This window comes from Rattus rattus, chromosome 3 (genome assembly GCF_011064425.1).
Source record: "Rattus rattus isolate New Zealand chromosome 3, Rrattus_CSIRO_v1, whole genome shotgun sequence".
In the NCBI taxonomy this organism is placed as follows: domain Eukaryota; kingdom Metazoa; phylum Chordata; class Mammalia; order Rodentia; family Muridae; genus Rattus; species Rattus rattus.
In genome coordinates this window covers 8,751,745-8,823,568 of record NC_046156.1, presented here as the reverse complement: position 1 = coordinate 8,823,568, position 71,824 = coordinate 8,751,745, and the positions used below count along the sequence as shown (strand labels likewise).

At 47.4% G+C, this 71,824-nt stretch overlaps 2 protein-coding genes across 2 annotated transcripts in view; both read right to left on the bottom strand.

Moving 5' to 3' along the window:
• Nucleotides 1–13,397: 13,397 nt before the first annotated feature.
• Nucleotides 13,398–50,924, bottom strand: LOC116895216 (alpha-N-acetylgalactosaminide alpha-2,6-sialyltransferase 5). The gene is made up of 4 exons (XM_032896547.1): nucleotides 50,889–50,924; nucleotides 40,768–41,177; nucleotides 33,708–33,815; nucleotides 13,398–14,158 (listed from the first exon to the last, which is right to left on the bottom strand). The coding sequence occupies exons 1-4, from the start codon at nucleotides 50,922–50,924 to the stop codon at nucleotides 13,927–13,929; spliced, it is 786 nt and encodes a 261-aa protein (XP_032752438.1). The 3' UTR covers nucleotides 13,398–13,926.
• A 12,067-nt stretch (nucleotides 50,925–62,991) lies between these two features.
• Nucleotides 62,992–71,824, bottom strand: part of LOC116896147 (alpha-N-acetylgalactosaminide alpha-2,6-sialyltransferase 5-like) — a 120,553-nt gene continuing 111,720 nt past the window's right edge. Inside the window, exon 3 of the mRNA XM_032897132.1 lies at nucleotides 62,992–63,072. Within this exon, the coding sequence (XP_032753023.1) occupies nucleotides 63,064–63,072 (9 nt within the window). The 3' untranslated portion in view covers nucleotides 62,992–63,063. The remainder of the gene's footprint in view (nucleotides 63,073–71,824) is intronic.

Below are 71,824 nucleotides of genomic sequence, written 5' to 3'. Positions count from 1 at the left end.
CTGTGCCTGCCACATGCTGGGCTTGTGCCCAGGTATGGTCACATAAGGTGGGGATTTGGGTGGCTGTCGACTTCAGGGGAGGGTTGACAACATCTGTCAGGGATGCAGAACTCATTTTTTGGTGCCTTTTCTCTGTCCGAAGGCTTTCTGAGCAGGCAGGGTGGAGAGAGGGAGAAGAATGGAGTTTATCAGACCACGATGGGATGGGGCAAGCCAGGGCACCCATCCGAACACTTCTGTTGGCAATGGCTGTACTTTTGGAGCTAAATCAGAGCAGAGGTGAACTGGGGTGTCACGGTAAATATTTAAAAAAAGGTAACCTTTTATCCCACGCTAGCGCCGGCACCTGTTGGGCCACATGGCACTGCGGAGAATCTTTATCTCAGCGGCTCCACGGTGCCCCCAAGCACTCTCAGACCCAGGCGGTGCGTGGGCCGGTCCAGCGTGGCACCTTGCCACATTGGTCCCTAGAGTTAGTTCCGGCACCAGAGGGCCATATGGAACTAACCATAATTTATCTCTGGTAAGTATCTCTCCTGGCGGCGGCTCTCTACTAGCCATGAACTCAATGGTTCCAGCTACCTGGTAAAACCAGGACTCTAGAAGTCCAGCATGGGGCTGGCCTATCATGGCTCCCCGCCACGGTCTCTGTCCACACTCCCAACAACCGCCCCCTGGTAGTTAAGGTAAAAGCTCCCAACTACAGGTGAAATCATGACTCAATAAACTAATTTATCAAACAGATTTATGTGTTAAATTCTCAGTCCACAATACATCCACACAATAAACTCACAACCAATTGATAAGGATATAAACTGCCCACCTAGATAAGATAAATTTACCTATAGAAATCCATCCCTTAAGAAATAAATATAAATAACTACCTAGGTCGTTCAAGACCACCCGGATCTTGGTCGTCCTTCTCCATCTCCATCTTGATTCTCCTCCTCCTTCTCCTTCCCTCCCACCTTACAAAAGCTTTGTCCCTGCCTTTTTTTTTTTTTTTTTTTCTGTCGGATCATGGCCTCGACCTAACTCATCTGCCTTCACCTGCATAATGACATCAACCTACATTCGGGTGCCATTTTCACACCCACCTAAGCCTGTTTTATATGGGAAAATCAGCCTAGTGGTCTTGACAGCTGTTTAATGAAGAAGCGCACTGTGGAGAGACAGACTAAAGCAGGAACCCATGCAGGCACACACCACAGAAGCGGTGGCGGCGGGGATTAGGGAGGGTTTATTTTTGTAAACAGAAATCAGGTGAGGTTTGTCTCTCTGCATTAGATCTGTTCACTGTGACACCGAAAAAATGTCATCTGGTAGAAATGGAAACACTGGTACGTACCTGTTGCCACTCTGATGCTTTCTCTATGGAGAAAACAGGTGTGGGTATTTTTAGAGTCTCACACAGAATGGCCTTATCCTTGAGGGTTCCACACCTGAGCTTCAGGGAAGCCCTGCCGACATCCGAGTGGCCATCCGCTCTGACTTAGAATTCAAGGTGTGTCTCCCCATGAGCTGTCTGTCTGCTTTCCAACCACACTGCTCCTCCTCAGCTAAGCCCTGCCGGACACCTGGAGCCTACAGCTCTCCCTGACAGTTCGTCCATGCCAACAGAACAACTAACAAAGCACTGGCAGAAACCCAGAGATTTCTGAGGACAAAACGCCCATGTTTGGCACACCATAATTGAAAATTTCTTGCCAGCGAGGTGTCTGTGGTCTCCTCTCGCCCTGCGAATGAACCTAGCTGGTGATCCCTTTATCCAGACTTTTTCTCTTTTGTGGAAGGATAGCTCTACTCCTATCGGGGGTAACTGTTTGGGGTGGAATATCAGATATTTATATTACAATCCATAGCTAGAAAAATTACAGTTATGAGGTTGCAATGGAACGATCTTATGGTTAGGCATCCCACAACACGAGGAACTGTTAAAGGACAACAGCATTGGGAAGGTTGAGAACCACTGTTCTACTCTCGCAAGAGGCCTGCTGGCCAACAGACCATGGGTAACAAACCCACAGGGAAGACACAAAGCAAATCAAGATACCCCCAGAAGCATTTTCTCTGAACTTACCCCTTACTGAAAGTGCCAGAGCATTCAGAAATGATACTTTCACATCTCTTCAAGTCCAGGGAAGGGAGGAGGTATGTGTATGTCACTAAGGGGGAGAGCATGGTGGGGAAGAGGGTGAGGAGGAAGATGGTGGTCACTGCAGAACGTGACAGTGAAGCGCCATGCTGTGAATGAGCCCAGAGAGAGCTTCGTCAACAATGTGTCTGAGGCAAGGGCCAAATGAAGGAGAATGGGTTTCTCCTTGTAGGCCAATGTTGGTGTTAGTATTGCAGTGTTCGTCTTTCAGCTGTCTGTGACATCCTTCACAGCATCCCTAAAAAGTGCCTCAGATCAGATAGCAAGTGCTCGGTGGCTCAGGCATAGGTGAGCTGTCAGCGTTCCGTATCCTAAGGGAAGACCCTTCCCTAGCACCGTCTCTAATACCGGTGCGGTCATCAGCTGCACGCTCAGCGTGAGCAACCGAGATCACGTGACACAATAGAGGTGGCACTATGGTGACAGACTGAGACCAATAGGACACACTGAACAGAGGTGACGGTCAGGCTTTCTATTCCTGGTGGTTTGAATATGCTTCACTCAGGGAGTGGCGCTTTCAGGAGGTGTGGCCTCCTGGTGCTCAAGCTCCACCCAGTGTGGAAGAGAATCTCTCTTCCTGGCTGCTTTCAGATCAAGATGTAGAACTCTCTCTTCCTCCAGCACCATGCCTGCCTGGGAGCTGCCATGCTCCTGCTTTAAACGGACTGAACCTCTGAACCTGTAAGCCAGACCCAATTAAAGGTTGTTTTTATAAGAGTTGCCATGGTCATGGTGTCTCTTCACAGCAATGGAACCCTAACTAAGACATCAACTCAGGTTGGGGAAATTGGCACTACTAGGAGGTGTGGCCTTGTTGGAGGAAGTGTGTCACTGTGGGCTTTGAGACCCTCCTCCTAGCTGCCTGGAAAAGAGTCTGCTCCTGGCTTCCTTTGGTTGAAGATGTAGGACTCTCAGTGCCTCCTGCACTATGCCTGCCTGGATGCTGCCATGCTCCCACCTTGATGATAATGGACTGGACCTCTGAAGCTGTAAGCCAGCCCCAATTAAATGTTGTCCTTATAAGAGTTGCCTTGGTCATGTGTCTCTTCACGGCAATGGAAACCCTAAGGCACTATTTGTCTAAGTGTGTGTTCTCCAGAGTTCCTTCCTACGGTGCTGTGTAAAGGACTATGAGAGCTGCTAGGCACTGAGCCCTTGCCCTCTGCCACTCCTTGTTTCCTGGTGAGGAAGTGAGCCTCTGGGAGGCGGTTTGGTGACAGGGGAGAGACACAGGCATGGGGTGTGTCTCCTTTGTAAAGAAGGAAGGGGCGCAGGATTTACCTGCCTGGCGCATTAGGAGATCTGAATTACCTGAGTAAGCTGGGGACAGAGATTGTTCTCCTTCCTTGTAGAATATTGCCCAAGATCCGGCAGAAGTAGAGAATAAATGATGAAAACAGCAAGAAGCCAACACTTAACAAACAGCCCAGTAATAATCATTCCAGCAAAAGTCATGAATGGACGACAGGACCGATAAGATTATAATGAGAAAGGATATTTGCATATTCTTAAAATACCACCATAGGAAAGTCTTGATAATAATAACTTTGCAGAGAAAAGACCTCACATAATTCCTACAACTAGGGCTTTTCAGAGAGACAAAGCTGGAGTGCGAGGGAGAGAAAGAACGAATGTGAACATACCCAGAACCATAGGATTCTTTGAAGGAAAGAATTAAAAATTAACTGTTATCTAAGATTTCTTTAAGGCAAGAGACCAGAAAACAAAACCAGAACCCAAACAAAATGGAAGAAATGGAATGGCAAAGAGCAAATGTAATCAAATCAAAACCAACATATAATCAATTAGAAAGGAAAGCATATTTAAAAAAATAATGAAATCTGATCCTGAATGAATCAATGGGGAGAACGAACCAGTTCTTAGCTTGCAATGCCCGTGAAGTCTGAATAAGAAACATTTACTGTGGCATCACTGAAGCTTGCACCACTCGAGCCAAACTAATGCCAGGTTTTTGTTTGTTTGTTTGTTTGTTTAAATGAAATGAAAAGCAAGGTAATTCAACAGGACAGTATATACAGTGGGGTGACTCCAGTGAGGACAATATATACATTGGGATGAGAATACAGTGTTTAGTTGAGAATGTTATTCAAAAATGGAACCAAAGTGAAGATGTGTGTGACAGCAAAATCTGTGGATTCCACTCCAGAAGACCCACCTTTGAAAGAAGGAGACTTGGAGAAAAAAAAAAGAAGCTCCCACCAGGTATGCCCATGGGCAAATGCTCAAGACTGCTGGTCGTGCATCAGCAGCAGAGAAAAGCTCACGGCTGTCACAAGGAAACGGTAAAATGACTGAGAAGAGCACAGCAGCATGAGGGAGGTGATAAAGGGGCTGCTCTGACATTTTCGCAATTTCTTCAAAATATTAAAGTGTTCATCACAGGAAGATTAAGTCAGTAATAAACATACTGCAGAATGACCAAACGTCCCTAGGAAAAGACACGCAAAGTTAGAGTTAGAGAGATGTGGAGGCATGTGGCAGGTGCCTGGGACAGGGACCGGAGAGCATATCCCTACATACAGAGCCAAGAGTGAACCTGAAATTCAAGGCTCAAGGCTGCCCTTAATGGCATACCTCCTCTGGCAAGGTTTTACCTAAAGACTCCATAACCTTTCCATACAACATCACCAACTGGGACCAAGTGTTCAATACACAAGCCTTTGGGGGACATTTCTCATTCAAACCATTATACCCTCTGTATGGAAAGCTTCCAAACCGTATTCATGAATTAAAAGTCTTGATATCAACAGGAGTGAGTTGCCCCCCAACAAATCCTTTAATCAATGCAACCCCAGTGAAACCCTATGTGGTTTTATTAAACACAAAGCTCTTCCTGTAAAATTATATGCCTGGGCTAAATAAAGTGTAGACCGAAACTAGACATTTAAATGTATATAGCATTGGATTGTATTTGGATGAAATTTTAAAATAGGTGAAACAGAACTTTGTGACAAAGTTGACATCCTGGATGAGAAGACTGGCTGGAGAGAAACAGGAAAGTGCTGTTGCCACTGGGCACACTGGGCTGTGACCTTGAGTGTGGGTCTATAATGCTTAATCTGTTGTGTGCATCACTGAGCCTACTGAGGGTCTGTAATGTTCAGTCTGTTTGTAAGTATTCATAATCTGGCTGTGTGTGGGTCTGTAATGTTCAGTCCGTTTGCATGCATTCGTGAACCTACTGATTGATAATAGTAAGATTTATCAACTTTTAAAAATGGGCATTAAAAAACAAACAAACACACAAACAAAAACCCAAGCAGGATGTTCCTCAGAGAGAAGGAAAGAGAGTAGAGTAAGTGCCCTAAAGATTCAAGACATATGACAAAGCTGTAACAATTAAGGCTATATAACATCTACATAGGGACAGACAATTGGGTTGGCCTTGACAACACAGAGAGTAGAAATAAACATCCACATTTATGGAACATGATTACAGGTCATAGGGGAGAATGAAATGCTCAAGAAATAAAATGGGGGGGCACAGTTGGTGTCTGTATAATGAGCAGAGACTTTTATCACACTATACGAAAGGAAATCTGGGGCTACCATGTGTGAGGCAGAAATTTTGAAAGGTTTAAGATAAAACACAGGAAAATACTAGTCAGGAGCAGTGGTGGCTTATCAAAAGAAAAGATTATGCTGAAATCACATAAGACAGACAAGGGCTCTTCATCAGGAAAGATCACAGAGGAGAGGAGACAAGCCACAGACTGGATGATGCTGGCAACACAATCAACGAAAATAGTGTCTAAGACAAAGGATATATGGAGAGAGAGACATACACCCCATAAAAGGCACCGATGACAGACCAGAGAAACAATTCCACCCAAGTCTCACTCAGTGAGTCAACAAGTTTACTGTGGTTGCCACACCAGACCAAATCCCCTAAGGGCTACACCAGGTGACTCACGAGAACTCCATGCAGGAATGAAGATGGCTTAGTTAATGGGAGACTGTCTCTCCCCAGCAATTGGTACTGCTTATATAACCTTGGGCAGAGGACTTTGAATCTTATAGCTTTCAGGATTTTCTGAACCTTGTAAGTTTCCTTTACTTGGACTTTGTATATTTTGCTTATTTCCCAGGTCCTTGGATCCTTTCACTTTGCTCCAGGATGGAGTGTTTGGAAGTTTAGAAGAAACAGTTACACACGAACCGAGAATCCTTTAAAAGGTAAAGGAAATGACACTCAGTAGAAAAGCAGTCAATGGAGGCAGGCATTAGCACATAAGCTGAACTACTGAAAGGAAAACTCTCGTGAGGACCTGGAATGTGCAAATTAAGAACACAGATGCTTTGTACCCACTGACTAGGCAGAAATTTAGCTGCAGACACTCAGTATTGGTAAGAATGTGGGCGAAGCTGCTGGGAGGGCTGAACCTAGCCACTGTGGAAACAGGTCTGGTGATATCTTGCCACGCAGTAGCTTTGCTGTTCATACAGCCCAACGTTTTCATTCCTAGGTATACCTCTAAGAAATTACTATGCACACGGACTAGAATGTTCAAGAATTTTCACAACACTGTAAAAAGTATACATTGTAGATGTTAGTAACAACTGAAACTAGAAAGAATTTTCATAACACTGTAAAAAGTATACATTGTAGATGTCAGTAACAACTGATAACTGGGAAGAATAGGAGAACGTGAGTTGTGTAATGTGTGGCAAACTTTCTTTGTGGAATTGTGGCCATCAAGAGCTATGGGTGCATTGACTTTAGGGAGAGGGGGAGGGAAGAGTGTATAGTAAGTGCTAGAGAAAACTCCAACCATGCAGAGAGGGGACCCAAGCGTTGGCTGCTGACAGAGGCTGGCTGAAGTTTATTTCTGGGCTTAGGTGGGCTCAGATTGGTTTGGGGTGTACAGATTGGGTGATGAGAAGTAAAGACAGTCAGGAGAGGGCTCGTGGACTGGGGTGAGCTCCCAGGTTGAAAGCTCTGATCCTACATCAGACAGACAGCTCATGTGGGGATGTGAACCTTGGCTGTCTCAGGACCTAGAGGGTGGAGGGAGTCAGTTTCCCTGTTCCATCTCCTACCTCAGAAGGTTTCTGGCCATTAGCTCCAGTCGCAGCCAGGATCCCTTCATCTCTGTATTCCAGGACTCTACTCATTCTCGACCTCTGTGTGTATGTAATTCACTGGTACTTTATAATAGTGAAAATCAACTAGTTACAGGAAAAGAAAACAAATACACTTAGGGGAAAAGTGAATCTCAGAAGACTATAGGAAGTGTCTTGGCAGTTGTATGATACGCGTTTGAAAAGCCAAAGAACACAGTATTCATAGACACATCCATGTCTAATAAAACCAGCAGAGCGGAGAGCAGAAAACCTGAGGTTAGGAGGAACATGGAGGTGGCTTTGAGGGTGGAATGCCTGCTCTATAACTTGTGTATTTGCATTTTTAGCAAGTATCAAATATTATACATTGAATATTCCTGTATAAATTATAACCTATAATATAAAATTTCTGTCCAGAACAATCGGTGAAAACAGATAGAAACTCCAGAAATAAGCTGCCAAGCTCCTGCTTTCTTCAGTGAGCAGTGTTATGGCTGTAGGAAGTTACTCAAGTATCTTGTGCCTCAGTGTTTACATCTGTAAAATGGGAACTGTGGAAATATGTTGTTATTCTGATTGCTAAATGCATTTATAGAGGAAAAGCAAAGTTTGACAATGAGCCTTTGCCGAGGACCAGCTTAGAGTTGAGGGCCAGCAGCTCAGCACCTATTATTCTCAGTTCTCCTATTTGCAAAACAATGGGGGAGGTGGGATTGTGGCAAAACAGAGTATGTCTTGTCAGGGACATATGCAGCACACTGGATATTTAATAGTACAATGTGACATTCTAATTTACCCTACGGGATTTCCTAATTTGGAAACTGAAGAGCTAATCTCAAGGTGAAGAACCAGTCACGAATAGATGACCACATGGGGAGCATGCCTGTGCCCCAGGACAGAGGTGGCTTCATGGGGAGCAGGCCTGTTCCCCAGGACAGAGGTGGCTTCACAGGGAAACAGGCACACTCCCCAGGACAGAGAGGCATCACATGTATGAGGGTCTTCTCACGGCCTTGTGGGGATTCTGTTTGAATGCCTGTTAGAATCCCTTCATTTGTGTGCCGTGTACCAGTGTGGGGAGGTGTCTCGTTCTGGTCCTGGAACAAGCACTATCCACTCCTGTGCTCTCTCCAGGCCCCCTCCTCCTCCTGCTCAGCTTCAGCAAGTGAGACGGAAGCTACTGATGGAGAATGGGAAGGCGCAGACAGTGAGTGGTAGTGGGCCATGCTCAGGAAGATGCCTCTGTCCTCTGAGAGAAGCCCTGCCTGTGGCAGCTCACTGAACTTTAAGGCCTCTGTGCCACTTGGAGTAACAGACTCTAGGAGCTGACCCAGGTGACTGCAGAGGCTGGGCTCTCTTCTTCCTCTCTCCCTCATTTCCTGGTAGGGATAAAACTCTAGATCCGCTTCGTGGAAACAAAAATGTTTCTGCTTTTTATATTGCGCCCCCTGCCCCCCATTTTTCTTTTAAGGTGAATGTGTCCTTAATCCTGACGTGGATTTCCTGCTACCTTCACGAAGCTGCCAGTCAAGGTGGAAGTGAGCTGTCTCTCATTTCCTTTTGGCTTTCTTTCGTATTGTACCGCTGGAGCCAGAGCCCTTGCTGCCTCTCTCTCTGCCTGTCTGCACTTGATGCAGCATTTGTCAATATTAAATTTAATTTGTGCTCAGAGCACTTCACTAACGGCGAAAACACAAAGCTCCCTGAACTTTACCTTCCCCGAGCGTTCGGTCCAGCCAGCATTAGCAAAGCTAATGAACTGCAAGCTTGTCCTTACCCAAAGGTAGGCCAGTTCTGTTGACTGAACACACCGTATGTTTAGAAACTGACCCTGTAAAACCCACCTGAAATTTATCTACCTCACGACCCAGCGACTCAGCTTGCTCTCTTACAATAGAAGGAATCTGTGTCCGAGTGTCGACCCAGAGCGTCAACATTAGAGACCAACATCAACAACAGACATTTATTGAGCGCCTATTGTGTGCAAGGCACTGTACTAGGTATGGGGCTACAAAGACAAAGAGACGGCTCCTGCCCCCAAGGAGCTTACAATCTAGTCTAACAGACACACAGAAGGAAGGACACAGGACAGTCCAAGGTAGCATGTCACCCTGGGGCACAAGTAGACAGCAGGATCTCAGCCTTGTTTTGTTTCGTTTGTCTTGTTTTGCATTTACTCTTCAATACCCTGAGTAGGTGGGGGAGTGAGCTCTCACCAAGTTACTCCCGTGCCGTCCAAACCTTCTGGACAGTCTCAGCTCTTTCCAGAATGTCTTCTGGCGCGTGCTAACACCCAGCCAATCTGCAACTCTCCTCTTGCCCCACACTTCCTCAGGCCTTGGATTTTTGTCTGGGTTTGTTTTGTTTTGAGAAACTTCAGAGAGGGTGACATTTTGTCCTGCTTTGTCCAAGGTGGCCCTGCTTTTCAGGACTTGAATTCCCCCCTTCCCTAGTCTAGGCCAGCCAGGGGCACATCTACAGTACCTTGTCTTGTAGTGGGGTTGACTGTTGGACCTATAGTTCCCCTGCTCCAGGAGGCTCTCCATGAACCCATTCCCCAGACAGGTCTCGTGTAACAAGCCCAGCAGGAAGACCTGACCAAGCCAACACTGAGGCCTTGAGAACACTGAGGGCAGAAGGATTTGGAGAGGCCAAAGGTGAAGACACACGGGCTCAAGAGAGACAGGAGGATGAAAGACAAGACTACTCAGTGTAAAATGCTCAGAACCCGAGGAAAGCTGGGACCTTCGTCAGGGTGGGACTCCCTCTGGGAGACCCAGATTCACCGCCCAGGGCAAATATCTGGAGAGTTACAACGTAAGTACATGGCGCTATCTGCATCCTAACAGAATTTCTACATTTCCCCTCACTTCCTACCATTCTTCTCCCTTCTAAAAGTTCTTTGAAATGTGAAATATCGTATTTACTTCAATATGAGATTATCTGTCTTCATCCTAATGGAGTTCAGGTGGCTCAGAGGTGCCCTGTCTTCGGAACACAAATCCGGCTGTCACCCAAGGCTACCAAGAGGCCACACAAGTGTACCCTTTGGGCACAGGGCTTTGCTGTCATTTTTCATTTGGTTTTATGAAGGACCGAGCTCTGCATTCTTAGGACCCATGTGTCCTTGAATTGCTCTGTTTCTGTGCCCAGCCCTAAGAAGTATAGAGCAGGATGAAGAAAGCAGAAGGGGGCTCAGCTCCCTAACACCCACTTTTGAGAATGGGAATCACACAAGCCAAGTCTCCATGCAGCACACTGAATATTTACCTCCTAATGTTCTTTTAATGCGCGCTTTCTTGGGTGAATATTTACTGTAGAATATTAAATGCGAGATTCCTCTCTTTATGGGCCATTTGAAGTGATTGATTCTGTTTGTGAATCCCTGTATCTTTGCCCGTAATGGCTATCCATTGTAATGGCCTCTGCCAAATGCTCTTGTGTTGAAATAACAGAAGCCATGGATCGCCCAGCTGTAGCATCATATTACTGTGGTCTTAAACGCCAGGAGGAGGCTGACGATACCGCTGGGGAGAGAGGAGAAAGGTAGCATACCAAGTCCGAGCAGGGCTTCAAATATGCCGAAACCGCTGAAGTCTGTGTGCAGGGTGTGTGTCCTATATCAGGGTTTGTGTTTAATGGCATCGGGTGGCATTAAGTCTGACGGCCGTGAGATGATGGTGCTAAGACATGAACCCAATTGCCCACAACCAGGCCCATCAGCATGAGCCGGCCGAGCTCTCAGCGGCATCCTTAATGCTGCAGTAAAACTGCGACCCAAGTGATCATTTCTTACTCTTAGCTACACTATGTTTTGAAAAAAGAAATCACCAAGTATTGTAGCTACAAGTGAATTTAAAATATTTTTCTGTGAAAGAGCCAAGACTTTGGGCAGTTGGTTGCTTTTTATTCTTTTGAGTATTTGAGAGGAGGAAATTAGAAAAAAAAACACCCTGCTTATCTTGATGTTCTTTGTGGGCTTTTTTCCTTAAACACACACATGCACACACATACCACACACCCACACCACACATGCATATACACATATTACACACATACATACCACACATACACCCACACCCCCCACATACACATACACACATACCACACACCCACACCACACCCACATACACACACCACACATACATAACACATATTACACACATACATATCACACATACACCCACACCACCCCCACATACACATACACACATACCACACACCCACATCACACCCCCACATATACACACCACACATACATAACACATATTACACACATACATATCACACATACACCACACCACCCCCACATACACATACACACATGCCATATACCCACACCACACCCACACATACCACACACCACACATCCATACACACGTACCACACACACATACGTACCACAACCCCACCCCCACATACATACACACATCACACATATACACCCCACAATAAACACATGTATACCACACAACCACACCCACATACACACACATCACACATCCCACTCTTTTGCTCCCCACATATACATACCATTCCCATACCTCCATACCCCACATACACACCCCACACCCCACACACATACATAATACACATACCCACATACACACACACTATTCCCCCCATAACATACATATACACACACCACACACATACATATATGCATATACCACATCATTATCACACACACACACACACACACACACATACACACACACACACACCTCACCCAAAGATACTCAGACAGTAAGATCAGGTCAGATGGTATTCTTATCCCTTGGTAGTTATGCTTTTCCAAAATTCCATAAGTCTAGGAATTGTCAATGGAACGACTTATATTTGAGCAAACAATCTCTTCAAGGGGTTGTGAAGGTGACCTGTCAACCAACTGTGTGCAGTTCACACCCTTCTTCCTTTGTGCATAAGAACACTGCTTGTGCTGTGGTAGAGTAAAATCCATTTTCCTACAAAAGCTGAGAAGACACTTGAAGAATGAATTCCACTATGCCTTGGACAGCCATTTTGATTTTTTTTTCTTTTTTCCCGACTTTTGATAACTCAGGCCTTACCACAATAACATTTTGTCTTTGCTGTCCGAATACCTGGGCTGTATTTGCATCTCCACAATGGTACTCTGCATAATGAATAGTTCTACTTAGTGAAAGAAAATTATCGCCAATTAAGAAGATGGAAAGAACTGCTGGTGTGAGACACTTTATTCACGAGCCCTGTCCTGTTTGTAGAGCAGTGCCTGTCCCCTCATGACATCAGCTGCTGCCTTCGAGTCTGTCATTAGACACACTAATGTCCCTTGGCAGTAGTGTAAAGAGCCTAGCACATTCTTATTTATGTGAGCTATACAAATTTTCAAAGCAAATCTATAATACTATGCGATCGTGGGTTTGAATGGAGAGAGGAGTCCTTCACACTGTTCTAAACTTCACACTGTTCTAAACTTCACACTGTTCTAAACTTCACACTGTTCTAAACTTCACACTGTTCTAAACTTGCAGCCAGTGGGTCGGAACTGTTCTGTGTCCTCAAAACACGGGCAGCTCTTGGCACTGCCGCCACCCCTCTCTAACTCTTCACTTTGTTAAAGAATCCAGGGATAGTGGTTAAACCAGAGACCCAGGAGGAAGCATGATTTCTACCCAGAGGACCCTGACATCTCCACCCTGATTAGAAGGTTCCTTCTACTGACAAAAGCCACATCAGTCCAAGGGTCTAATTCTGCTGCAAGTGAGAGAGGCTCTGGTGAGCTTAGATTTGCAAGAGGAACTCAGGGGACTTTCTGTTACATTCTAAAGAACAGGAAAGCAGAACTCAAGGAGAAACAGCTTGTATCATCAGTTGCTACTGAAAGAAAAGCTATTGTATCCTTAAACTTCTCTCATTAGCATCTTTTTGTTTTAATAACAGTTTTTGGCTTTCAATCTTGTTCTTTTGAACATTTATGTACATTAGGAAGTGTTATAGCTGTTTTCGTTATGAAACAGCAAATTGCCTGAAGCTGAGAGGTTCAAACAGTGCTGCACACTTCCACGTCGAATACCGATTTCAAGCTAATAACGAGCCTTGTGGATTCAGTAACTCATCAGCCCAATCCTAGCCTATTCCGACCACCGATCAGGATTAAACAGTCAGGAGGAATAAATTGCCACATAATCATAATCTATAAAAATACTGCCTAGAGTACACTAAAAAACTCTCAATAAATAAATAGCAGACATTTGCTTTATGAAAATCATTGGAGATGTGCTCTTCAGAAACACGTCCACACGTTCAGGCCTTTTACAAATCACAAATTTGTCTGACAAATGGCAAAGATTACAGGTCAGGTTAGGTTACAGCCTGATAGAAAAATCCTTTGACGTGGATGTCTGTAAAGAAACGCAACTAAGAGTTGGGCTGCTCCTGTTTCAGATTCGAAGGCAATACTTCCAGAGACCTGGAAGTGTTCCTAGCTATGGCAGTGGCTACAGTTGCTCTTTCCAAGAGACAATACTGATTAGAATGTATGCATTCCGGAATGTTCGCTGGCCGCCGGGTTCTGTCCATGGTGCTGAAGGACGCCGCTCTTCTCAGCCACCCATTCAGTTCCCATTTCCCTGCCAGAGGTCAAGTCCTTCTGCCAGACAGCGGGGATGCTATCCAGCGCCTCACTTATCCATCAGGTTCACCCCTCAGAACACAGGCTTATCCTCAGCAGGATTCACAGCGGGTGGTTCTGGTTTCCAGTCTGGTTGGAAAAAGTGAATGTTGAAGGTCCGTGCCCAGTTCTTAAATACCCGTTTCTCTGTAATGAAACGGTGGTGACTGCCCTTGCGTCCTCGTTCGTGAGAGAGGTACATTGTACATTCATCGGGTCCAGAAGGCTCATAGTAATGATAGGGTACGGAAGGGTGCTTTGGGTCCCTGTGGGAGGAAAGTGGAACAACTGTTAAAGCAGAGAGAGCAAAATAATGCGAACACCCAAGCCATACACGGCATGGAACACGCTTTGTCAGTGTTACCGTAATGAGCTGATAAACGCAAGCCGCATTTTCTCATCAAAAGAACTTCAGCTGATGACTTTTTTTTTCTGATGTTGAAGTAATAAGAAAACGAAAATGTTTTGAGGAGCTAACGTTAGGCGCAGCATGAAACAGGGAGCTGTGCTGTGGGGTGTTCAGGTCCCAGGGTTTAGGCACTGCATATACACAATTATTTCTCTTTGCCACCTCTCTCTCTCTCTCTCTCTCTCTTTCTCTCTCTCTCTCTACTTCCTGTTTATGGATCAGGATGTAATCTCAGCTACTGCTCAAGCACCACATCTACCTGTGTGCGGCCATGCTCCCTGCCACAATGAACATGGACTAAACCTCTGAAACTCTAAGCAAACGGCAACTAAAGGCTTTCTGCTGTAAGAGACCTTGGTCATGGTGTCTCTCATAGCACTAGAACGGGACTAAGGCACTCCTCGAGGGTCTTTGCTCCCAATTCTTCACCCTATCCGTCAGCTCCCTTACAGCATAAATCTCCTCAAAGCTGCCATTGCTTTCCTGTTTATTGTCTGCCTCAAGACCAGGGATTTACCTCATTTCTGGGACTATGCCTAGTGTGGACACAATAAACAGTGTTTGAATTTCTCCCCTTGGGGGGAGTGACCAGCTGAATGCCATGCCTCCACAGACATTTTTCTCCCCTAAGAACCCCAAGTCTGATTTTATCAGGTAAAAACGAAGACAGACAGCAAGCAGCCATTGTTTTATTCCAGTTGTTGTAGACGGGCCATATGTGTAGAGTCTAGTGTCTCTTGGTCCAGAGACTCTCAACTCTCTCCCTTCCCTTCATGGGAGACTGATGGCCATAGCATGGTTTTCTATATCTCCCATTTCTGCCTCAAATAAAAAGACTCGGTTGATTTATTTTTCAAGGTGGTAGACCCCTAAATGTGCTCTGGCGTCAGATTAATCTCCATTCTAGAATGGTGCTCCCTCTTCTGGGCTTGAACAGTAAACAACAAGTTTCATCAAGGTGTTCAGCAGACAACCTAGGCATGTCCAGTCTGCTGTCTCATACATCCGAAGATAACTATGAATATAGCCTAACACAAGTGTAGATCACTGCGGTGGTATGAATAGGAATGCCCACCCCCCCCCACACCCACACCCACATAAACTCACTGGCCCATAGAGAGTGGCACTATTAGGAGGTGTGGCCTTGTTGGAGGAAGTGTGTTGCTGTGGGGGGACTCTGAGGTTATATATGCTCAAGCTATGCTCAGTGTGATACACAGTCTCCATCTGCTACCTTAGGATGGAGATGCATAGCAATCAGCTCCTCCAGCACCGTGTTTCTCTGGAGGCTGCCATGCTCCCACCATGATCATAATAGACCAAACTCTTGAAACCGTAAGCCAGCTTCGATGAAATGTTTTTCTTTATAAGAGTTGCCTAGGTCACGGTGCCTCTTCACTGTAGTGAACGCCTAACTAAAGACAACCACGATGTCATGTCCCAAGGTCAAAAGATTGGACACTCCTGCTAGAGACTCTGAAAGGCCCAAGGTGCTGAATATCTCCAAGTCGTCTTTCAAAGCCTGATGCCTGAGGGCCCTTCTCTAAGAACAGGAGCCCCTGTCCCCAAGACCAGCAAACCTCCTCTTTTTCTTTGGAGGCGATCAATGCTCAAATGAGTTTTAGAGTAGCAACTTTCCTGGGTCAGAGATCGAAGTCTTTTATCAGGAGAGGTGTCAAGTCCATGGCTCAGGCAACAGTAAACCTCTGGGCAGCGCCTCCTCTTAGGTTAAAGTTGTTCCAGTAAGAGGGGTTTATTTTTATCATGTCAGCCCAGATTCTGTGCTGAGTTCACACTTTGCATCCCTAATAATCCTGTCTACAATCAGGGACTGCTCACCTGCCCTGTCAGTCACTGCAGATTTCTACCCACCCCAGACTTGGAATAACGCCAAGGTTCAGGAGGAAGCATTTTCAGTACAGAAAATTCATGTTGGAGAAAACTCAGGTCGGAACTGGTCACTACTCACAAACAACAACCAGAGAGGGATAGAACAACTGCCATGGTGAATGTTGCTTGCAATCCTAGCACTTAAGAGGCTGAGGCAGGGGAATCACTGTAAGTTTCAAGCTAGCCTGGGTCATAGAGTCGGGCCTCGTCCAAAGCAAACAAATATCAAAACATAAAACATCAGCAGTAAATAAGTAAATTAAAACTCAAGCAAGGAAACAAAAACCAAGGGGCAGGCACGTGGGGAATCCATTTCTGCAGGTTCATAGAGCAAGATCTGGAGAAGGAAGGCTGCCAAATTCATTCTGCCACGCTATTGCAGGGGCTAACCCTCTCTTTCATATCAATCCAGGCTTTAAATGTGACTCACCTAGGCTTTAGGCATCTTATTGACATCAATCTACTAAGGAAACAATTAGGTTTCTAAAAATATCATGTGATTGATGTAGTTCCCAGGAATAGAAGGTAATTGGAAGTGGGCTGGAGGATGTTCAGGATCAATTCCCTTATCCAAGAGAACCATCTCTCTGAGTGAAAGCTTATTGGGCTCCCTATTGATCACCTAGAGGGAGATTAGATTTATGTGTTTGGGTACCATGGTTACACAGGTGTCCAAGTGGGCCATTCTTGGAAGTAAAAATTGCTTTCGTCTTTTAACACTTTGTGGTGATTTGAATATGCTTGGCCCATGGGAAGTGGCACTGTTAGGGAGTGTGGCCTTGCTGGAATAGATGTGCCCTTGTTGGAGGAAGTGTGTCCCTGTATAAGCCAGCTTTGAAGGTTCCTAGTGCTCAAGCTCCACCCAGTGTGAAAGACACCCTTTTCTTGGTTGCCTTTGATGGAAATGCAGAATTCTCGGCTCCTCCAGCACCATGTCTGCCTGTGTGCTGCTTTGTTTCCTGCCTTGACGATAATGGACTGAACCTCTGAACCTGTAAGCCAGCCCCAATTAAATGTTGTCCCTTGATAAGAGTTGACTTGGTCATGGTGTGTCTTCACAGCAATGGAAACCCCAAATAAGACAGAAGTTGGTACCAGGGTCTGGGGTATTTCTATGATAGGCCTAACCATGCTTTCATTTGGAAGAGTGTTGACTTGGGGACTTTGGAAAGCAGTGGAATGCTTCAAGTGGGATTTAATGGGCCATACTAGTAGACACATGCAAGACAGTGCTGTGGGGACCTGGCTCTAGAGGTTTCAGAGGAGGAAAATTTTAGTATGTACCCTAGAAGAAGTTTTGAGACTGCTTTTGGTATATTTTGGTCAAAAATGTAGCTACTTTTTGCCCTTGTCTGAAGAGTCTGCCTAAGGCTAAGGTGAAGAGATTCAGATTAATTACATTGACAAAGGAAAGCTCTTGTCATCCAAGTTTACTCACACCTGTGAGTTTACCACTGTGCCCTGTGGTTTACTCTTATGAGGAGCATTTTGATCAAGCAGTAAGCTTAGAAAGAAAAAAAAACCCAAAATGTAGGGCACAAGTATTAAAGGGGCACCAGGAAGTTCAATGGAGCTTTGGAATTCCGTGGAACTAGTGGAATTAAGAGAGTGGTGACCTCAGGGCAAGATCCCACCCAGCTAAGCTTACTGTTTGTGTTCACAGTTGAACAGGAGATAGTTATAACATGTTAGGTGTTATTATTACCTGGTTACTGCTTTCATTTGGACTTTTAATCTGAAACTACAAGTGGTTTGAGATGGTTACTGTGTGATGGACACTGATGGACACTGTGTGATGAACACTGTGTGATGGACGCTGTGTGATGGTCACTGTGTGATGGGCACTGTGTGATGGACACTGTGTGATGGACACTGTGTGATGGGCACTGTGTGATGGTTACTGTGTGATGGACACTGATGGACACTGTGTGATGAACACTGTGTGATGGACACCGTGATGGTCACTGTGTGATGGTCACTGTGCGATGGACACTGTGCGATGGACACTGTGTGATGGACACCGTGTGATGGACGCTGTGTGATGAACACCGTGTGATGGTCACTGTGTGATGGTCACTGTGTGATGGGCACTGTGTGATGGGCACTGTGTGATGGGCACAGTGTGATGGGCACTGTGTGATGGTCACTGTGATGGACACTGTGATGGTCACTGTGTGATGGGCACTGTGTGATGGGCACTGTGTGATGGTCACTGTGTGATGGACACTGTGTGATGGGCACTGTGTGATGGGCCCAGTGTGATGGGCACTGTGTGATGGTCACTGTGATGGACACTGTGATGGTCATTGTGTGATGGACACTGTGTGATGAACACTGTGTGATGGTCACTGTGTGATGGTCACTGTGTGATGGGCACTGTGGGATGGGCACAGTGTGATGGGCACTGTGTGATGGTCACTGTGATGGACACTGTGATGGTCACTGTGTGATGGGCACTGTGTGATGGACACTGTGTGATGGTCACTGTGTGATGGACACTGTGTGATGGTCACTGTGTGATGGGCACAGTGTGATGGGCACTGTGTGATGGTCACTGTGTGATGGGCACTGTGTGATGGACACTGTGTGATGGGCACTGTGTGATGGACACTGTGTGATGGTCACTGTGTGATGGACACTGTGTGATGGGCACTATGTGATGGACACTGTGTGATGGTCACTGTGTGATGGACACCGTGTGATGAACACTGTGTGATGGTCACTGTGTGATAGACACTGTGTGATGGACACTGTGTGATGGGCACTGTGTGATGGTCACTGTGTGATGGACACTGTGTGATGGACACCGTGTGATGGACACTGTGTGATGGACACCGTGTGATGAACACTGTGTGATGGTCACTGTGGGATGGACACTGTGTGATGGTCACTGTGTGATGGTCACTATGTGATGGTCACTGTGTGATGGGCACTGTGTGATGGTCACTGTGTGATGGTCACTGTGGGATGGTCACTGTGATAGTCACTCCATGATGGACACATGTAGTTCCAGAAACTACAACCCAGAAATGGAGGCACACCAGTGATCCAGATCTGGAGGCTAGAAGGCACAAGCCTTTGATCTGGGTCTTGAGGCATAGTGACCATGAAAAGCTTCAGCCCCAGGGAAGGGTTACACACCTTTAGTCCCAGAAGACAGCCAAGCAGATCTTTGAGTTCAGGGCCAGCCTGGGACAGAACAAGTTTCAAGGCCCAGGCATGGTGGTACATGCCTTTAATCCTAATATTCAGAAGACAGAGGCAGGCAGATCTCTGGGTTCAAGGTCAGTTTACAGAGCAAGTTCTAGGACAACCAAACCTAGGCAGTGAAGGTTGTAATAGAACAAGGGGACCATATTCCAGTCCCAGCAAGCAGCAGAATTCAGCAGCTTTGGCCGCGTGGCTCTGGCTTTAGAGTCCAGAATAAAAGAGACTACTGCAACAATTGATGCTGGTTACCTGGAACTAAAAAGCTAGCAGTGATTAAGAAGAGACCAGCATGACTGGAGAGATGGCTCAGTGGTTAGAGCACTGACTGCTCTTCCAAAGGTCCTGAGTTCAACTCCCAGCAACCACATGGTGGCTCACAACCATCTGTAATGGGATCCGATGCCCTCTTCTAGTGTGACTGAATACAGCTACAGTGTGCTCATAATAAATAAATAAATAAATAAATAAATAAATAAATAAATAAATAAATATAAAATAAATAGAAACCAGCATTACTGTGGTGAAATCTGGGAAGTGTTTTCTGAGATCACAAAGAAGCTGTGTTCCAAAATATAGATTTTGTGCTGGCAGCCAGACTTGGTGATAGATTAGAACCACTCAGGTGGTACTGGTTTTGAAGGCATGAAAGGGTCATAGAGAGCAGCTGAGGCCTGGCACTGTGAGAGGCCATGGAAGGCCACTGGTGGATGTGCAGCCTCAGCTGACCCCTGACTGAAGGGGTCATGCAAAGAGCTTGAGGATCGGCACCATGAAGAGAGCCTGTGAGAGGCTATCGGTGAAACTTAGTTGCAGTAGAAGACCCCAGTGTATTGGAGACACCAGTACCAAGAGCAGTAGCAGCAGTGGAGTGGAGTTCTACAGAGGGCAGAGCTGGAGAAGCGATGCCAGCCCTTTGGAGGAGCCCAGATGATCATGCGTGGATCCCAGACACTGGAACAGGCTGTAATATTGAAATGGCCTTGGAGACCCAAGGATGTTAAAGATGCCCGAGCCATGGGATACCTGCAGAGGAAAGCTGCTCTCAGGGAGTGCAGCCCAGGAGAAAGAAGTTTGTTGCAATCAACAAAGATGAAAGCCTCGCTTCGGTTCAGTATCTCCTCACTACGGCATTTTGGAACGGTAGTGTATATCCTGTGATGTTGGAACTATGTGATCTGCTTTTTGATTTTGATTTTGTAGGGGATTACAGTTAAAAGATTGCACGAATCTCAGGAGAGACTTTGAACTTTGGACTTTTAAACGTTGTTGAGACTGTGAGAGACTGTGGGGACTTTTGAAGTTGGACTAAATGTATTTTGTTTTATTCTGGGCCCCCCATAGACTCGTGTGTTTGAACAAGCCCATGGGGCCCAGGGGATGGAGTGTGGTGGTTTGAATACGCTTGGCCCATGGGAAGTGACACAATTAGGAGGTTTGGCCTTGTTGGAAGAAGTCACTGTGTAGGAGGGTTTTGACGGCTCCTGATACTCAAGCTCCACCCAGTGTGGAAGAGACACTCCCCCTGACTGCCTTCAGGTCAAGGTGCTCTTGGCTCCTCCAGCACCGTATCTGCTTGCATGCTGCCGTACTTCCCACCTTCATGATAATGGACTGAACCTCTGAAACTGTACGCTAGCCCCAAATCACTCTCCGTTACAAGAGTTGCCTTGGTTTGGGTGTGTCTTCACAGCAATGGAAATCCTAAGGCACACTTTTTCCAGAGAATTGGAGAGCCCTTTGCTGGACTCAGGATTGCACAGCTCAGGTAGGGTATGAACTGGCTCAGGATGGGAGTCAGCCTATAGCTGCAATTCACCTTTGCACTCGGGAAGCTTCCTGGCTTCATCCTTTTGTTACACCTTCGACCTGCCTTTCTAAAGACTGTGTACTTTTCTCTTCTTATCCCTCATCTGATGAGGGATGCCACCACCAATGTCTGTGAATTTTCACATGTAAAGGCTGTATTCAAAGGGATGTGGTGGTGCACTTCGTGTCTGGGACCAGGGAAGTGGAAAGGGGATGTTCTGAGGGCAGAATGGCCCAGAGTAAGCTCAGCTCCCTAAAGCAAAGAGTGAGTTCTACAGAGCAACCTGAAGAGGGCTGGTTTGCTCCTTCTTTTTTGGAGAAAGCAGGTAAAGAGGTGGAAGGAATTAGCATTTAATGCACATGGGTGCTTTAAGGAAATATTACGGCTCCTGCCCTGCTCCCATAGAGTCCGGTTTATGTCGTAAGGAGAGGGCCCAGCACAAGTGGCTTTTGAAGCACCTTTAAGTTTGAGCATCAAAATAAACAACAGCACTATTTGGTAATTAAACTCAGGAGGTGAGAGAAACAACCACCAGATGATTGCAGTAGAGAAGCGAAAACACAGAGAAGCTGCTGTGTGAAAAGAATTCCAATGAATAATATATAAAAAAGGAAGCAATACAAAATCACCCCCAGGACAGCGCAGCCATTGTTGAAGGCAAGATGTGCCAGTGAACCAATGCTGGGAAAGAGATGGGAGAGAGATGCTGTCTGCAGGATCTTAATGTATAGCCCTCACGATCTGTGTTAAGGATCGTCCCTGTACAGTGGGGGAAATCCAGCAGGGATCACACCGATCGAAAGATGTCAGCAGAGAGGGCAGAAACACAGACCCACGTTCCAGCCTGGTAACTAAGAGGGACCTCAGCTCAGGCAAATCAGGCTATGATGCTAAAGGAATTGCTGGTCTCACCACTTCAGTGAGGGAAGTGATGTTGGCGATGCTGTTAGTGGCATTTTTAATTTAAGCACGAGGATGGAAGGAAAGAGCGGCACTCGGAAGAGAGTAACACATGCTGAAGTGGAGGTGCGTGCTCTGCAGGAGAGCGCCGGGAAAGTAAGACACACCCAAGCATGGATGCAGGCTCCTCACGGGAGGTAAGCAAGTGATTATCCCAGAGTTAGTCATTTATCCCATTGCAGAAGCTCCCCAAGGTACCCCACTCCCAAAGGGTTGACTGTCTTCCCTTTCTGTCTTGATTAGGTGGTTCCAAGGTGCTGATGAAGGCTTAGTTAGCCCTTCAACCACATTCTAAAGCAGGAGACTTTTTTCTTATTCTCCTGTCCCCAGGATACTCCCTGAGAATCCTACGTCAGCATCATTAGTAGTAAGACATACCGACACCATGTGCAGTTTGATCGGAGATGTTCGTAAGACTTTGTCACATCTGTGGTCCTCTTCCCAGTCTAATGACAAAAAATATCAGATAAATCAGATGTGTGGGAAATTCTACAAAGTGTCTGAGCACCAAGCAGTGCTCTTCAAAGATGGCAAGGCCATGAAGAGACCTGACCATACTGAAGGCACAGTGGGTGAGGGCACTGACATCCTGATGAGGTCCTGGAGGAGGATAAAGGCCGTTAGCAGAGCCACGTAGGGCCTCAGTGAAGTCTGGAGTTTGAGCACCACACTGATGCTGATGTCTCAGTTTTGCTAATCAGACCACAGCTATGCAAAAATCTCAGCACAAAATAGCAAATGGGCTCTTAATGCAGACCATCGGTGCAGATATAAAATTATTTTAAATAGATATGTTATAAAGACTATATATTTCATTATCTTTGCATGAATTTTAGAACAAACAAAATAAACTCCTTAGGATATGTTCTTCCATTCTATCCATATAGCCAGGGTACAGAAGTGTGTGTGTGTGTGTGTGTGTGTGTGTGTGTGTGTGTGTCTGTATGTCTGTGTGTGTGTGGTGTGTCTGTGTGTGTGTGTCTGTGTGTGTGTGTCTGTGTGTGTGTGTCTGTGTGTGTGTGTCTGTGTGTGTGTGTGTGTGTGTATGTCTGTGTGTGTGTGTCTGCATGCTGTGTCTCTGTGTGTGTGTGTGTGGTCTGTGTGTGTATGTATGTCTCTGTGCGTGTGTGTGTGTGCATGTCTGTGTGTGTGTGTGTCTGCATGTCTGTGTGTCTGTGTGTCTGTCTGCATGCTGTGTGTCTCTCTCTGTGTGTGTCTGCATGCCTGTGTGTCTGTATGTCTGTGTGTGTGTGTCTGCATGTGTGTCTATCTGTGTGTGTCCGTGTGTGTGTCTGTGTATGTGTCTCTGTGTGTCTCTCTGTGTGTCTGCATGTGTGTGTGTGTCTGTCTGTGTGTCTGTGTATGTCTGTATGTCTGTGTATGTGTCTGTTTGTGTGTTTGTCTGTGTGTGTCTGTGTCTGTGTGTGTCTGTGTGTCTGTGTCTGTGTGTGTCTGTCTGTGTGTCTGTCTGTGGTGGGGTCCCCATGTGTACATGTTCAGTGTTCACAGAAGTGCAGCCATGTTTGTGGAGGACAGAGGCCATGAGCAGCTGCTCTTCTTCTGGTGCTGCCCTCTTTATTTTTGATGCAAAGCCTCTCACTGGCCTGGAGCTCACCAAGCAGGCTAGGCTGGCTGGTTAGGAAGTCCTGGGCATCCTGCTGTCTCTGCCTCCTCAGTTCTGGGATTGCAGTCTTGTGCCAGCACACCTGACTATTTCCCCAAGGGTTCTGAGGCTCCAGCTCCAGTCCACATGCTCACAAAGCTGGTACTTTACTGGCTGGGCGGCCACCTCAGCCCACGAGGACACTGGCTGGAGACTGGCAGTGCAAGTACCTTAGGTCTTAGTTTACATGCTCCCTTCCCATCTCCATTGGCCCTCTCAGCTAATACCAAAGCTTCTAGTAAACAGATTACTATTGTGGCCCCCAGGTGGAGTTCAGTGTTGGATTTAGGTACAGGCTTAAGCAATCTCCGTATACTAACAAATTAGTCTTCCCAATGGCCCTATAAGGAACACGCTAAACTCAGGCATAGAAAACCTAAAGAAGGTTCAGGGCCAAGACAGGGACCAATGTCAGCTTACTGTCAATGCTTTATGCTTAAAACAGATGTTTTGTTTCTTGGAGAAATGTCTGTCCCCCAGGTGAGGTTTCTATGTGGACAGTCCCCATGTTTCTGCTGGGTCCCACAGGCAGCGAGGGACAGCCTGTTTCCTGTCCCATCCCTCCAGGGACCTCTCTGGAGGGCCCTCTGAGTGGCGCTCACCCTGCTTCATCCGGCGTTCAGTAGAGACATCAGGTACAGTTCTGCCCGGCAGGATCAACGTCATCGGGGGTTTGTAATGCCCTATTTCTTCAAGCTCTCTGCAGTGAGGCTGAACAATCAGTGGGAAATGTCATAATATTGAAAAGCAAGGGGGTACTTCAAGGGTTCAGAGCACGGCCCCTCAAGATATGGAGTCTTCGCCTTTGAAGAGACGCATAGGCAAAGTCATCCTTTCCTCGACCCCTCCCCTGAACGGCCCTTTGGAGAATCCTCGACCTTCTTCTAAAGTAGACCGGAAAACTTTCAGCCCAGAGGCACCCCCATACCCAGAGGAAAGAAACACCCTTCAAAGACACAGAGATGACAAGAAAAGCTGAGGAAAAACTCAGTAAATCCCCCGCCTTAACATCACTAGGCCATACTTTTTGTCTAATATTGCTCCATGACGGCCTGCTTCTCCGAAATTAGCCTGCGAACACGTTTTCCTTTCCCAGTGAGCCTTCTCACTGAAGACTCCATGCACATGACCTTTATATTAAGTCAAGGCACCATCTAGGCCGCGGCTGTTCATTGTGTGGGGGCATCAGTCACAGAGGATGAGGAAATATATCCCAGGGTGAGAAAGAGGTCTTCAGGTCCCTAGAGCCTGAGAACTTTCTAGACACGCCGCCGTGTTTGGCATAGTACCGGCATGTCTGACTGAGGCTCAGGAAATATTTGAAGAGCACAGAGGAATAAACGGTGACTGTGTGCCTGGGTTACTCTGCAATTGGCCTACACCGTGGCCCTTTAGAATAAAATGCTGTCACAAGCAGCCCTCCCTCTCCCCGTAGACCCACTGAGATATTTTTTGTGTGTTGTCTGGATTTCTTGTCTGAGTAGCCTGTGTCAGGAAATTAGCTGCTTACCTCGAAACCTGTGGCATTATCACTGTGTCTGGGGAGCGTGGATCCCCCAAACCTAGCTGCTCCCCCTTCATGGGAGAGCAAGCCATAGTACTCTCCTGGGGCACCACCCTGACTCCCAGAGGGCACCATAATGTTTCCAGAGGACCCCTAGGAGACAGCAGGTCATGGAAACAGACAGGGTCAGGCGAGAATTAGCCAAATTGTGGCAAAGGTGGAAGAAGAGCGGGCTGCCAGAAAGAAGCACGATATAGCTTCACACCTCACCGAGCATCAGTCACACAGGTGTCGTTACCATTCTGTACCTGCCTGCCCACCGTAAGCGTCAGACCCTGCTCGGTGAGCCATTGCCAGGCAGACGCTGTCCCTGCTGCCTCTGAGGGCAGCTTTATTAATGCTCGATAGCTAATAATTCTAGCAGAATCAACTCTCCACTATTCACGATACCTTTGAGATGTCCTTCACGTTATGGATGAGATATTAATTTAGTTCCATGACAGCAATCACTCTGAATCATTGCTTTGCTAATTAATAAGAAATGATGGCTAACAGAGGGCCGTAAACTTGGTAACATGCTGAGTATGACCGGAAATAAGGTTATTAGGTGGAATTTAAACGCTTGGCCCATTATTATCACAAATAATTTACAAAGGGAAATGAGATTAAAAATACTCACCATAACTTAGTTTAGAAAGCAACAATAACAGACCTTTCCTGCAGTTTATAGTCTGCTCGAAGAATGGGTTTGGCTCCCTATCTGGAGACAGCATGATTTAAGGGCCTACCGCACCCAGCATAATGCATTTTGATGCTGTCACTGGGGCAGCACAACATTAATTCTCTCCAGCTTTCTGAACACTGACGGGTATGAAGTTTGGTAAGGGAGGGAGGGTGGGGGCTGGCACTCAAGCCCGTCTCTGGGGCTCTGATGCTGGCCTCCACTGACAGCTGCACAGATTATGAACTCAGCATTTGCTAATTACAGCTTTCATCCACCCGTGTCGTCCTATTTGACTTGCAATGAACGTTTTGAATCAAATCCTTTCTTTTTCCCTAAATTTACTTTTAATGTACCTGTGTCTGAATGCATGCGTTCTGTGTGCTGGTGCCTACAGAGGCATGAGGTGTTGGAGCGCTAGGGCTGGGGTTACAGGAGCTCGTGAGCCACCTGGTGTGGGTGCTGGAACTGAACTCAGGCTGTCTGGAAGAGCAGAACATGTTTCTCACCGCTAAGCCATCCCTCAGGCCTGCAATCAAATTCTTAACTCCCCCAAGGGAAAGTCTTTTGAGTTGTCAATGGACTGATTTATATCCACCATGTTCTGGATGATATCGAGATCTAAAGATACAAGTGAGGAGGCGTCACCCCTCATCTCAAGGAACGGATGGGTAAATGAAGGAGCTGGAGAAGCCATGCATGGGCTGCAGCAGAGGAGAGGTACAGGAAGGCAGGGGGGCCCGAGGGGCTGTCTCAGGAGTGGAAGGGGCTGTTATGGTTAAAACAGGAAGGTGAAGGGTTAACAGCTTGGGCTCTTCAGGTGTGCAGATCTCTGTCCAATTCTACTTCCATCCCTTATCAGCTCTGAGACCTTGACTGGCCAGCTGCTACAGCTGAGGGCTCAGCTGTAAAATACTGGAACCAGCATTGCACTGCGGATTATCCCAAGAGTTGGCGAACAAGACCTTGTGTTTACTCTAAGTGCGGGGCTGGCTTGGGCATGTGCATGGGAAATGGATGGAAGTCGTTCATCAGTTAGGAGGGGGGCAGCTGTTTCCAGGTAAAAGAAGAATGGAAGAGAAGCAACTTCCATGCTGAGGGCAGGACGGGTGTCTGCAGGGTCAGTTCTCTGACAAGACGCTCAGGATGGCTGACATAAATCTGTGGGTGCAGAAGACGGGACCAGAATAGTGTGCAGAAGGCACATCCTGAAGGGCTGCTGGGCTAAGCTAGAGAGAGAATGAATTCTGTTCTAAAAGCTTTGGGAAGCCCAAGAGCTGTGCCAAACAGTAAGGTCGGGACTGTGGCGTGCTCTATCAGTTCCGGAACATCTGAGCAGGGAAGCAACTGGGGTTAGCAAGAGTAGTGCGTGGTGACAGCAGAAATGGGCTCTGCAGAAGAGGGCTGTCAGCTGTTCCCATGGCTTATAGCTGGAGTCCATTCTCCCAGGTCTCGTGCAGTCCCCCATCTGCCACCATAGCTGTTTCTACACTGACCACCCCTTAGTGGTTTTTAAATACACGTATGAAAGTAATCTTTACCCCCAAAGAGTCCATTTTCTCAATACTTGGAGGGCCCAGTAGAAACTTTCTTGTCAGTGAATGGCTAGGCGAGGTCACTGAGGCCCGTGGGGTGGAATGAGACAGCCAGACGCCCAGGAAGGCTCAGTGGAAGACAACCTACGCCAGCTTACACCTTGGGAATTCATGGACTGCTCAGCTGTTTACCTCTCAAAGAGTTTAGCCCCAAATCCCTCTCTGACACCATGCAGAAGGCTGCTGATCCAGTCACGCGGGCTGCTACCTATGGAAGTCAGAGCAGTGCCTTGTCTCTCTGTGCTTCTGCTTCCTGGTGACAAGGAAGTGACAGTTGCACTCCCCTAAAAGCCCATGGACATAGTTTAGATTAGAAAGCAGCCCGACTGTGCCACGGACCAGAGAGTCTATTGAACTTCCATTAATTTACTTATTCCCTTTACATCCCAATCACAGCCCTCCTCCCAGTCCTCCCTCAGACACCCTCTCCCCCACTCCCACTCCCCTTTTCCTCTGAGGAGGTGGAGCACCCCTAGGTACCAACCCACCCTGGCCCATCAAGTCACTGTAGGACTTGGCATATCCCCTCCCACTGAGGCCAGACAGAGTGGTTCAGTCAGGGGAACAGGAACCACAGGCAGGCAACAGAGTCAGAAACAGTGCCTGCCTCCAGTTGTTGGGGAACCTGCATGAAGGCCAGGCTTCACTTCTGCTCCACATCCATAGGACAAATCAGCAACCTACAGACTGGGAAACGATCTTCACCAACCCTACATCCAATAGCTGGCTAATATCTAAAATATATAGAGAACTTATAAACTTAGATACCAACAAACCAAAGAACCCAATTAAAAACACGGGGTACAGAAGTTAAACAGAGAATTCTCAACAGAAGAATCTCTAGTGGCCCAGAAAAACTTAAATGTTCCATGTCCTTAGTTATCATGGAAATGCAAATCAAAACAACTCTAAGATTCTACTTTACACCCATTAGAATGGCTAAGATCAAAAAGTCAAGTGACAGCACATTCTGGTGGAGCAAGGGGAGCACTCCTCCATTGCTGGTGGGAGTGCAAACTTGTACAACTAGTCTGGAAATCAACCTGGTGATTCCTCAGAAAATTGGGAATAGTTCTACCTCAAGACCCAGCTATACCACTCCTGGGCATATACTCAAAAGATGCTCCAACATATAATAAGGACACATGCTCCACTCTGTTCACAGCAGCCTTATTTATAATAGCTAGAAGCTGGAAAAAACCCAGATGCCCCTCAACTGAAATATGGATAAAGAAAATGTGGTCCACTCACACAATTGAATACTTATCGGCTATTAAAAACAAGGACATTGTGAAATTGGCAGGCAAATGGATGGAAAGAGAAAATATCCTCAATGAGGTAACCCAAACCCAGAAGGACATGCATGCTATCAAACTTATTTGCCAGAGGACCTCTGGTTGCAGAGGAATCTTATGCAAGAGCCCATTCACACACAGGTCTGGGAGAGTCTGTCCTTGGTCACATTGGCAGGGAGGGTCCTTACCCCAGGAATGCAAAGATTCCTCCAAGTTCAGTTCAAAACCAAGGATGGATATTTCAGAAAAACTCAGGGAGTCAGATGCCCTGACAGACAGTGAGCATCTTCTGCACAGGCACTGCCTTTGTAACCTTCGACCTTTGTGAAATGGTTATGAAATGAACAGAAGTCTCTGTGATTAACTAATGAATGGTTTCTTTTGAGGGCACCAGTTCTGTCTTAATCTGAAGCAGCTGACTTGTGAAAAACAAGCATTTGCTGAGGTCTGCTGCCATGGTGAGTAGATGGAAAACCCACAGAAGCCAGAGAATGGTTAGTGTCTGAAGGGAGCCTTGTGATAGAGCCCATGCAGCTGGCAGTCACCCGTGGCCAGTTCTCAGCAGGACAGGAAGGAGACCCATCTTGTATTGAAGATCATGTCTGTCTTTCCTTCCCAGGACCCAGCTGCTATCTGTAGCTGAGATGTGGCCTTGGGGCATCTTTACAGTCTGTGTCCATGATGGCTGCCCTGTTTTCAGACCAGTGAATATGTCCCCCTGTAACCGCAGGGCTGAGCTGAGCTCCTACTGGTTTCTAGTGGTCTCATTGCAAACTTTCAAGACCAGTGCTGATACCACTGGTGTTTTATAGACCTGACAGGTAAGATTCTGAGATACAGTCGTAGCCTGACCAAGGTCACCAAGGACTGGTGAAGGTCAAATAACTTTCCCAAGGTCACACCTCTCTTACAGGCAGAACTGGTTTGTCTTATTCATAGACGGATTTCTTTTAAACCATTAAAGAAGGAATGGAGGACAGAGTCACCTCCCTGATGTTTAAAAGTACCTGCTGTATGAAGGACGGCGAACCCCACCACCTTACACCCTAGGGCTCCAAACATGGAATCAAACATACGAGACTTTCCATATGGAGGTCACCTTCTGGCCCATTCAGCCAGCTCATTGCCCACCACCAACATAAAAACCAGGCCAAATCCTTTCTGACCCATGTGGTAGATTACATCTTAACCCCTACCCTGTGAGGAGTGTATGTTGTTGAGGTCTGTACTACTCCTTGGCTACTTTAAAAGTGAAGCCAAAGGCAGAATAGAACAGTTAGAGAATAGAACAGAATAGAACAGTTAGAGGGGTTTTTTTATTCTCTGAGAAAAGTATTATTTAAAAAAACATTTGATTCTTAGATAAGGGTTGTAGGAAGTGCTATTTAATGGTCTCATGGTAGGTGGTGTTCTCTTGGACACTGTTAGCTTGATGTAGGCAAGGCTTGTTATGAGCGTCTACGCTGACGAAGCTGAGTCTTTGAGTCTCTCAATGTAACTTGATAGTCTTTTGACACAACTGCAAGATAATGCTTGGGAGAATGGACTATTGTGTGTATCATATCTTATACTCTTAGCTAAGATTAGGGTAAGGTTAGCGATAGATGACAGTGTCTCTGGTGCACCATCTGCAGCACACTGTACTCACTGTCACTCCCCACAGCACATGTCCACTTTACAGATGGGGAAGCCAGGCTCAAAGTCATGTGGTTGGGAACTGGTCCTTGTAGTTTAGTCAGTGTATCTTGAACATAAGGGGCAGGAGGAGGTGTGAATATTGATTATTAACTTGATCGTATCTAGGATAACCTAGGAGGCAAACCTCTTGGTATATCTGTGAGGGAACTTTGAGTCTGCTTTAATTGAGATGGGAAGACTCTCCCTAAATGGGGATGGCATCATCCTATGTCTTGCATCCTTGAACCATAAAAACAGGAGAGGGAACTGAGCACCTGGATTGGTCCCTGCTTCCTGACAGGATACAATGTGACCAGATGCCTCTGTTTCCTGACTGGATACAATGTGACCAGATGCCTCTGTTTCCTAATTGGATACAATGTGACTGGATCTGTCCCTGCTTCCTGACTGGATCTGGACACTGCCTTCCTTAGGGTGTTACTGTTGGGCATTTTGCCATAGCAACAAGAAGTTTACAGCCACACCTTCTTGCCCCCCACTGAACAGCCATGAACAAGTAGAGAAGATGGTCCCAGGAACCCAAGCCTTCCCTCCAGAGGCTCCTGGCACTTCACTTTCTGAGACAAAATTGTGACAGCACCCTTCTGAAAAGTCCTTGCTCAGAGCATCTTGGGCAGACAACTGCTGAACCTTTTCAGCGGCAGCTGAGTTGTGGAAGCCCAGAGCTGGAGGCAACATATGGCATGTTGACATTATCTTAATTTCCTTGTTAGCATCGTTCCATACATTGTCTCCGTCCGACCATACTTAGCTGTGAGGAACTAACTGTGATTAAGAGAAATGACAGGTTAACTCGCCTCTCGTTTGCTTTCCATAATAAATGGAATATTTCCTGAACTCTTAAAGCCATTAACATTTCAATTTATTCATGCTTTTTCTTCCTGGCATCCTAATGGCAATATTACATAATTATATCTGTTCCGTAGCCATCAGCTTTGATGGCAATGCCTTGCAAATCTTTGTTAGACTGTTGAGAGGAGGCAGCTCGCCTTTTATACCATTCCACCCACTTGTTGCACTTCAGTCATCCAACAGGGAAACAATGCCAGTGACGTAAGTGTTCAGGACCTGGACGAGGACCCTATCTAACACACCCATGCTCACTACATACAAACACTGTTCCAGACACTTCACATATGCTAGCTTACTTAACCCACCCACGACACTCTGCGGTGGTTTCTGATATCAACACCTCCACTTCTGCAAACGAGGAGGGCGAGACAGGGAGAGATGAGGTGGCTTGCTCAAGGTTGCTTTAAGTTCATCCACACTGAGTTTGGACCTTGCAGTCTGGACCTGCTGAGGGATACCTTTATGTTCCAGGTTTCTAGGTCTATGCCTTTCCTTCTCCTGTGTGACTCGACCTTATATAGAGGAATCCTACCTCGCTGGGTACTGAGAATGTGGCAAAGTGGTAAGAGTGTGGCTTGCATGTCTGCCTGAGTTAACCTTGGAGTTTAGTTGTGTTTGGGGGACTAGAGGGGAGGGGCATCCAGGTATAGGGATGCATAACTATAATCCTGACAGTCTGGAGGCTGAGGCAGGAATGTGGTGAGTTTGAGACCAGCATGGGCTACACAGAGAGACCTTTAACCCTCTTTTAGAAAGCAAGAGGGAAGATCAGGTAGGACCTTTAAAAGGATCTGGTCACAAGGGCCGTAGTCCTCAACAGATTAATGGATTTGAGGATCCATGAATGGTCTTAAAGGTGGGCCTTTTATAAAAGCCCGTTTCTGTCTCTTGTCTATGTCCTTCTCACAATGTATGATATCTGGTTTTGCCTTACCATGCCCATAGCATCTGACTGAAACAACTTAAGTGAGGGCTGATTTATTTCTGCTCCTGGAATCAGGTTCAGCCATCATGGTGTGGAGGATGTGAGAGAGAAGGAGAGCTCATGTCCTGGGGGTCAGGAAACAGAGAAGGGAACACTCAGACCCCAGAGGCCTCCTTCTATCTACCTGGGTCACAGCCCATGAGATTGTGCTGCCCTTCTAAGTTAGTCTACACAGGGGAATACCCTCAGACATACACTCAGAGCTGTACCTGATTCTAATAGGTCAACCTGATGGAGATTAATCTCCGCACCACGTTACATCACCCATCACAGCCCCTCAGTCTTGGTCAGGCCTGCCTCTAGAACCCTGAGTTGAATAAACTCGTAGTCTTCACAAGCTCCCCTGGTGTGTGGCAGCAGAGAGATGACTAACAGAGATGTGCTTAAGTACTTTTCCTCATTCTTGCATTGTATGTTCAAAGTATAATCTTCCTAAAGACCCATGACCTTTGAGGCACTGTCAAGTTTAAAATGAGCAAGAAGGAAGTTACACATACATCTTTGCCAGCAAGATACACACAACTCCTGCACAGGTTTGACCATTTGAGCATCAGGAGCGAAGTGCATTTCTGAAAATCAAGGTGCTCTCAGAATTGATTGACCTCAGGATTCTCTCCATGCCTGTGCTTTCAGTGGGCGACCTTCCACAATTCAAGCCCTTGAAAAGAGCTCAGTGCTTCTGTGGACACTTCGTATTTTCTGCCTGGGCACGGGTCAGAAGGGGACCTCCTGGCATCAAGCGGCAGAGGCGTGGTACCGTGATAGAGCTAAACAATCATGTCTGTGGTTTTGTCCTAGGAATGCGAACCAAGGCTAGAATGTGGTAAGAGAGACTTGGAGGAATATTATAATTTCCGGAAATTGCCCCGTGAATTCATTTAAACATTACAGCATTTCTTCCAAATGGAAAGGAAACATAATTCTTAATGCCCGTTCATTATCAATATTGTGCCAATTACTGCATTACTTTTGGCTTATAAATATTCTGAGAATAAATGAAGCCCATAAGATGGATTAATTCTTCAGGAGTACAAACAAAAACCTTCAATATTTTATATCACATAATTAAATGCTGTTTGCTGTTTCTAGAGCCAGGGCTCGGGACATGCTAATTAATTGCTCTGAGAAGGTGCATTGACATGTTTTGTGGTTGATGTTCAGAATCAGATGATTTCTAAGCCCTAAATGGCTCTGCTGATGAAGTCCATCCACGGAATCAATCCTACCTGCAGAAGTCTGGGGGCACCATGCCGTAAACATCGATCCTGTCACAGAGCTCCAGAGCAATTGTCATGGTGAACCAGCCAGTGCTCAGCCAAGTGTTGGAGATCTTCCTGGAAGGAACAAGGGTGAAGTCTGCACTCTGGTGAAGCAGTCCGAGGTTCATAACCATGCTGGAGCTGACTATAAACAAATACCCCCACCCCTAACTCACACAAGCACATATGCACACACATGCACATATGCACACACATGCACATATGCTCACACATGCACATATGCACGTACTCATATACACACACCCAAACACTGTACCCACATGCACATATGTGTACATATACATATGTACATGCATATGCACATATGCCCACATATACATATGTACATACACATGCACATATGCACACCACCCACATACCCAAACATACCAACACAGTGCACCCCACATGCACACATGTGTACACACACGCACATATGCACATATATAGACATATGCACACACATGCACACATATGTATACACATGCACATATGCACTCACATGTGCACCCCACATGCAATATGCATGCATACATGCACATAAACACACACATATCCACATATACACATTCACATGTGTACATACATGCACCCAGGCACATAGGCAAACACTCATACATGCACTTTATCTCACTCTCTCCCATTTGGTAAACATTAGAATTTTGCTAAACCAAAATCTCTTCTAGTACATTCAGAACTAATGTTGATGCTTAAGGGATTTCTACAACATTAAAGATAATCATTGTTTGAATGCTTAGGTGTGTGTTGCCATAGCTCAGCTATAAGATGACGACAATATCCATGTGGCCATTGGTTATTAATGAGAATGTTTGACTAGAAACTCTCCCTGTGTCCCTAAACAAGCTGGATTACAAATAATTTATGGATAAACATTTAGGTCTTGCTACCTCTTTTTCATCTATCTATTAATCTACCCACTTATCTATCATCTATACATGTATGTATGCATGTGTGTATACATGTATGTGTATGTGTGCATGTATGTATATATATGCATGCACATATGCAATGTGTGTATACATGTATCTAACACATCTATCTTCTCATATTTATCACCATCATTTGTTACTTATCTATCATTAATCAATTGCATTCTGTCATCAGTATATTACCATCTATTCCTTATTAATCATTAATCTATCATCTTTCTAGACATCAATACATTTATTATGTATGTATATATGTATCTGTCCAACTGTCCATCCGTCCATTCATCCATCCATCCATCCATCGATCCATAGGTGAGAGGTCTCAAAGCACATTAAGAACACGAGGGTCTGACTGAATTTCTTTTCTTAGGAGGAGCACATGTGTTTGGGAGGAGCAGAGGAAGAGAGCCAGAGGGATGCTTGCATGTAATAAAGCCTTTACTTTTTCCTTCCCTAAGGTCATTCAGAGCTTCTGAAATGTCTGAGTCTCAAACCGACAAGTTTAAGGAAACGCATCTGTGCATTCTGCCATTCATTAACACGTCCATTCTTCAGATCTCTGAGTAGAGGCTGCACAAGCCGCCCAGCCCCAGGAGACCAGTGGAGACACATTGGCAAGGTCTGATTTGAGTCCTGAGAATGACTCACTGCTCCATGCTCCACTGCTGTGGGTGTTAATTTCAGTTCTCCTGGGACTGCTGCCTTTTCTTTCTCCAGTGCCATGGCATGCCTCATTAGCCAGCTCCAAACACCTTATCCCCAAGGTCAGACTGTCTGACTTTGCCCAGCCACAGAGCTGTGTGTGAGGTGAATAGCAGAGCAGTAGAGATGCACTGTAGAGCTCCACACTTTGAGAAGGAAGACTTAAACAGTTTGCTTTATTCCCCTTCATGCAGGGATAGGGAATATTTTAAAGGAGGCTTTTGCCTTGTTGACACCCTGACAGAATGGGTGGGTTTCGGTTTCAAGTTTGAGTCTTAAGCCTTTACCATGTCTCCCTCCAGTCCACAGCTTCCTGACCAAGCTTCTCAAAGCCCCTGCAGATGAGGACACTGCCAGCTCGACACTCTCCTGTTTCTGTAACGCGAAGCTGGATAATCTGAGGCGGGTAGCTGTTGATCTCTGAGCTGCAGTCTCCTATCTACAAAGTAGATACTACATGCTCTGTCCTCTGGTCACTTGAAAACATCAGAAAATATCCACGAAAGGGATGGGGGAGGTAATGTTGGTGACACATCGAGATCCCTTTCTTCTCTCCTGACTGCTGGGATGGTGAACAAGGTAAATAATTTAGCATTCCTTCAGTGCTGTTTAGTACCCAGGAAGAAAATCCTTCCAACCCTCTGGCACTGGGGTCTGATGGAGGAGGGGCATCAGGTGCTGAGTTCTGATGGAGGAGGTGCATGAAGTGCTGGGTCTGATGGAGGAGGTGCACGAGGTGCTGGGTCTGATGGAGGAGGGGCATCAGTTGCCAGGGCAGCATTTATAAAGAACAGAAGCTTCCGGCTTTTGTAGGTATTACTATATCCCTTCCCTCTCACTTTCATAAGGCTTGGGGCTAGAGGGGTTGGAAGGATCAGAGCCAACTGAATGAGAAGGGAAGAGGAGGAAAAGCCTTCATTAACGGGGGCCATGCTCACACCTCCACTGTGTTAATGTACTGGCAGTTCTTCCCAGACTAGTCTGACGGAGCCTAAGGAAAACACAGCCCTCACAGAGATCCCTGAGAGATCTGGGAACCAATGGTCCCACCATATCTTCTGGTTTCCATTTCCAGGAAACACCAACCAGGTCTTGTTTGCCTGTGATGCCACAGCCTAGAACACAGGAGGAAGTGGAGCCACAGGAAGTGGCTCTGCAGGTAGAGACGGGAAGAACACAAAGTGGAGGGCTGGAGGAACCGAAGCGAGGTGCTCTTGTAAGTGCCACTTAAAATTCCCCAGACTTCCTAAATAATAGTCCTCGGATCACGCACAACAGGAACGCAACTGCTTTGTTCTGTCTGCCTGAAAGGATCAGAACTCTTTTCTTTTTCTCCAACAAAGGAATATCTACTGTTTTTACAGTTAATCAGCTGTAATGAGAGAATATGAAGAGCTGTCATGTGCTTATTAGAGAAAATTAGCAGATATTCTTTTATATGATGAAGTAACACACTGGGCTGATAACGCCATAGTGCACACTAAATTACAATTAAAGGCCTTTCTGCTCTGCCAGAATCTCATTTATAATCTCAGTGGAATATTCTTCCTGCAGTTATTTCATTTATGCTTCCTTTATGTAATTACTATAATATTGGTTCTGAATCATATTTTCCTAATGTGCCCTTATTCAATTATAAAGTTATTTTCAAGTACAGTTACTTTCTAATATCAAAGAACGTGATTTGGCCATCCCTGTCATCTGTCCTGCTTCTTAATTGCAGAGTTTCCACGAGCCACGTTCATCCCTGCTTTTAAGGGCAAAATTTGCTATAAATCAACATCTCCCGACTTGGCCCATATCTTAAAAAATATTATCCTGAGCCGAATGTTCCAGTGACAAGTTTGGTTTGGATAGAAATCCAACTCTTTATGTGCCTTCAACATATGCGCTCGTATTGTTGGATTTTTCCTGCTTACACACAAGGAATATTTTTCAACCCAAATGTTCCGGGTTTCCGTCAAATGGAAATCTGTTCTGGAAGGTTGTTTCTGCCTCTCAGTCTAAGAATAAGGATGAGTAAGAACAGTGAGTCAATATCAGGCCAGCTCTTTAAAGACAGCCTCCTAAGGTAAAAGATGCAAGGCCCCCTCGGAAGGGTTGATAAGCGTTGGCGTGCTCCAAGGTCATAGGTGAGATTGCCCGAGCAGGGCAGAGTGGGTGATAATTGAGGTGCATCTGCAGAAAGAGGCCCAGGAGCTCAGCCGCAAAGACTTGGCTCACTTCCTGCAGCCGGACTAATAAAGAGAGATGCTCTGAGCAGATGGCTTTCGTTGGTCAGACTAAGGGAGGGGCTAAGAGATGCCTTGTGTGAGACCGTTCCTTGGGGATCTCCAGTGGTCAAAGGGTGGGATGGCTTAGTCTCCAGGCCCCTGCGGAGGTGCAGGAGGAGTGTGCAGTTGTCTTTGTGAACCCTGCACCAGGGTTTTGGGAAGACTTACTTTTTGAACAATCATTAAACAAAAAGGAGAGAGTGCATTTTCTATGGCTCAGACGGTTTAAAGGTTTTTTGGAATTTCTGAGCAGCAACGTTTAATTGTAAATGGCTCCTTGTTTGTCCATCCCTTATAAAATGTGTTCTTGGTGAAAGAACCTGTTAACATTCAGGACTCTTTCCTGTTGCTGTCACAGGGTTGACCATGATGGCGGTTAACTTTTAATCAGGAGTGTCCGTGTGACCTGATCCATGGCTGGGTTAGAGATTGACTAGGTTAGCCACAGGTCTGGGCTTTGCTAGTTTGTAGGGTTGTTGGGCTAGCCTTGGGTCTGTTAGCTAGCCATAAGTGTGGACTTGGCTATCCGTGAGTGCGATGGACTAGTCATGGGTGTGTTTGTCTAACTCCAGCTCTTCTAGTCAAGCTGTAGACCCACTAAGCCGGTAGTCATGGGTCTGGACTGTGGTAGCCACAGTTCTGTTGTGTCTTCCCAGGAAAGAGGCTGCCGCAGTGTGGACAGAAGTGATGCTTCCTAGGGCCCACTAATGTCAGGCGTAGCCCTCAAACTGCTGTAAAGTTCCCAAGGTTGAAAAACACAACTCTTTTGTCCAAAGGATTTGGGGATACTGGACTTCGCTTCTCAATCATGTGTTCCTAAGCTAGCCAAATAGTAGATTGGTACTTTCTGGCCTTTATTTTACTTAACAAATCTCTTTAGAGTTAAGATAAGGCACCGAGTAACAGTTCTTCATAAGAAGTGCATTAGACCACTAAGTGTACATCAATTATAACAGTATATGCTCTAGAAATTAATTATGACATCAGACTGATGATCTGTAGTCACTGTCCCTTACTTCTACAGGAGTGTGAGGTCATCGAGTCTCTAAGTACATGGCTGACATTCCAGCCCAGAGCTGTGTGTCCAGGCCACCCCTCTGAGGCTTCCGGCTCTGTCCAGTTCATGATCCTTTTCCCTTTTGACCTTATCTTATGCCACATGCTCAGATGTCCTGAATGTACCCACAGGGTGCCTTTCTACAGTTCCCCCAGCATACTCTCTCCCTGGTCCTTTGGTCCCTTGGGAGGACTTCTATCCCTTCCAGATCTTTCCATACTTGTAGAAATACTGTCCAGGGTCTCAGTCAGAAGTATCTTTGGGAGAAAGTCTTTTGACCACAGATTTTTTTCAAAAATCTGCAACTTTTAGTGAGAAATACACTAGGACAATAACTTCATTCAGGTGTGTGTGTGTGTGTGTGTGTGTGTGTGTGTGTGTGTTTCATTTCACTTTTAGAGCATGCAATGCAGTGGATCTTAAGGTGTTCACAGTTACAACCCTTACTACTCACTTTAGAACATTTTCACATCTAAGCAAACTATCCCATGTCTGCTCATCCACACATGCATTCGTCATCATCACCACGTGAAAGGTTCTGAATTGGTATGTTGTTTTAGTCTCAGACAGGCGCCATTACTGAAGAATCTTCCTGAGTATACTGACTTCACGCCCTATCATCAAATCTCCACAAATGTCTACTTTATGTGCATGTGTGCTTTGCTTGCATGTATGTGTATGCACCATATGCAGGCCTGGTACCCAAAGAGCCAGAAAAGAGTGTTACACCCAATCGTGCTAGAGTTACAGAGGGTTATAAGCCACTGTATACAAACTGAACCCAGGTCCTCTGCAAGAGCAGCCAGTGCTCTCAACCGTGGAGCAGTCTCTCCACCCCGTTATCTACTCTTAATGAGCACTTTGGAAAACATGGCTCTAGACCGTGGTTTGTCTCCTGCTGTACAAGTTACAGCTCCGTCTTCTCTCTGTCACTGCTTGGTGAATGTCTAAGAATGTACGGTCAGGAGGGTGGAATCTTGCTTTTGACCGTCCTGAGAGACACAGCACGGTACAGTGCTGAGCAAGTTGTAGGTTTTCAGTGATGGGCAGTTGACCATGACTGGGTATCTTTGAAAGGGAAAAATTCTCTCTCTCCCGTCTCCCTCTCCCTCACCCGCTCCTCCCTCTCTCTCTCTCTCTCTCTCTCTCTCTCTGTGTCTGTCTGTCTCTCTCTGTGTGTGTCTAACTGTCTCTGTGTGTGTGCTCATGTGTGTGCACATTCTCTCTGTCTGTCTGTCTGTCTCTGTGTGTGTGTGGTGTGTGTGTACATGCGCGCTCATGTGCATGTGTGTGCATGTGTGTGCATGTGTGTGCATGTGTGTGCACATGTGTGCACATGTGTGCACGTGTGCTCTCTCTCTCTCTCTCTGCCTGTCTGTCTGTCTCTATCTCTGTCTCTCTATGTAGGCATGTGTGTGAATGTGAGTGCATGTGCATGTGCACGTTTGTGAATATGTGTGGATGGCAGAGATCAACCTGTCATTCTTCAGGGGCTGTCCACTTTGTCTTTTGAGACAGCACCTCTCCCTGGCTGGGAATTCATCAAGTAGACTAGGGTAGGGTAGCTGACAGCAAGCCCCAGGCACTCGCTTGTCTCAGTTTCCCTAGCACTGAGATTCTAAGCATGTACCACCATGCCCACTTTCCCCTATGGAGCTAAGGATGAAACTGGGATCCTTATGCTAGGGCAGTAAGCATGTAGTAAACTGAGCCTCATCCCTACACCCTGTCTTCCATAAATGAAGTTATTGTGTCCCCCTTTTCCTAATGTAGGCCAGTCTCCATTTAGCCTTTTTTAAAAATAAGAATTTGGCCGTGAATCACTCAGTAATGGTCACGGTGCTTCGGGCCACTTTGCTGGCACACGCAACTTGAGCAGTCTGTTACCAGGGCGACCCAATGCGTGAACCCCATTGACGTTGCCGACATGAGCCCAACATGAGCCACGAGCTCACAAACACAGACCCTCAGCTTTGGCTTGTCGCAAGTCCGTCCCCAGCACACATCCCCACCGCTGCCCCCTGCTTCCCGCCTGTGCCCTGTACCTGTCTTTGCCAGTCTCCTGCTTGAAGAGCTCATCGAACTGCAGCATCTTGTGGCGCGTGATCATGAAGGCCTTCAGCCGCGGCAGCACTTGGCTGAGGAGCTGCAGGTTGTTGTACACCTGGCCCTTGCCATCCCGCCGCATGTAGCTGCTGGGTCCCCAGAAGATGAACACGGTGCCCTGGCTCACGTTGAGCAGGTCATGGCGGTTGCGGAGGATCCTCTGGATGCTGGAATGTGCGATGACCCGCAGGCTTGTGCGGTTGCCCACATCAAGCCCGTAGCCTCGTGTGGGGGCGTCATTCATACGGATAACACACTCTGTCTGGTCGATGTGGGGGCCCTGCTGACTACGCAGCAGGTGCCCTGAGCTGGTCACCAGGGCGCAATCTTTGCAATGCATTTTCAAGGGCTGCAAGGCAAGGGGAGGAGAAAGATGGTGTCAGCCACAGCATTTACTACCCCTGGCATCACCAGGTTCCATCATGTCTTTAGATAAGGATGCCTTTTCCCTCTTTTTACATCTTCCCCCCTCTACCCCCACCTGGTTTACACCAGATTATATCTGGTCCATCTGGTCCGTTGCAACTACACTGACCCTTGCTTTCTTTAAAAGCGCAGATAGAGGGTGTTAGACTCGGGAGAAAGGGCTGGTGTTGATCTTTGATCTGTCTGCCACTGGCTACACTTAGATACCAGCATGGACATGTGAAGCCAGCAAGGTGAAGACTGTTGTATGCTCAGTTAGCTGAGAGACGGGGAGTCACGAAGGCTTACTTTCAAGACTAGGTCTTTCTGGATCCAAAGCTGGCCCCAAGGCAGAGCAAAGTCTCTTGTGCAAATTGTGTGACCCTGTGTTTGCCACCCTGGTTCATCTTATTCCAAAGCTAAGCACGGTCAAGGCCTTTGGATGCTGGAAAACCACGTTGACCCTCAATAGAAAAAAATACTGCTCACGAATCACGTGAGCAATGACACGCAAATTCAATGCCGTAACCTTGGAATGAAGAGTTAAGATTATTTTTCTCATTTGAAGGCGTAGGGGAGGACGGAAACGGCAGCGTCTGTTTTCACTTATGTAAATGAGGTCTCAAGTTTACGGCCTCAGATTCTGGAACTGGAGACCCCCCAGATTCCTTTCTGAAAACACACCCCATGATGCTGCCTAGAAAGCCAATGGGTCCAGCGCTGCTGACCACGCTCAGCCAAGCACCTTGAACTGATGGTTCTGTTTCCGAACTCGTAAGAGCTATCAACTTAAACACGCCCTGTTCATGCTTAATGGAAGTATCTCTCCCTTCTTCTAAGATTATGAAGTTCGAGCCCGAGCGCAAGACCAGGAAGTTCAAAAGAAAACGACTATGTGACTGTCTCTGTGTAGCCAAGAGTAAGTTTGATCTCACGATCCTCCTGCCTCCACCTCCCAAGTGCTGGGATGACAGGCGTACCCCACCGCACAGTTATGCAGCGCTGGACCCTGGACCCAGGGTCCCGCTTGTTCTCAGAAAGCACTCTGCACGCCCAGCCCAGTGAAAGCATCCAGAAGGGATGTCGCCTTGCCCATCTCCCCCAGAGCGCTGCCCTTTTCGGTTAATTATGGACTGGGCACCTGTCTCCGTGGTGTCAGGAAATGGGATCCATCTAAGCTCGAAATACTCAGTTTTGTATTTACTGCGAGAGTTTCCTGAACCATGGGTGTGATGCCATAGCCCAACAGAGTGCTCCCCAAGACCTTCTCTCATGGCAAGGTGGGCCCAGCGTTGTTTGAAACATCTGTTAGCTATGGGAACTTGCTAAGTCATGGACCTCTATGAGGTTTCTTCAACTCTAGCAGAGGAAAACTGCCCTTTCTACCTTAGTAGAAGGGGGGAAACCCCTAATATACGGGCAGGTTTGTTTAAGTCATTAAGATCAGTACTATATGACCTGTGAAAGTGGTCATTGCATGTAGCAGAGCCCAGCAGACATATGGGCCTTGTCACAAGAATTAATCAGTAACTGACGTTGGAGGTAGAGGCAGGTATAGAATCCCTGTGATTTTGAGGCTAGCACGTCTACATCACCAGTTTTAGCTCAGCTGGGCTGCACAGCGAAACTGCTTCAAAAACCATTACCATTTAACATGGAGCATGTGGTAAATACTCAGCAAACCAGGACTGGGCCCTTTGAGCTAATGACGGACACACGGACTTGAGAAATCAGAGACTCAGCCACTGTCAGTTATCACCAGGGATGCAATGTTTGGCAGTGGTTAGGTGGCTGTGCTTAAGTGACTGGGTGTGATGGCTGTTCTTGTCAGCTTGACACATCTGGGAAGAGGAAGACTCAGCTGAGGAAATGCCTCCATGCCTAGGAGATGTCTGAGGGACATTTTCTTGATTACACGTTAACGGAGGGGAGCCCACCCCACTGCGGGCGATCCTACTCCCAGGCAGGTGGTCCTGGGTTATCTGCAGAAGCTGGCTGAGCAGAAGTCAGTAGTCCTTGTCCTCCCTCGGTCTCTGCTTCAATTCCTGCTCTGTGTTCCTGTCTTGAGCTGCTGCCTAGGCTTCTCTCAATGATGGAGCATGACCTTGAGTTGGCTTTTAGTTGTTGCTTTTTGAGATTATGGTATATTATTTCCCCCTTTCTTCCCCACCTACAAATCCTCCCATGTACGCCTTCTTGCTGTCTTTCAAATTCATGATCTCCTTTCCCATCAATTGTTGTTAAAGAATGTGTGTGTGTGTGTGTGTGTGTGTGTGTGTGTGTATGTTTGTTGGTGTTGGTGTTTGTGTGTGTGTGAGTGTGTGTGGTTGGTGTGAGTGTGTGTGTGTGTTTGTTGGTGTTGGTGTTTGTGTGTGTGAGTGTGTGTGGTTGGTGTGAGTGTGTGTGAATATGTGTGTGTGGTTGGTGTGAGTGTGTGTGTGTGAGAGTGTGTGTGTGTGGTTGGTATGTGTGTGTGTGTGGTGTGGTGTGGTGGTGTGTGGGGGTGGTGTGTGTTGTGTGTGTGTTGGTGTGTGTGTGTGTGTGTGTGTGGTGTGTGTGTGTGTGTGTGTGTGTGTGGGTGTGTGTGTGTGTGTGTGTGTGTTTGTGTGTGTGTGTGTGTGAGTGTGTGTGTGTGTGTGTGTGTGTGTGTGTGTGTGTGTGTGTGTGTGTGTGTGAGTGTGTGTGTGTGTGAGTGTGTGTGTGTGTGTGTGTGTGTGTGTGTGTGTGTGTGTGTGTGTGTGTGTGTGTGTGTGTGTGTGTGTGTGTGTGTGTGTGTGTGTGTGTGTGTGTGTGTGTGTGTGTGTGTGTCTGTGTGTGTTTGTGTGTGTGAGAATGAGTGTGTGTATGTGTGTGTGTCTGTGTGTTGTGTGTGTGTATGTGGGGTGTGTGTGTGTGTGTGTGTGTATGTGTGTGTGTGTGTGTGTGTGTGTGTGTGTATAATATGGTGGTATGGTGTGTGTGTGTGTGGTGTGGTGGTGGTGGTGGTGGTGGTGGTGGTGTGGTGGTGGTGGTGGTGTGGTGTGTGTTTGTTGGTGTTGGTGTTTGTGTGTGTGTGTGTGAGTGTGGTTGGTGTGAGTGTGAGTGTGTGGTTTGGTGTGAGTGTGTGTGTGTGTGAGGTGTGTGTGTGTGTGGTTGTTATGAGTGTGTATGTGTGTGGTGTGGTGGTAGTGGTGGTGTGTGTGTGTGAGTGTATGTGTGAATATGTGTGTGTGGTTGGTATGAGTGTGTGTGTGTGTGTGGTTGGTGTGAGTGTATGTGTGTGGTTGGTGTGAGTGTGTGTGTGTGTGTGTGTGTGTGTGTGTGTGTGTATGCTTGAGTGTTTCCCTAAATGGATACAGGTTAGTCCATATAATGCTACTTGTGTATATGTCTCTGTGCATCTTAACATAGCAGAAGAAAGCAAACCAGTGTATGGAGCTAGGCAGCCAGATGCAAAAAGAGAGGGAAACGGAGCCCACCAAAGCTCGCACGTTGGTGAGAGAGCATGGACAAAGGAATACATCAAGGTATGACAGGGTTTATGGAGGAGTCTGAGCTGGAATCTGAGTGGTGGGGATTAATTAGGCCACTGCAAGGCTGGGGGTGTTTGAAGAAGAGTGGTCAAGTAGCAATTCATCGAGTGTTCTGTGTGTGCTGTCTGAACTTATTTAGGGGATCATGGTTATCTCTCAAACAATCCTGTAAAGTATCACTGCTGCTACTTCACAAATCAGAAGTGTGAAAGATTAAAAAATAAAATAACTCTGCTCGTGACCACATAGGTAGGAAAAGGATGACTTGGGTTAGAAGGTAGGATATGTGGCTCTAGAGCCAATGGGAGTAGCTGTTAGGCTAGCACAGGGCACTAGAGTAACTAGAGTGTGGGGGACTGTGGAGCCAGAAAGGTGCAGTCAGCAAGAGACTGTGCGGTGGAAACCAACAGAAGAGGGGATCTTAGGAGGAGGAAGTCATGACAGGACCGGATGTGGAAAATGCCCTCTGCACTTCATGACTAGGGCCATTGAGCAAAGGAGGAAGCAGCAGGTATGGGGAAACAGAGCCCGAGAAACATGATCATTACCACCTCTTCCTCCCCCTCCCCCATCTCCCCTCCTCCTCTTCCTCCTCCTTCTCTTCCTACTCCTCCTCCTTCTCCTCCTCCTCTTCACAAATCCAATTTTTTTTGAAAGTTTTAATTTGTATTTTGGTCCTATAAGTGAACATTCTTAAATGGAACTCTTTTCTAAGAATATTTAGAACATTAAAATGTTTCCAGTTATCAGATCGACACAAATCCTTTACAAAGGTTTCCTGTGTAATCCTCATTAATGCAAACCTTTATGAGAATTACACTCTTGCTGCAGATCTTCAGTCTTTTCTGTAGTAATAAGGCTACAGAACATTGAAAGGACCGCTAAGGGCTGAGAGCGGGTTGTCAGACAGGAACGGAGACTCTCAGAGCCTGCTCTGACAGTTTCCTCAGTGACTGACCCAGTGCCTCAGGATGCCTGTGTGTTGGAGGTGAAAGTTCTGTATCCTGGGACTCCTTCAGTCCCGGAAAAACAAGCATCGTTCCTCATGGGAAGCCCGCTAAAGTGTCCTGTGACAACGAGGAGGAGCTTCTGCAAGCATCAGGGTTCTCAGACACGGGAGGGTCAGGAGGCCAAGCCTATAGTTGACCTCAAACAAGTTCCTAACCTCACTCTTCCTTGTAACCTCACAAGGGACCAACAAGATAACCTGTGGCCCAAAGCTGCTGATTCCTTCTCCAGCTCATTTATTCTGATGTTCATTTGAAGACCTTTCATGAATACTTAATTTGCCCTGAGGTACCATATAACTCAGAACGTTTCCTTCATTAGGTTACTTTATTGTTTTTTTTTTTTTTACTTTTTATGTTTTTATTAGTATGTATTAATCATATGTAATAGTGGGTTTCATTATAAAATTTTCATACGTGTATTTTTAATCATATCAACCCAGATGAGCCTCTTTTGGCCTCTTTCCACTGACTCTTCATAATACATGTTCTTTCTACTTGTGTGTGTGGGGGGCAGGGAATGGAAAGAGGAGGAGGAGGAGAGAGGGAGGGAGAGAGAGAGGAAGAAGAGGAGGAGGAGGACGAGGATGAGGAGAGAGAGGGAGAGAGAGGGGGGGGGAGGGAGAGATAGGGAGGAGAGAGGAGGAGGAGAGAGGGAGAGGAGGAGAGAGGAGAGAGAGAGAGAGAGAGAGAGAGAGAGACAGAGAGACAGAGAGACAGAGAGACAGAGAGACAGAGAGACAGAGAGACAGAGAGACAGAGAGACAGAGACAGAGAGAGACAGAGAGAGAGAGAGAGAGAGAGAGAGATAGAGAGAGAGAGATAGAGATAGAGATAGAGATATAGAGAGGCAGGGGAATGGAAGGAGGGAAAGAGGGGAGGGGGTGTGGGAGACAGAGGAAGAAGAGGAGGAGGAAGAGGAGGAGGAAGAGGAGGAGGAGAGGGAGAGGGAGAGAAGGAGGAGGATGGGGGAGAGAAAGAGAAGAGGAGGAGGAAGAGGAGAAGGAAGAGGAGGAGGAAGAAGAGGAGGAGGAAGAGGTTCTTTAGGATGGCTTACAGGACCTGGGCACTTTACCTGGTAACTACACCACTGAGAAAAATGTCTTTTCTTTCCCTATCAATAATTAATGGCCTATAGATCCTCAAGAGAGCAGGGGCCTTCCGAGTGTCTCCTCCCTCACTGACTGGGTACTGACTTCCCATCTTATCAGAGCTTCTGTTGACTCAGGAGTGCAACGGCCCTCATCATGGGTGGTGGACAGGGATTCCCAGCACTCCTGATCCTCCTCTTCCTCCACCTCTATGATGTGGGCCCCAAGTCTCTCCAGGAAGTGGTTGGTTCTCTCCATAACAGTCTTACCACTATCACACCAATGGCACACCCTGTCTGGATGGTCATTAACGTGGCAGTAGGGACTAGAGCAGAGGAAGACCATGGGTGGTGATTCTCTCTGGCATTTAAGAGGGCTAACCAGCAGTGGGAATGCTTCCAGCCCAGTTTCAGACTGATTTTTTTTTTTAATATTCTGTGATGAAAGCATGTGGTGTCCCCAGTAACTGTCTAGTTCTAGTGGGCAACCACGCTCAGTGTTACTTGCTCACATCACTTCAGGGGTTTCAAGGGTCTCTCTGACGACAACCTGGGAGGTAGCCCACATCAGGCTTTGTCGTAAGCTCACGTCAGTGGACCTGGACCTAAGGCCATGCAAGCTGAACGTTCCAGGCTGGTTTTCAATTTTCAGTCACTACACTCACCATGACTGGGGACTCTGAAGAGGGATACCTGCAGCTTGTTTCCCCTGTAATTGTCCTGGTGACTTCTCACAGCTGAGGCTGGCTGACAGGTGAAACGCCCCCCACCCCAGGGACACTCCAGGGACCTCCTCCGTTTCCTTACCTTTCCCCGCAGAAGAAGATCTTTTTGGGGAAGGAAGATTCAGCCTCTGAATGTGCTGCACATATTCCCAGAGATCGCCAAACAGTCAGAACCCACCCGGAGTTGATCCAAGCCCGAGACAGTCCTCTTCCTGGCCCACCCACATGAGCTCTGTTCTCTCAGCTCTCCCCTCACTAGCACCCGCTCTTAAAGCTGTGCTCACAGGTTATGCAGTGCAGAAAGATTGGGTTCTGCCTGTTGCTAAGGGGTATCAGTAAGACCACTCTGCTCTCCTGCATATGACATCACACTTCTAGCATCTGAGAAGAGGGCGTACAGATGGTGGGGCTACTTCCAAAGAGGAAATGGAGTCTGGTTCCTGCATCCTGAGGGACTAAAAATCACACGAATTTCGAGACCCGGTCTCTTAGGGTGTGCTGCGGTTGCCCGCGGGAGCTCTGTTCTTTCACATCTCGGCACCATTAAAATTCTAGAGTCTTGATGACAGGGGCGGGGGAGCATTCACAGGGGGTAAGCTGGTTTCTGCTGTGGTGTCTGTGTGCTCTTCACGAGTGGTAGGATGTAGGGTGGACAGATTGCTAAGCAGAGCGTGGGAGGATCGACTCTGGGTTCTGTCTTTGAAACAAAGGGCAACAGAGGAAGAAGGCAGAGTGAGAAGCTCTGAGGGGAGTTCTTACCTAGGAAGAAGGCTTGCCTGGCATTTAAGAGGGCTAACCAGCAGTGGGAATGCTTCCAGCCCAGTTACTTCCTCATAGTATCCGGCCTCCCAGACCCTCTCTCCCTCTCCATATAGTCTCACTTTCTCAGTAGTTGTGTAGCTTGATGGAAAAGATGGCCACCCATATTGGGTCACTCCAATCTAGGCAGTGTCCTGAGTCCTGACTGTAAAGAGGATTTAACTTGTCTGGGGGTGCGGCTCAGATGGTAAAGTCCAAGGCCCTGGGTGAATCCCCAGCACTGCAGATGGCATCACTTGGGGTGTAGACTTGGGAAGATCAAAAGTTCAAGGTGACCCTTGTCTACATAGTGGTCTGAGGTCAGCCTGGGCTACAGGAGAACCTAGGGAAAGTGATGGTTAAAGGAGTGACTCCCAGCTTCCTGCTTCCTGTACTCTACGGGAACACAAGGGCAGAAGGCACACAGGTGGCCCAACCTGCGACTTGCCAGGAATTGCCTTGGTTCTGATGCACAGTTGGATGGGGACTGGCTGAAGCACTTGTCTTCAGTGAGAAGGCAGTAAGAGCACCGTGGGTAGAGCTCAGGACACTGCCTGAAATGAACGGCTGGCTGGAAACTGTCCCAGGACACAGGAAGGGCCATTAATCCCCAGGAAGAGCTCCATGCCAAGGTCATTAGAGCTGGTTCGAGGTGACAAATGCCTGGGAAGAAATTCGAGCACATAAGGAGTCCTGAGGTGTTCCCAGAGGCTTCCTCAGAGGCCTGGCACTGCAGAGCACTCCTCCCATCACCCCACGCAAGGGGTAATCAAACTGCTTAGGAGCTGTGGGAAGTGGGTGGGCAGCAGGCTGTTTAGGGGAACATGAGTGTGTGCGCACACATGGAACTCTAATTTTACTTTTGCTGTTTCTTATGTACTTGGGCAATTTGCAAGCATTTCTACCATTATAGAACCCAGGTCAGTGTATGTCCCCTTCACTGGGACTCAAGATAATTTTAGAATGGGTAAATTCATCCTTCTATCACATTCCTTCTATAAAACACCCCACAAATACACAGATGCACACACACACACATGCATGCACATGTTCACACATGTACATACATACAAACGCATGTGCACACACATGCAACACACACATGTACATACACACAAACACGCACACACACATGCACATGCACACACATACACACAGGATAGGGAAACATAATTTCTATCATGGCTAACCCCTTCACACTGTAGTGACAGGAGCATTTTTATTTGAGGAAGGGAGCTAAGACATCAAGGTATGATTTTTGTCATAGCCGGAAGAGCAAGAGCGGGCAGAATTCTCTCTGTGACCCAGCTGATGCCTCCTGAGCCTTTCTTAAGAGAACAGAGCAAGCCAAGTCAAATTAAAGCTGACACCTAAAATGCCTGGTGATGTCCTTGTACACATTTATAGCCGGCAACACCATGGCTTCACTTCTTAAAACTCTGATTTATTTGGCAGGGGGAAAGGTACCTCAGAATGTGATGCCCATTAGCTCAGGAATGACACTGGCCTTGCCCTGGGGGGGGGGCGGGGAGTGAGCCCGTTGGTCTGGAGCAAACAGATATATTAAATGGCTTTAGGTGTTTCAAGACACTCTGGCCTTGCAATCTGATGTTTTCCTGTAATTACCAGGCTGTTATTAGCTGTCAGTCTCAGTTCAGGCACCTTGGCGGGAACCATGCTGATTATTTAATGTGAGTTGCCAGGAAAATGTTACTCTCCCAAAAGCTGCTTTTCCTGCAGCTCAGTGACAGGCCCTCCCACCAGTCTCAGGGGCCCCAGAGCACCCACAGTCTTTCTATTCAACTTCCCCCTCCACCTAGTGCTCTCTACATTGTTTCCTTCCCTTGTCTGGATGAGGATAGTCAAGCTCCACCTGGTCTCACGGAGTGGGTGTGTCACTGTGGGTGTGGCATTTGGAGTGGGCGTGGCCTTGGAGTAGGTGTGTCACTCTAGGTGTTGCCTTGTTGGAGTAGGTGTGGCCTTTGATACAGTGTCAAGTCTAAAAACATTTTGTTTTTATTGTTGCTGTTGGCCTCAGACCTGCTGCTTGTACTTCTCAGATAAACACATGGGATAAATTGCTTAGTTTTTTCAAGGTCCATGTTTTCATCCATAGCATGAACGTGGGGGATTTGATCTCAGACGGGAGGCCATTTCAATCCACAGGGCAACTTGCCCCCAATGACTCATCCTCTGCGTCCGGGCTTATTTTTGAGGCGTGTCTTCTAGCCCCGTAGTTCATGTACTTCTATTGGCTCTGTCTTCTACAGCTCATCCTTGCCCATCTCACGCCTCCCACCTCCCTCTAAGAGACCAGCATCTCACATCAGTGCCAATAGCATTCAGCTCTGAGCTGAGATCTTTCATTCATCCCTTCACCTGTGTCTCTGTCTTGTAGGAGTTCCCAGGGTCATCTTCAATATGCAAATCACGTTCTGTCATGCATCTGCTGCATCTTTCAGTGGCTTCCCGTTGAGCCAATAAACCCCCAGACTCCCTTCAAGCTCTGTGCCTTAGTCCTACCATCTGCGGCTTGCCCTTCATCTGTTCCTCCAGCATGCTCCCGTACAGCCATCGCAACGCCTTCTTCCCACTGCTGTCTGTCTGATGTGTGTCATGCTGGCTGTCCCCTCTCTGTGTGACACTCCTTCAAGCCCTTCTGTAGCACTGCAAAAGATGCCCAGGGGTATTCAACAAGTATGTTTGGACAAATGATGGAGTGACAGGTATGCGGAACACTTACACGAGGCATGGTACAAAGAATTGCACATGGGTAAACCTGTGTTCAGTATCGACGTTCAGTTCATAGCCAGGGCCAGAGACTTCCCGACTCTGGGAAGTCGATTCTGTTTTCTAGAGTACAATATTGGAGCTTTGTGTATGCTTCACAACCATGACTAGCCCTGAATTCACTTCAAGGGGAGGCCTGGGAAGGCTCAGAATTTCCTTTTAATTTCGTTGTATTTTAATGAGCTTTTAACATTCAGTCTTATTAAGATATAATTTGTATGCCATAAAATTCACCCATTTTTTTATTAGTTTTTGATAACAAAGTCTCATGTAGCCCAGGCTGGCCTCGAACTCACCATGTAGCCAAAGATGACCGTGAACTTCTGATTTTGCCCCTTACGGGTATGCGGTACAATGCCTGGTGGCTGATTTTAAATTCAAATTAAGTGGGCATTGCCATGATCTAATTGAAGAATATTTCCATCCTTCTACAAAGAAACCCCAGGCCCCTATATAGGCCCTGTCCACTCCCTGACTGCCCACTTTGACCACTGGGTGACTTTTTATCTCCTGCCAGATTTTTCTTCTTTTGCTGTTCATTGTAAATGGAATCATCAACTGTGGTCACACACTCTAGTTGACTTGTTTGTCTATTGGCTACAGAGTGTGTGTGTGTGTGTGTGTGTGTGTGTGTGTGTGTGCGCAGCATATGTGTGTTCAGTTCATGAATGAGTATGTGTGTGTGTGTGTGTGTGTATGCATGTGGTCTGCGCATGTGTGTTCAGTTCATGAGCATGTATGTGTGTGCGTGTGTGTGTGTGTGTGCGTGCGTGTGTGTGTGTGTATGTGTGTTCAGTTCATGAGTACGTGTATGTGCGTGTGTGTGTGTGTGTGTGCGTGTGTGTGTGTGTGTGTGTGTGTGTTGTTCATGTGTGTGTGTATGTGCGTGTGTGTGTGTGCGTGTGTGTGTGTGTATGTGTGTGTATGTGTGTGCGTGTGTGTGAGCATGTGTGTTCAGTTCATGAGTATGTGTATGTGTGTCGTGTGTGTGTGTGTGTGTGTGTGTGTGTGTGTGTAAGTACATTTTTGTTATCTCGTTTATTTTGATTGGTGTCATGAATGCTCAGATACAGGCCTTTATGTGAACTTATACCTTCCTGTCTCTTGGGGAACATGAGAGTGATATTTCTGGATGCTATGATCATCTTGTTTATATCTTACAGACTGCCAGCCTGCTTCCCCAAGCAGCTGTACATTTCTCACTCCCAGAGCAGTGCACAGGGCCTCTCTGAATCTCTGACAGTGTATCCTGCCCTCTGTTGGATGACAGCCATTCTGAGGGGTGAGGGGATGTGTCTCAGGACACTGCTTGTCACTTTCATGTTTCTAATTTGCCCTGTTTTGGGTTTCTGATGGTGTGTATTGTACACTATCACTAAACAAGTCGCAAAAAGTAGGAGACTGTTGAAGTCTGAGTGCCTGAGGGTTGCTGTGTATGTGCTGGGTCTGGTGTTGATCTTCAGCATCACCCTGACTGGGTAAAAGTGCCCCCATGAGATCAGTGAGGCACACCAGGGTGTCTGTGAGGGTGTTTCCAGGGAGTTTAACTGAATGGAGGAGATTCACACTGAATCTGAGTGGCACTGTCCCCTGACAGGTGTCCCGAGTGTACCCTGACTGTGATCCTGAGTGGCACCATCACATGACCAAGCCTCCTCACAGGAGATCAAAAAGGAAGGAGAAGGCTGACTGAGGGTTGGCCTTTCTCCTTGTTCTGACCTCTGCTCGCCTTGAGGACTCTCCTCTGCCATCGGCTCCTTTTGCTCGGATGTTCTGCCCAGGCACATGTGGCCAGCAAGCTCTGAACCCAACCCTTCAAAACTCTGAGCCCTGGTAGAGCCTCCTTCCTCAGTGTCTCTGCCAGTGACCAGAACGTAGCTGACATAGTCCCGCTAATTTTCTTCATGGTTCTCACACAACGGAGGACTGGAGGTTTTCATTTTGGTGCTTGGTGCTTGGAGATGTTCTGGAGATAGCTGAAATAATTTATCGATCTCTTGTCCCTTACTTTCCTGGTAAACGATAGATGGTTTTCCATCATTCTGCATGAGTGTGCACAGTTGAAGGGTGGGCTACACCCTAGAGCCTGCTTCTTCCCGGGGATGCTGGCACGGTGGTTGGTAGTTTACCTGGGCTCACCTGATACCTTCCTGTGATTCCGTGATGCAACCGCCTTCACCCCTCACACAATTACTCCCTGGAAGACAGGCCACATAGGGCCCTGGGCACTGTTTAGTGTAATTAGAAGGCAGCTTTTCATTAGCCTAAGGTGATCTTGACTGTTGCTGGACATGTCTGTTTCTACACATCTGGCTTGCTTAGCATCTACCGGCTTTGAAAGAAACCTCAGACAATGTGAGGATGACCCCAGACCTGGGAGGTACTGAGCTGATGGCCGTGAGAACTGAGAGTTCTATGTGTGGCTGAGTGAAGAGTGGGGAAGCTAAGCAGCCCTTGGTAGCCATGGTACATGCTCCAGGCCAGGCAGGCCTGTTCTGTTAATGAAAAACAAGTTTTCTCTCCCCCTACCCTTTCCTTTGCTCAACACACAGCTCTTAGGCTCCATCTATGTAATGGGATCCCTCAGGCAGCTACTGTGTTCACTCCTCTGGCTGTACCCTACTCGAACACTGGAAGGATTGTACAGTACAATGACACAGATTCCTAGCAAGAAGAGAAGGCCGTGTCTCATTCAGTCAATGAATGAGAACAACCTACATGACCAGAACAAATGTGCAGCACTGGACAGGAGGGAGCCCAGCCTGGGGGCAGGCGTGGGTCCACATCTTAGGCCCACCGCTGTTGGCCGAGCATCTTAGATAAAGAGCTGGGCACGACACAACAGAAGAAATGGAGCAGGAGGGAGCAGGGAAGAGAAAGAGAGGGAAAAGGAGGTGAAGGAAGAGTGTAAATGAAAAGGGGTGGAAAGGAAGAGGAGAAGATAAGAAGAAAGTGGCAAAAAAGTAGGAAGAGAAGAGGAAGCCTGTGTTTGGGAGGGGGCTGGTTGGAAACAAAAACGATACTGGAAATTAGAAATCATGGAGAATCTAGAAATTCAGAGAACCGAGAAGACAGCAACAGCACAGAATCCGAGAGACCAGGAATGTAGAACCTCAGCAGAACCATCTAGAAGGTGGGAGGCATGCCGTGGAATGGCTCTCACCACTGAAAGGCACAGTGCACATAACACCCAGCCTCTCTCAACAGGTGACACGAGCAACTGTCATCCAGTTATCAAAGGCTGGGATCAAACTTTGCTCCCTTAGGTAGGAAGGTACAAAGACAGTTTGGAACCTTCAAAAATAATCCAGACAGGTAGGATTTGGTGCTAAGAGGGATCGCGCTTATGGTATTTTAAGCTTCATTTGCTTATCAAATTCATTTCCCAACCACACATTGAAATGAGGTGCTAGACTGAGAAGTTATGGCTGGAGGGAAAATGAGCATTACGGTCCTCACTCAGGTAGGATAGCAAGGTGAACTTCCTCCTACCCTGTGCTTCCTTCCATCAACTGTCACATGGACGTGGCTGTGTGGCTCCACATATCTCCAGTTACTGTGTCTCTAGGCTGAGCCACAGGTCTGAGCAGAGGTCACTTGGAATCTTAGGAAGGAGGTACGCCCACGACTCTTTGCCCTTCCAATGACCTCACTTGTTGCCTAGTGAACTTGACATATATAGATGTTGCCAGGGTAAAGGGATGAGGGCCAAGCCCCTGGGTCACTACTTCAACGACCAATTAAGAAGTCTCACTTCTCTTTTGACTGTATGTCCAAGAAACTTATCTTTATCTATCGCACCTTTTGGGCAATCTGGGGCAGCTTGTAGTAAGAGTCATTTTACACAAAGAGATAGGAAACCTGTCCGGTTGGTGCTTCCTGTAGCCTGAGGTTGGTGGACAGGTCCTCATTTCTTTCTGAAGGATGTTTCTGACCACAGCTCTCAAACTCTCGGTGATCTAGAACCCAACTCTCCTCCCTCCTCCCAACCACACACACACACACACACACACACACACACACACACACACACACACACACACACACACACGGCAGTCTGCATTTCTAAAAGGAGTCCTTCAGCTGAAGGGGTTTGCAACCCCACAGGGAGAGCAACAATATCAACCGACCAGACCCCACGGAGCTCCTGAGGACTAAACCACCCACCAAAGAGTACACATGGAGGGACCCATGGCTCCAGCCACATATGTAGCAGGAGATAGCCTTGTCTAGCATCAATAGGAGGAGAAGTCCTTGGTCCTGTGAAGGCTGGATGCCCCAGTATAGGGATATGCCAGGGCGGTGAGGCAGGAGTGGGTGGGTGGGAGTGGGAAGGGGGATAGCATTTGAAATGTAAATACATAAAATATCAAATATATATATATGTAAATAAATTTTAAAAAAGGTGTCTATCCTACTGATCTATTTCATTAGCCCTTCACTCTCTCCGCACTGGGTCACACTCGCTTTTCTAAGCAGTTCTTGTCCTTGCTTCTGTCCCGAGGCCAGACTTCCTTCAGAGCGCACTGCCTGGCTTGCTAGGCCTGGCGTGCCCTCTGCGGACACACCACTTCCGACCCTGTGCCAAGGCCAGCTGGCCAGCTGAGCTTTGCGTCCTGAAGACTGCTGGGTTACAATCCAATGGCCAGCCAGCTTTCTCTTACCTGTCAAATGGCGGAGGGCGTGTGGGTTCAGGGGTGAGTTCTGCTTGCTCCTCCTGCCCCCTCCATGTCCCTCTACCACCATGTTCCCCCTGTTGCAGCCACACACTTGCCCCCTCCTGCGGAGGCATGGCGACTTTGTGTTTCTTTAAATCTTCACGCCTACCCTGTTTCACAAAGTGGTTAAAGATGTCGGCCGAATGAATGAGCGCATGAATTTCTGAGGTGGCGGAAGGCGGGTTTCATCTCCCTATTCTTCATTGTTCAGAGAACGGCACGTTTTATTTCTTATTTTATTTTATTTTTTGATCATGTTTAAATTCTAACCAGACAATGCTAAGACCCTTTTAGACATCCTGGCCCTTTGAAAGGGCTTTGATCATCTGCACACCCACTGGTGAAGCCAGGTATCCCTAACCTGGGGGATGTCCAAGGCAAAGGACTTGGAGAGTCACGGTGGCCAGGTCCAGCAGAGCGAGGCGGGCCCTTTGTCTTTGTGCGTATTCCTGGACACGCGGAGGTTTCAGAAGGAAACCGCACAGGGGTTAAGTGATTCGAGGCTTCAAGGACTGCGTCTTCTTTGCAGCTGGCAGTTTGGGAGGTGCAGCGCAGGGCACCGTTAAATACAGAGCCTGACAGCCACAGTCCCCATTGGGCTGGCCGGGCTCACTTTCAATTGCACTTAGGGCCGCTGTGATGTTTATCTGAAAAATAAGGCTTGCGAGAGACGGGTGTGCGGGTCATTGTTCACCTGACACAGGAAGACATCATTCTCGTGTGTGTGCGCCCTCACGTACGCATGTATGCTCAGTCAGTATGCTCATGTATACCCACGCGCCATGCACACACATGTATGTGGAGGCTAGGGGATAACCTCAGGTGCCACCGCTCAAATGCCTCCTCCCTTTTCCTTCCCCTCCTCCCTCCTCCCCGCCATATCTTCTCCCTTTCTCTTTCTTCTCTTCCTTTTCTTATTCTTCCCCCTTTCCCTCCTCTCTTCCTCTCCTCCCTTCCTCTCCTTCCCTCCTATCCTCCCCACTTCCTCTTCCTCTTCTTCTCCTTCCTCTCCTCCTCCTTCCTCCCCCCCTCCTATCTCCCCTCCCCTCTCCTTCCTTCCCCCCTCCTCTCCTCTCTCCCATCCTCCACCTCTCCTTACTTCCCTTACCTCCTCAGCCCTTCTCTCTTCCCTCCTCTCTTCTCCCCTCTTCCCCCTCTCTCCTCTCCTCTCTCTTCCTCTCCTCCTCCTCCCTCTCCATCCTCACCCCCTCTCACTTCTCCTTACCTCCTCAGCCCTTCTCTTTTCTCCCTTCTTTTCCTTTCTTTCCCCTCTCCCTTCTCTCCTCTTCCCTTCCTCCTCTCCTCTTCCTCATCCCCCTCCTTTTCTTTCTCCTCTCCTCCTTCCTTCCCTTTCTCCACCTCTCTCCCTTTGATACCCCAAGAAGAATCTCTCAGTACCCTGGAACTCATGAGTGGCAAGCCTAGCCAGCCATGGACCTGCCCATCTTTTCCTCCCTAGTGCCTAGATTTCAGTGCGAGACACATGGCTGGTTTCCATCACTTAGGTTCAGGGATCAAGCTCAGGTTCCCACCCTGGTGTGGCAAGCACTTTCCTGACTGAGCCGTCTCTTCCAACCCGGAGAAGACATTTATCGTTCCTGAAATAGCGTCTATTTCCCAGCCGTGTATCTGCTGTTCGATTCTGGACTTTCCTCTTTGGATGGCACAGAGACTCACCAACAGTTCTCTGCAAGCTGAGCTTACCCCAGCCTCCCTGGATCAGCCTTTCTTCCCTCTCTACAGGGAAGGCCCCAAACCTAGCTGGCTGCCCCAGTCAGAGCTCAGGGGCTGCTCTGCTCTGCTCTGCTCAGTCTTCACTTTCCACTCCCTGTCCCCCACAACACACATCTCTGTGAGACATTATCTTATCCACAGAGTTCGGTGCAGTGCCTGACACAGAATATATACTCAATATATTACCACCCACATCAAGCCCAGGCTACCAGCAACTGGACAAAGCTAATGTTACCTGTTACCGTAACCCTCTCCCCTGTTCCCAGGTATATGTCCTCCGAGAAGGGTCATGAGCCCCACAGTCAAGAACAAGAGAACATGGACACATTCAACCCATAACACTTAGCACTGCTACAAAGGATCTGGGCACAAACCAAGTATCTTCCGAGGTCCATTACCTTCTAGAACTGTGAGTGAAGCCATGGGCCTCCTGTGCACAGGCAGTCGCTGTGGCACTGGCTCTGCCTCTGTGTCGATGACCTCTACCGCCCTCTAACACTTCTGTCACCACCACCTTCCCAGACTTCTCTATTAACTGCTAAACACACCCTCCATCCAGGGTGTTTGGGACCTCGTGGCCCCTGACACTCTGCTTGTTCCTGGGCTCCCTACTTGCTCCACTATTGATCGGTTTAGAAGCAGGCCTATGGGATGGCGTGGTGGAGCCACGTTCATAGCATTATACACGTTCCCAACCCATTCCCGTTTGTGTCTCCGTTCAAACAAGTACTTTTCAGTGCTATGCGTCAGGCACCGTCCTTCATGCTGAGGATACAAAGGACTCAACCAAATAGAGCCTCTCCCAAACAGAGGCCATGTGTACACTGGGGAGATGGAGAGGAAAACCTGGGCTGATGTGGACACCTGCTGTGCTGTCTGCCCCTGGCTTAGAGAGCCCAGCACATGGCACTGATCCCGGGAACCTGGACGTGGGGCTATATTTCCCCTTCTCTTGGGAGTCCTTAAGGCTATCCTGCTGAACCCCTCTCAATGACACCTCTACAAGCCAATGCCAAGGCTGGAATGAGGCCCCTGAGACAAATCAATGCCAGCTCCATGCAAAGACAGACACACGCCTGTGCCTCCCAGAAAACAACCTCAAAGGCTACCAGCCATGCTGTGCTTTTATGGGGAGACAGTAGGACTGGCAGGGCAGAGGGAAAACAGCCAGCGGATGTCGAGGTTGATGCAAGGTGCTCACAGATAAGAGAAGGCAGCTCTTCCCCGGTCGGGATGCGGGAGCCTCTCCTCAGCCATGTATCCTAGAGTCCCCCTCTTTTTCTATGAAGATGACATGGAGCAAAGGTGGTGCCTGACCTTAAAAATTGGCTGCATTTGGAACCATGGAAGAATGAGCATCCCTGGGAGGTGAAGGAATACACCCAACATCCCAAAGTCAGGACCCAAGAAAGCTTTATGTTCAAATGGCCAGCCAGTTCTTGCCTCACTGTGAGATGTCACCTCCTAACAGAAAATGAAAATCTGGGGGGAACAGTGGCCTTTCCTGGAACCAGTTCTGGATGAGTCTGCGTCTCCTACTGACAGGCTAGTATTTATGGTTCCTCACAGCTGAGAGAGGTTAAGCCCCTGGCTCTGCAGGCAAGGGTTACTGCTAGAAATGACAGGATCCCTGCATGGGGAAGGGGCACTGAGGTGAGGCTGGGAAGCCTCTCTTACCTTCCGGGCAGCCTCGCCTCCCACACTTTCCCCTCTTATCACCTCCGCCTTGCCTTCTGAGTACCACTTGATCCACACTGGCTACAGATGTGGCCCAGGTTTCTGGCGTTTCCAGATCGAACTTGATATTCCATGGCCCAATTTGAAAAGACTCTGGTATCTAGTAAACTGGGTTCAAGTGCAAGAATTCCCAAGCGTAAGCGGTCTGTGATGGGGAATCCGGTATTTTAGAATTGTCCTGGGACGCGGAATGATGTTAAAGACTTCCGGCAGAGCTTTCCCAGCACCTTCCGGTACCGCCATGTTTACGTTTCGACTAAATGGAAGCCACAGGGCAGAGGCCAGTGAAGGATATGAAAAGCTGAAAGACCAGGATTGCGATCTGACCATTGCTGAGAAGACAGAGAAAGATGGTTCACAGCAGATGAGCTTTGGAGATAGGAGGCGTCTCCGAGTAGATCCACGCAGGCTGGGGAAAGGGGTTCCGGTGCTCTGGGTGTGGTCAGGTTTTGGTGCGCTCCAGCATGGATCCTGATAGACAGCTGTGTGCGTGGCACTCCTTCTGCATAAGTCATACCTTAGCCTGGGTGAACAGGCGTGTGGGTCCTCTGCCTACGTGTTCTAGGTAGAGTTTCTAGGCCTCACACGGCAATGAAATCCGCATATCAGATGAGAAAAACAGGCAGTTTCTGGGCTCTTACCTCCTAAAAGCCAGCCCAGGGGAGGTTCACATTTAGCTGCATATCACAGGATGCCTGTGAGGTCCAGCCATTAAAGATGTGTGTGTGTGTGTGTGTGTGTGTGTGTGTGTGTGTGTGTGTGTGTGTGTGTGTGTGTGTGTGTGTGTGTGTGTGTGTGTGTGTGTATAGGTACACTTGCATATCTATGTGTGGGTAAAGGTCAGAGAACAACCTCAGAATTTCTTCATTGTGTGTCATTCACTTTATTTTTTGAGGCAGGGTCTCTCCCTGACCTGGAACTCATTGAGTAGGTTAGAATGGCTAGCCATCAAATTCCCAGGACGGCGCTGTCTTCCTCCACTCAGACTGGGATTACAAGAGTGTGTCACTACCCTGATATTGAAAATAAAAAAACCCATAGTTTTTGTGCATTTATTTTCCACAGTATATATAATATACTATAATAAATAATTGGATTGGAATCTCTAAATTAAAATATAAAGCAAAGCCTTCCTATCTTGAGGCACACATTTCTCCCGAGAAGTCAAAACTTCTCATGAAACATTGTCTGGAAAGTTTTAACTCCGAAGCCTGTGTTAATCTGAGGGTTATGTTGTGCACCTGTAAACGTCTCAGGAGCTCATCTGCCAGGGAGAGGGCCGGGTATCAAGAAGACATCTGCTTCAGTGAGGTGTCTACAGCTCCTTCATTGTCCGTGTTTATGGACGTAGTGGCAAATGAGAGCTTTCATTAGTAGAATTAAAATTCCACTCTCCTCAGAAGAGACAACCGACCCATGTTGAGTTTCTAGGAACTGGCTACAGCCCAGACAGCCCTGGCCTAGCTGTGTGTTTTATCGGCTGGAGGGAGAAGGTGCCAATGGGGGTGTAGCTCCGTCTGAAGGGAGTGACTGTGTCTGTCTATAACAGGCATAGATAGTCTTATTAGGAGGTCTGATTACACGATTCTAAAATTTCCCTGAAGCCTCCTGACACGGGCGAGAGGCACAACCCTGTAAATTGTCAGCATATAGACGCTAAGATTTAGAAAGCGGCTTCCACTGTGCATCCCATAAAATGTGTCCCACGAGGAAGATTAGTATCAATCACAGGCTTATTGGAGAGCGAGATGGGGTCCAATGATAACCGGGTACCATCAACTAGAGTAATGGTCTAAGAAGCAAAAGCAATCAGAGAGGAGAATGGAATCTGCACAGAGAGACAGAAGTAGAGAGCCGGGTGTAATGGATCACGCTGAAGAACGGGCGCTGCTACCCGGCACAAAGGCAGGCGTGAGCGATGCAGCTCCGTGCACAATGGATACGGCCAACCACCGATCTTCCGGAGGCCTCCGGAAACAGACCTGCCACCTCCAGAAGCACAGCTGCACACCGTGGCACTAAACTACAATGAAGTCATTACCAACCTGAGACGCTGCTGGTTCCAGAAGCTACTGACAGGAGTGGTGGGGTGTTGGGGGGAAGCTGATGCTGTTTTCACAGATCCTCATGTGGGAGCTATAAGAACAATACACCCCAGACCTAGCTGATTCGGGTGCTGGGCTTACTCTCCAGGACGTGAGTCACTCACTAAGGCTGCTTGGACTGTTGCTTTTAGTACGTAGTCCTTCTTCCAAGAGGCAGTTCTTAGTTCTAATTGCCCTGACATGAGGCGATCTGAATGTGTCTCTCCCAGACAACAGCAGGCAGTGGGAAATGGAGATGTGTGACCTTGAAGCTGGTGAGAGGTGGCTTTTGCCACACCTCTGTCCTCAGTGCCTCAACTGCAGTACCTGGCAGCCACGCCCAGGAAACAGAGGCCACTTGGAGGTGTCCCCACCCACAACTCCCAGAAGTCCTGCTCTCAGCCAGCATGGGCACTCAGGATCCAGGGGGCCTGAGATGTGACAACAGGTACCAGAGACTCCTAGAGGCCTGCCTTGCTGCATTTGGTGGACTTTTAGAAGTTGCAGTTGTAAACCTATGACTCCTACGGTTTGCATCAAGCCTGGGGAAGTTTGAATGCTGCCTGAAGTAATTGTCATAAACCCCTACCCTCCCCCAAACAAAACTTTGTAACTCCCTTAGGCTTCAGGGCCTCTCAGAACCACATGAAGGTCATTTTAAAAGTGATAACAGGATGATCCCCTGAAAGACACTTGTCCTCAATGGAGACAGGGCCACAAAGACTGTACCCAGTCTAATTGTTGACATAGCCTCCCCCCCACCCCCCCAGTCTTATCAGGACTGTTAGTTTATCGTTGGCAAAATTCAGATCCTTGGCTCAATTCCTTGCATTATTTTAGTGATACAAACTCAGTGTAAGGTATTTTCATGTAGAATATTGTCTAAATGCTTTGCTAAGGTGTTGTAGTGGGCAGCATGTGCTGATATCTGGGACCTGAGTCTAAGTTCTTTCTATTTACATAGATGAAATAATAAGGTAAGAATTTGGACAGACAGCATGACACCCCAGGCACTCCTAAATTCCCGTGGGTATGAGGATTGGTTACACCCTTCTATTGGGGTGACAACACACTATGCTATGTTGCCCAGGCTGGTCTCAAACTCATGGGGTCTGGTGATCTGCCTGCCTCAACTTCTCTAGTTGTTGAGATTCCATTATATACTACCCTGCTTGGATCAAAGCACACCCAACAGCCATTGGCTGAGTCAAGAGGGATGTTCAAGCTGCTTTCTAGCAGAAGAGAATGCACACCCTAAAAGTTGCGATTGCAACCAGGACAGAAATTTCCGGAAACTTCTTGCTACCTATAGACTGCAGGGAGCAAAGCACCGTGGGTCTGACTTGTCCACGGCGTTGGGCCAACTGTAAGTCCTGTGTGAAAGTTCTGTTAGTGTGGGGCTGGATGACGCTCCGGATGGTCTGCCCAAACTGCTTCTGACTCACTAGTTATAAAAACGCAGGCTTCTGTAACTTCCGTTCTCACTTGGGAAGCAATTTCCATCGAAATGTCACAAGAACAGACACCGGAGAACAAAGCTCACTCCTGTCCAGTGACGCCAAGCACTTCTGTGGTGACAGCAAAACCCATGTCCCCTCTCTCCGCTCAGCTGACAAAGGGGACCTCTTTCTCCTTTCACAGGTCCTATGTGGAGAAAATAACACGCTTTTCAATGTTCTGTGACACCAAGATTGTCCCTAATAAATGACATTGGGATGTCTGGATGGATCCACCCTCTGCCCTGTCATCCGGAGGATGCAATTTCTACACAATGGGACAGTTTAAGGGGGGTGGTATGTTCCCCTCCCAGAAGCTCAGGAGAATTAATGTGCTTTCACTGCTTCCCTGAGGCTCTGAAGAAGCCATCTGTCCAGTTGGCAGAGCCAGGGCCGCCCAAGTCTTTTCTTAGCCTGCATCCCGGCTCCCTTCTGACATGTCATGATCATCTGTCAAGTGATCTCTTTGCCGTCTTGTAAGTTAGGGTGGCTCTGCAATCTCTGCCTTCTGGCTGCCAGTAAAACCAGACATTAGAAACTGGTAAGGGACTAACACCAGAGATCACACGAGGGTGAAGGACCCAGGTGAGGGGGGAGGAGCCAGGTGAGGGGGGAGGACCCAGGTGAGGGGGAAGGGCCCAGGTGACGGGGAAGGACCCAGGTGAGGGAGTAGAACCCAGGTGAGGGTGAAGGACCCAGGTGAAGGACCCAGGTGAGGGTGAAGGACCCAGGTGAGGGGGAGGACCCAGGTGAGGGGTGGAAGGACCCAGGTGAGGGGTGAAGGACCCAGGTGAGGGGGAGGACCCAGGTGGGGGGGAGGAGCCAGGTGGGGGGAGGACCCAGGTGGGGGAGGAGCCAGGTGAGGGGGGAGGACCCAGGTGAGGGGGGAGGACCCAGGAGAGGGGGGAGGACCCAGGTGAGGGGGAAGGGCCCAGGTGAGGGTGAAGGACCCAGGTGAGGGAGTAGAACCCAGGTGAGGGTGAAGGACCCCCAGGTGAGGGTGAAGGACCCAGGTGACAGGGAGGGTGAAGGAGGACAGGGAAGGACCCAGGTGAGGGGGAAGGACCCAGGTGACGGGGAAGGACCCAGGTGAGGGGGAAGGACCCAGGTGAGGGGGAAGGACCCAGGTGAGGGGGAAAGACCAAGCACACTTTGGCTAGTGTTCACCAATCCTCAACCTGGGGCAGGCATGCTACTTTTCCTAATCGACATCATAAGACAAGAAGTCAAATGACTTTCAAGGATACTCGACATATTAATTAATGATGTGTGCGTGTAAGCATGTATGTATGTGTGTGTTTGTGAGTGCGTGTGTGTGAGAGTGTGTGTGTGAGTGTGTGTGTGAGTGTGTGTGTGTGTGTGTGTGTGTGTGTGTGTGTGTGTGTGTGGCTCGAAGCTTATAACTTCTTCATTCATAACTGGTGGCAGTCTGAGGAACCCTGAGGCAGTGGGATCATTGGTTGTATGCTCTTTAGGAGACTCTTGGGTATCTGACTCTTCCTGTTCTCTCTGATTTTCAGCTGACAGGAGATTGGTGGCTTCCCATTACTTATGCCATGGAGGACTTCCTCCCTACAGCCCCAAGAGCAAGAAGATGCTGTGACCATGGATGCTCAAAACTCTGAGCATTTTTTAAAAAGAAGTCAAGTATTTCTTATTTTTGGTAAACTAACAGAAAAGAGGAGAAAGTGGTCTGAGAGAATCTTCTTTCTCTCTTACGTTGCCTAAGGGAAGGGAAATCTACAATGGAAAGCAAAACGAATGCTGCCCCCACTGACAGCCATCTTTGATGTGGTAGGTTCTCACTGGAATTTTACTGCCTATGTATTTATGACCAGGATTAAGGTTGGAAAGGAGTTTACTATATGAGTCAAGCCTTTTGCTTTACAAATGAAGGCTGTAGTGAAGGCTAGGTGAGTCCTTGCCTTGAACACCATGGGTTAGAAAGTCACACTCTGTTCCCAGCTCTTCCCACTGGGCTGCAGTGCCTCTCTCCCCACAGTCTTTGCAGCTTCCCACACTGTGGAGATGTACCAAATCTTCCATAAAGGGCCGTCTCTCACTCTAGACACGGATAAAAACCACGGACTGAGCAACTCACACAAGCGTTCCAGTATTTCTCTTCCCTCAAAGCCTCAGAGCTTCTGCGGGGTGATATCCCTAGTGTTCATAGCCCTGTGGGACTCAGCAACAGGTTTAACGGTTGTAGATCAGGCATTTGTCCCTGTGCCCTGGACCCTCTCCTGGCCAGTCTCATACACCTCTCCTGCCTTCATAGCTTCTAGAGGCATTCATATTTTAACCCCCAAACCCACACTGATTGGAGAATAAGATTGCCATTTTCATAGCTTGTAGAAACACTTATTCCACTCCATGGACAAGTGGAGCTCAAGAAAACAATGCCAGGCAGACTTCCTGTTGCATCAAGCCCTGCCCCCAAACCCTGCGTTTCCTTCCTGTAAGGGAGCTGGAGACTCGGCCTTGCCTGTCTTATTTTTCAGTGTTTCTTAGTGACAGTTCATGCAGTGGATACTTAGATCGGGTTTCTTTTTCCCTTTATGCTCACCAAGTGATTCTGTGACGTTTTAGGGAAGCCCACGGTCCCTTTCCCTGTCTTTGTAGCACCTCAGCTACACTTACGGGGTTGCTGACTCCCCGTTCCTTTAAATCGTGATGCCATCCAGAGACAAGAGACTTTAATAGCCAGACTTTTGCTCATTGTATTTGAAACGATCACGAGTACATGTCTTTCACCCACCCAGAAAGGAAACTTATGAGAAGTTGAAGGTCCTAATTTCAGCCTTTGTCCCTCCTCCCGTCCGTCCCTGGACGTAGCGGTTCAAAGGCTTGAGAACAGTACTATTTTCTCCACTGTGAAACAATGTGGGGAAGAAATAGATGTAATTTCAAGGGACACGCATCCCAGTGAATTTGTCAAGTCGGGGGGGAAGGACACACAAAGAGGCTTAGTATTTAAATTCTGGGACAAAAGTGGCTGGGACTGGAAGTCTGGATTCTGAACTCCAGCTTTGTCTCTGAGGACATCATGAGACCATGTAGAGTACGTGACATTGTATGTGCAGGAAGGGGCACAGAGGTCGGACGGTTATCATTCATGGATGCTAGTGAATAGGAGTTGTCTTGAGAAGTGGTCGGTGCTACCCCAGGCAGGCCTTCATGTAGTCTGCAAGGAGGGACGGAGGACCTTGAGCTTGGCTGTGGATGAAGCCTATCCCTATGTCTTCAGGAACGATAGACCATGCCTGGCTGGGGATGAGGCCTCCTATAAGATTCAGAGCCCCTCTGTGAGCGTCTCTAAGGCTCTCCTGCCCACCTCTTCCACCTCGCAAGCTAAGCTCATGGGCTGCCTGCTGAACTCCCTCTCCTGTCAGCACATTTCTATGTGATGTTCTCTCTGCCTAAGATATTCTCCCATTTGGCTCACCCCATGCTTGTCCTTGAGGCCTGTGCTATGTCCTTAGAAAAGACTTTGAGACTCCCTTCTTTCCCCCAAAGTGAAGTAGACATCCCTTCTCTGTATTCTGAAAGCACCCTCACTCCAAGCCAATTAGCGATTTCCCAGTGGACCCTGGGCTCCTGGTGGATGTCTGAGCTACCAACATTTCCAGGGGATGTATCCATTCCGGGCTTGGAGGATGTTTCCAGATGAGGCTAGGATTCGAATGGGTGGACTAATGTGGTAGATTAACCCAGAGCTCTCTGGCCGACTCTTTCTGACTTGTGGTGTTGCCTGGAACCTTCTTGTCTCATTTTCTTTTGCCTTGTGCCTGGACTGAAACCATCAGCTCCTCCTGTCCTCAGCCCTTGGGCAGATAACACCAATGTGCTAACTGCAATCTCTGAACTGCAATGCTGTAGATCACAGACTTCTCAGGCTCCACAATGGGGGTTGGGGGGGACCAATTTCTCATATAATCCGTGAGAATCTCCATTAATACAATGAGTTCAAGTACTCAGTACTGACACTGGCGTGCAGAAAGTTTAAAATAAAGGGTGTGTACACACACAGGTAAATCGGTCAGCCTCGAAGTACTGGTTGTAGACATGGCGTTAGGCAAAAGCTTATCTGGCCCTGTAGGTCTAGAGAGTAAACCCAGGCTCACCATTGTGTAGCCATACAATCCGAGTGGGAGCAGTCTAATTTATAAACCTTAGTTTTCTATAGTGGCACACTATATCCTTTCCACTTCACTAATCAGTGAGGGAAAACACATGGTCATTATGCCTGTGGCCTTGTGCCCTACAAGGCTCCATGTTCCATATGACCAGATCCCAGGGGACCTTTTGCATAAGGATCCTAGGATGCAAGAAAAGGGAGAAAAAGGACTTGGTCGTGGCTCTGAATGTGGCCCTGCCTTCTTCATGGTCTATTGGCACATCCATCAGAGCTCTACCAACCTGGGCTGGGAGTGGGTCTAGAAACTATCAGACACAGCAGTCACAGATACATTCCATTTCTACAGCATCTTCGGACAGGGCAGTAGTTCCTGTCACCACATTCATTGCTTAGATCACTCTGAGCGTTTTGTGGCAGTGGGGGAATCTTTCTCTGTGCACTCTTTATTCATAACTTTTTTTTTTAAAAAAATAGCGACGTTCAATCTGCCATTGCTTCCTGCTAATTGCCTGTAAATCAACCATGTGTGAAGTTCTACACGTTCATCCACCAGCATAAAGTCGCAGAGCCCCACGCCGCAAACGGAAGCCTGTCATTTGGCCGATGGAACAGTAATAGATGTGGGAGTAAGTGATGTATAATGGATCATGCGATTTAAAATCCAGCATCCACATTCGAGCCGCTGAAAAGGTTAGGGGATTATGTGGCTGCAGCCGCATCAATTATGAAATAGAAAATACTCATCCTTGCCTTCCATCTCAGAAGGTGGTAAACATTTTATCCCGCTTTCTTCTGTGGGAGCTAAAGGCTCCTGCTTTTATGAATCAGCCTGGGGTCTGAGTGAGCACAGGGGATGTGGAAACACAGCCCCAAGCACGGCGGGTAATGACCCTTTGATTATGACTCCATCCACAATTTGCCTTGACGATCGATGGGAAATGAAGTGTGATCAATTTCATTCACGTACATCGTTTCCCATCGACTGACCTGCCAAATTGTTGATTGAATAATTAGTTAAAGTTCAGTCTAAAGAGAGACGTTCACAAGGCAAGTCTTCAGGGCACCCCAGAGAAGCCAGCCTGCTGCGGGGAGCTGGAACATTAACTATTTATCCTTTCACTTATGGGGGCAAGTCATACTGTCAATGTAAATAACTGTAATCGTCCCTAAGGGACGAATGACATCTGGGAGTGGAGCAAGCCACTTAGAGGAGTATTGCACAGCCTTGGGCTTCAGAGACAGCTTTTCCTGACTGAGAAGGCCATTGTATCCAATTGTGATGAGAAAACAAGTCATGTCTATATGGCTGCACCCTACCTCTGAAAACGCAGGAAAAGGTTGAATGAGGTAGGGGGATCATGGGTTCAAGACCAGCTTGGGCTACATCATAAGGCCCATCTCAAATGAAACAGAACACTCAAAACCAAAAGACCCAGTAAGCTATGGGTGAGGAGAGGGTGTGATTAGGGCTGTGGTGGGTAAGAGAGTGCAGGAAAGGAAGCTCTGCAAACAGGAGCCAGCAGCCCCTAAACAGACATGAGCAGAGTCTTCAAGCACAAAGCACCCAGCCCCACACCTGGAGCATAGTGTCTAGTCAAGGAACATTAACTGCCTCTGCCTGGCCAGTCAACAGCAGCATCTCTCAGAAGGCTTGAGAAGAGGAGGCTTGGTCATACAGACACATGGACCTGGTGTGGGCTGCTAGAGCTTGGACTGGCTCTGTGTCCAACTTGGTGCACATTCTGCTCTGTGACCTTGTGTGTACACATTGGCCCCTTTGGGCACCCCCTCCCACAGCAGCCTAGGTAACTAAATACTTCACAAGTCCTCTTCTCCAAGGGGCTTTCCTAGGCTTGACTCTAGCCCTAAGGTGTTTTGAACACCCCTTTTCGTAGCTAGCACAGTGTTGTGAAATGTGTGTGGAGCATTCTATTGAATCTCCATGGTTTCTGCTCTGCCTTTAGCACTGCACTGTGAGATTTCTCAGGAAAGAGGGTTGGCTTGATTTATTTTTCCTGTGTTCTTTCACACCATGTATTGTGTGGAGGACTATCTGGGTCACTGTGGTGGTTTGGATAATTATGGCCCCACAGACTCATGGGTTTGAATGTGTGACTCATAGAACGTAGAACTATTAAGAGGCATTGTCTTGTTGGAGAGAGTATGTCACTGTGGAGGATGGGCTTTGAGGTCTCCTATGCTCAAGCTGTGTCCAGTGTGGCACACAATCTTCTGCCTATAGATCAAGATGTAAAACTCTCAGCTACCTCTATGTCTGCCTTCATGCCGCCATGCTTCCCACCATGGCAACAATGGACTGAACCTCTGAAACTGTAAGCCAACCCCAATTAAACGTTTTCCTTTATAAGAGTTGTGGTCATTGTGTCTCTCCACAGCATTAAAACCCTAACAAAGGCAGTCATCAAAAGCAATCATGGATGTTTGTGAATAAATCGTTCAGACTTAAAATCCATTAGAAAACTCTTATATTCACCCATAACTGGAACTTCATCTAAATCCTGCCTGAGTCAGACTCTCACAGAATGCTTTGTACCTGTGCTCTATAGCCACGCATTTAAGGAGGGCCAGCCTGGACAGTTCGGACTTGTCTTTTTCAGCTTTTGCTGGAAGAGCAGGAAAACAGATATACTCACTCACTGTAAGGCCATATTGGGAATCGGGAAGATCTCCTTGGGTCTTACCCTCTTTCTCCGCTGCCTCTCACTCTTGGGGGTACTCAGATGCAAGCATGCTAGCCCTCCCCATTTCTAGAGCAAGGGCTGACCTGGAATTCCCATGGATTCTACTCTCCTCTCAGCAGCAGCTGCCCATGGAGGTTCTTCAGAGTCTGTTTTCCTACAGGCTTAGCATTAATCAGCAATACCCCAGGGGCTACCGATAGATGGCCTAATTAGCAGCAGGCTCAAAAAGGTCAGCATAGGGAAGGCGTTGCCCCTTTCCCACAATTTTTTTCCCCCCCCCCCCCCCCCGTGGCCTAGTAATTCTGTCCAGTCAAATTTTCTGAAGTGACTGGTCACTGGGCTCAGTGCAGTGTGGCAGTTAAAGTTGTCTGTCAGCAAAGTCACCAGAGTGGCAGCCTCGGTTTCTCCGGTGCTAACTGTGGGCTTTGGGCAATGGCTTAGCCACTCTGTGAGATTACGTTAAAGGCAGTAATAAATATGACCCCTTCTGCCAAAAGTCACCGTGAGAGGGGGATGGGGGCTGGAGAGTTGGCCTGCTAAGAACTTGCCACCCAAGTGTGAGGACTGGTGTTCAAACCCAGGTAAATAAGAAGTGGTTCTGGTGGCCTACTTGTAATTACAGCCTCAGAAGGTGCAGGCATGGGATCACCCGCACAGTTGCCTACTGAGACTAGCCATGTCTGGGTTGGATTGAAAGACCTTACCTCCAGGATGAAGTTGTAAGAGAAATTGAGAAAGATTCACTTACCCATGCACAAATATGCACAGAGTCCCACACAATCACACACACACACACACGCACACGCACACACACACACACACACATATGCACAGACACTCATGGTCATATACATGCACACATATACAAGCGTACACTCAAGCACATACACATATTCTCACACATGTGTGTATACACACACAGATACACACACATATCTACACATACACATACAAATGAAAAATGGAAAAAAGAAAAAGGTCCCTGTGCAGATTAATGTATATAAAGATCTCAGGTCACCACCTCTATGCAAGCAACATTTACATGAGGTAAAATGAACTTCCCATCTTCACTATATGATAAAATGTGAACATTACATACAAACCCCCAAGGATCATCACATGGGATGAATGGGGGAATTAATTCCAAGTCTTCTCAGATGACAAAATCCACAGATGCTCTTTTCTTATGTAAAATAGCATAGAATTTGCATAAAGCCTATTCCCACAGTTCGAAGAATCTCTAAGTTACTTACAACATCTAAAACAATGTCAACGAAATACAAATAACTGTCGTTCTTTTTTCCTAGGGAAGAGTTTAAAATGCATCCCACTTGTGTAGAGGACACACCTGGGTTGGGCTCCCAACAGCCACTTTGGGAACAGCTTCTAATTGCCTGTACTCTAGCTCCAGGGGCTCTGATGTGCCCTTGTGGCCTCCGTAGGCAACTACAGTCACGTGCACATGCACACACAGAGACGCACTGCATACACATAGCTTTAAACATCTTTATAAAACAACCCATGTACGTCCAGTTCAGATCGAATTTCCCTCCAAATATTTTTTGCACCACAGTTGGCTGAATCTGCAGATGTGAAGCCACCGGAGACGGAGCACAGGCAGCACACAGTACGATCTGCTACACATAGAGAACATAAAAATGATTTCATATGCAAAGTGGAAATAAAATATTATGTTCACATAACAAATAAAGACAAGCTCAATTAGCCCAAGATAGAGTTATGCAAATTGCAAACGGGAGATTGCACTCAAGTTCTATGCTTCCTACATTTTCCAAAGCTCTGGAGTCACTTAGACTCTGTTATAAAGTAGAAGTGCCTTGGCTGCAAGCCCAGGGGACATTGGTAATGGCTCCTCTGGCCCTGGCAGCATAGGAACACTCTGTTACTTGAGGACCTTATGTGGTGGTGTTTGCCTTAATAACGTTTTTTGGGGGGTTCCCAAATTACCAGTTTGAATGTGTGGATGCCCTTGTATAAATGAGAAGGAACAAGGTACATAAATGGACAAAGAAAATAATGTATCCTTGTCTCTTAATTCT

Bases quoted from the DNA above. Each gene is read 5' to 3' on its own strand.
- LOC116895216 (XM_032896547.1), bottom strand. From the start codon at position 50,924: ATGCTGGAGGAACAGATGAAGGGCAAGCCGCAGATG. The intron at 41,178-50,888 runs GTAGGACTAAGG...CTTGCCTTGCAG, and splicing joins TGAAGGGCAAGCCGCAGATG to CCCTTGAAAATGCATTGCAA. The intron at 33,816-40,767 runs GTACAGGGCACA...TGTTCCTTCCAG, and splicing joins CAGGAGACTGGCAAAGACAG to GAAGATCTCCAACACTTGGC.